The following is a 72,089-nucleotide window of genomic DNA, read 5'->3' as shown; positions in this document are numbered from 1 at the left end:
CTTAGGTAGTAACTTGGGGGTATCCTCTAGTCACTCTCTCTCCCCTCTCATTACAGGGAGAAAGGTCTGTCCCCAAAACTACTAAAAAGAAGTGTGCCATCTGTACCATTAAGCTGCCACCTTCATGGGAGAAAAAACTCTGCAGGACCTGTACTGACAAAGTTGTCAGGGCTGAGCAACCTTCTTTACTAGAGGAAATACGATCTCTGGTCAAGCAAGAGGTGCAATCCTCCCTAGCAGCCTTTACCCCCCCACCCCCTCCGCCACCCCCTCCACCATCCTCTCCAGCCAAAAAACGGAAGATCCAGGAGGAGGATTCTGAATCTGAGTCAGACCTCTCCTATGCCTCATCCTCAGGTCAACAGGAGGAATCTACATCCTCTATAACATCTGAAGCCAGAAAATATCTTTTTTCTGCAGACTGGGTTGAGGACTTAGTAGCCGCAGTACGCAGTACTATGGGGCTGGAGGAGGAGCCAGAACCACAGTCCATTCAGGACCAGATGTTTGGTGGCATAACTAAGGGTAAACGGGTGGGGTTTCCAATCCACCAGAATATATCTGATATGATTGACCAAGAGTGGGAATTACCTGAAAAACGTCTCAGTACTCCATCCGAGATGAAGCATAGATTCCCCTTGGAAGGCGAGTTGACCAAATGGGATGTCCCTAAAGTTGACTCTCAGGTGGCTAGAGTGGCTAAAAGAACGGCTCTTCCATTCGAAGACTCGTCACAGTTAAAGGATCCGATGGACAGGAAGATAGTCTATTAAAGAAATCATGGGAGACCTCCTCAGTAGCCCTCAAAGCCAATATCGCATCAACATGCGTGGCTAGAGCTCTATTCCGCTGGATAGGTGAACTGGAGTCTCATATATCCCAGGGCACTTCAAGAGCTGAATTGTTAGACTCCCTTCCTAGTCTCCTTAGAGCCACGGGTTTCCTAGCAGATTCTTCTATGGAGACCATCAGAATTGCTGCGAGGTCATTAGTTCAAACTAACTCGGCCAGAAGGGCACTGTGGTTAAAAATGTGGTCTGGTGATATCACCTCCAAAGCCAAGTTATGCGCCATACCATTTAAAGGTAACTATGTCTTCGGGCCTTCTCTTGATGACATCTTGGAGAAAGCAACCGATAAAAAGAAAGCCCTCCCAGAACAAAAAACTCCCAAAAAGAAGTTTTTTCGTCCCTTTCAGCCCCAAACCTCTCAGAGAGGGAAAGGCAAGTCCGGGAGGTGGAGTTACCCGAAGGGAGGGGGGAGAAACATCCTCATCCCTCAACAACAGCAGCAGCAGTCTCAACAGGAGAAACGGTGACTTCGATCCAGTGGGGGGGAGACTTTCAAAATTTTACCTCCAGTGGCAAAACATCACCTCTTGCCCCTGGATCCTCAATGTCATCAAAGAGGGTCTCCTAATAGAATTCATTTCCTCCCCCCCACGGGGTCTAAAAGTCACCTCCCTACCTTCCCTGAAAGATCAATCAAAATTGGCGTCCGGTCTCAGGGCCCTAAAGATGTCAGGTGCGATATCCCAGATACCGGAATCGGAGAGGGATCGAGGCCACTACTCTCGCTTATTCCTGGTTCCCAAGCCATCGGGCAAGTCCCGTGTCATTATAAATCTAAAGAATCTCAATCGGCATATAAAGTACCGAAGATTCAAGATGGAATCAGTGAAGAATGCCATTCCCTTGATAGGTCCACACTCCTTCATGGCCACTCTCGATCTGAAAGATGCCTACTTTCACATCCCCATTCACCAAAGACATCGCCAATATCTCAAATTCGCTGTACAGAGAGGGCGTCTGATAGAGCACTATCAATTCAACGTCCTCCCATTTGGAATATCCTCGGCTCCAAGGGTATTTTCCAAAATAATGGGGGAGGTAATCTCCTTTATCCGGAAGCAAGGCGTCTGTATAGTGCCGTACCTAGACGACCTTCTGTTAATAGCTCCTTCCAAACAGGCCCTGGAGTCTCATGTATCCAAGACTCTCGAAATCCTGACATCTCTTGGATGGGTGCCGAATCTGGAAAAATCTCACCTACGACCCTCCAAATGCAGGAAATTCCTGGGAGTTCTCCTGGACTCTGCAAGACAAATGTCCTTCCTCCCAGTGGAACACCGTCTAACCCTTCTATCAAAGGTCAAAACGTTCAGGGACACCAGATCCCCCACAATCAGAGAAGGCATGTCTCTCCTTGGCTCGATGACAGCCTGCATTCAATCGGTACCATGGGCCCAGGCCCATTCCAGAATTCTTCAGGCACATATCCTGCAGAATTGGGATGGTCATCCCAGTTCTCTGAACAAAAAACTGTACACACCAGGTCGTGTCAAAGCCTCCCTGGCATGGTGGATGTCCCCAAAAAATTTACAAAAAGGGGTCAGCTGGACGCAAGTCCCACTGACCACAGTTACAACAGACGCCAGCCAGAGAGGCTGGGGGGCCATGATAAATCACACCCCTTTCCAAGGTCTCTGGGACCAGTCAACAAGCAAGAAATCTTCCAACTACAGAGAGCTAAAAGCTGTAGAAGAAGCCCTACTAGTAGGAGGTCATCTGATCAAGGAACATCACGTCCGGATATATTCGGACAATGTGACCACGGTGGCCCACATCAGACATCAGGGCAGTTCAAAAAACAATTGCCTGAAGAATATATCTGCCCGACTATGCTCCTGGGCAGAAAGACATCTCTTATCTCTGACAGCGGTTCACCTGAAAGGCTCGTCCAACATTCAGGCAGACTATCTAAGTCGCCAGGACATACATCCGGGGGAATGGTGCCTGAGCAACCGAAGTTTCGAGATGCTGGTGAACAAATGGGGTCTCCCAGAAATCGACCTCTTTGCATCCAGCCGAAATGCGAAAGTCGAAGCATTCTTCTCGCTGAACCCCAGGGACGGCTCCAAAGGCGTGGATGCACTGGTCCAGAAGTGGAATTTCCGGCTGGCTTATGCGTTTCCACCAATCCCAATACTGGCGAAAGTCTTACAGAAAGTGCGGGAAGAACAAACGCCTACCATATTGGTAGCTCCGCTGTGGCCCAAGAGGAGTTGGTACAACCTGATAGTGGACCTTCAGGTGGATGGGCCGTTCCACTTTCCGATGGAAGAAGACCTTCTTTCTCAAGGACCAATCCATCTCCTAGATGCCCACAAGTGGAATCTGGCGGCATGGCTACTGAAGCCCAAATATTAAGAGCCAGAGGACTATCAGAAGCAGTGGTTTCCACACTTCAAAAATCTAGGAAACCTGTAACCATTGCAATATATAATAAAATCTGGAAGAAATTCTCATCCTTTTGTCTCCCTGAGGTGCCGGATGCCTTCAACCCGAATATTTCAAAAATTCTAGATTTTTTGCAAAAGGGCTTAGAAATAGGCCTCAGGCCTAGCACCTTAAAAGTCCAGGTGTCCGCCCTCAGTTCAATATTTGATCAGGATCTGGCAAATCATCGCTGGATCAAGAGATTCATGATATCGGCTTCTAGAATGAACCCTAAGAAGCAAATAACAGTACCACTGTGGGATCTTAACCTAGTGTTACAGGGGCTCACAGGTCCCCCCTTCGAACCATTATCCTCCTGCTCCCAGAAAAACCTAATCTACAAAACAATTTTTCTAGTGGCTATTACATCAGCAAGGAGGGTGGGAGAATTACAAGCTCTCTCAATAAGAGAACCATACCTATCCATTCGAGATGACTCTATAGTACTGCGCCTAGACCCTTCTTTTCTTCCAAAAGTCGTATCGGACTTCCACCGCTCCCAGGAAATTATTCTACCTTCTTTTTGCCAAAATCCTGTAAATTCAAAAGAAGAGAGATTCCACATGCTGGATGTCAGGCGCACTGTACTGTTTTACTTAGAACAAACCAGTTCTTACAGAATTGACCACAATCTATTTATCCATCCATCAGGACAAAATAAGGGAAAAAAGGTAGCCAAAAGTACTATTGCCAACTGGATAAAGAAAGCAATAGCAGAAGCATACCTTGCTCAAGACAAAGCTCCTCCAGTGGGAATCAAGGCTCATTCGACTAGATCAACCTCAGTCTCCTGGGCAGAAAGAGCAGGTGCATCAGCAGAGCAAATCTGCAGGGCAGCCACATGGTCTTCATTGCATACTTTCTCCAGGCATTACAGATTGGATGTAATGCCCAACAAGGATTTAGCCTTCGGCCGGAAAGTACTCCAGGCCATTGTCCCTCCCTAGCGCCAATCAGTTGGTATTCCTCCATATGCCGTCGTGGAAGGTGACTAGAGAAAATAGAATTATTCTTACCGTTAATTCGGTTTCTAGGAACCTTCCACGACGGCGCTAGTTCCCTCCCTATACTCCTGGATTTAAATCTGGGATTCAAGGTAAACCGGTGCTATGGTTTTCAGTTATAAGTCACTGGTGAGAGGGAGGTGGGAGGGCCTTTTAACCTCTCCATTTCCTGTTCCCCATTAGGGCAAAGAGGCAACCTCCATATGCCGTCGTGGAAGGTTCCTAGAATTATTCTTACCGTTAATTCGGTTTCTATTTTTTTTTATTTTTTTTTGTAATGGCATGTATATGATGCACCCATGAAATATCCTCTAAACATGATGGTGAACTGGAGCCTTAGTGGTCATTTTTAGTACTGACTATTGGGCAAGAGGATCCAGTCAGGCTAATGTCCTTGTTCCCTGGTATGTTTATTCTTCCAGTAAGTCTGATCATATGAACATGGGCCATAATCACATTAATCCTTATCATAAAAAAGCTGCAGCCTCCACTAGGTGGAGCTCCAGAGTGAACTGCATACTGTCTCAATAATACCACATTTGGCTCCTAAACTCCCTCTAGTGGTGGCTGCAGATATCAATGTAACTTTATACAATGGATTTGGAGTCCTATAAAAATGGTACTTACACCACTATTACAATATTTGAAGAATTAAAAAAAAAAAAAAAAAAAAAAAAAAACATATTTAGGGGATCATTGCTTTTATGCTTGTTCTTCTGTTTGTGCCATATTTATCTTTGCATTTGCACCTTTTTAAGTCACTTTTTAGTGTTTTTTTTGTTTGTTTCAGTTCGCCATCACTGTTGGAGTTAAAGGCTCACCCCCAGCCCGCAGAGATTTTCTTGAGCGTCACCAATTTTTCCATGATTTTGCAAAAAAAACGAACAAAATGAAGCACTTTTTTTTATCTTTTTGTAAAATTTATGAACACTGTTTGCCAATTTAAAGAATTTGGTGCTAAAACTGTCCACAAATATAACGCAAAAAGGAACTTAAAAACCCCCGTAAATTATGAATAAGCTTCTCAGACACTTAAAGGGGTTGCTCAATTTACAGGGTAGGTCATCAATATGCGATTGGTTGGGGGGGCCGACACTTGGCTCCTCCACAAATCAGCTGTCATTTGCTTCGGCTTCAGAGGTAAGCACTTTGAAAGGATCTGCAAAGCGCAGCCCCTTACAGTGTGTAGTGGCCGATGCCTAGTACTGCAGGTCATCTCGGAGTAATAACAGCTGATCGGTCTGAGTACCTGCTGGCAGATCCCCCACTGATCTCATGTTGATGACCTCTCCTGTGGGTGGGATATCAGTATTCTGTGACCAGCAAACACCTTAAGTCTAAGGCCGGAGTCACTCTATGGCATCTAGTGAGACCATCAGCTCCAGCTCTGCTGCGACCGGAAGCCGAGGGTCTGTGCTCCGATCCTCTCACAGAGGGAATTGCAGCACAGGTGCAGAGGAGATGGAGAAAGTAACTCCATCTCCTCCATGGCCTGTCTCAGCGTATATTGGACTGCACTGGGATGACATCTGAGTGCAGTCCGATGTTTCACTGACCCATAGACTTGTATGGGTACGAATGAGCCAAGTCTCGCAGCCGGTTGCAGCATGCCGATTCGGCATGAGAAAATAATCACAGATCTGTGCTGCCCCATAGTATAACACCGGACCGAGTGCTATACGATGTTTTACCGCATATCACCCCGCCGTATTATATGGTAGTGACTCCGGCCTAAGGCTGAGATTTTATTTTTCTCAATTACCGTTTCTCCATCAGGAGCGCATTATCTCACAATACTAATATTACCTTTTTACTCGTAAGCATTTTCTACAGCACAATAATTGATGTAACCAAGCTCTGTCCCTTTTTTGCATAAAATTCAGTCCTTAATTTCTAAAATACTTTATTTCTTATATATGACTGTATAGGATTATGCTTCTAGCAACTTCTTGGGGCAATCAATAAAGCAATTCATATCTTGCAAGTTATCCTACCTGTTCAGTAGCAGCTCTTCCAGGACCCATTGTGTGCAGTATAATACAGGATGTAACTCAGGATCAGCACAGGATAAGTAATGTAATGTATGTACACAGGGACTCCACCAGCAGAATAGTGAGTGCAGCTCTGGAGTATAATACAGGCTGTAACTCAGGATCAGTACAGGATAAGTAATGTAATGTATGTACACAGGGACTCCACCAGCAGAATAGTGAGTGCAGCTCTGGAGTATAATACAGGCTGTAACTCAGGATCAGTACAGGATAAGTAATGTAATGTATGTACACAGTGGCTGCACCAGCAGAATAGTGAGTGCAGCTCTGGAGTATAATACAGGATGTAACTCAGGATCAGTACAGGATACGTAATGTAATGTATGTACACAGTGACTCCATCAGCAGAATAGTGAGTGCAGCTCTGGAGTATAATACAGGATGTAACTCAGGATCAATACAGGGTAAGTAATGTAATGTATGTACACAGTGACTGCACCAGCAGAATAGTGAGTGCAGCTCTGGAGTATAATACAGGATGTAACTCAGGATTAGTACAGGGTAAGTAATGTATGTACACAGTGACTGCACCAGCAGAATAGTGAGTGCAGCTCTGGAGTATAATACAGGATGTAACTCAGGATCAGTACAGGATAAGTAATGTAATGCATGTACACGGTGACTGCACCAGCAGAATAGTGAGTGCAGCTCTGGAGTATATAATACAGGATGTAACTCAGGATCAGTACAGGATAAGTAATGTAATGTATGTACACAGTGACTGCACCAGCAGAATAGTGAGTGCAGCTCTGGGGTATAATACAGGATGTAACTCAGGATCAGTACAGGATAAGTAATGTAATCTATGTACACAGTTACCCCACCAGCAGAATAGTGAGTGCAGCTCTGGAGTATAATACACGATATAACTCAGGATCAGTACAGGATAAGTAATGTAATGTATGTACACAGTGACCCCACCAGCAGAATAGTGAGTGCAGCTCTGGAGTATAATACAGGATGTAACGCAGGTTCAGTACAGGATAAGTAATGTAATGTATGTACACAGTGGCTGCACCAGCAGAATAGTGAGTGCAGCTCTGGAGTATAATACAGGATGTAACTCAGGATCAGTACAGGATACGTAATGTAATGTATGTACACAGTGACTCCATCAGCAGAATAGTGAGTGCAGCTCTGGAGTATAATACAGGATGTAACTCAGGATCAATACAGGGTAAGTAATGTAATGTATGTACACAGTGACTGCACCAGCAGAATAGTGAGTGCAGCTCTGGAGTATAATACAGGATGTAACTCAGGATCAGTACAGGATAAGTAATGTAATATATGTACACAGTGACTGCACCTGCAGAATAGTGAGAGCAGCTCTGGAGTATAATACAGGATGTAACTCAGGATTAGTACAGGGTAAGTAATGTATGTACACAGTGACTGCACCAGCAGAATAGTGAGTGCAGCTCTGGAGTATATAATACAGGATGTAACTCAGGATCAGTACAGGATAAGTAATGTAATGCATGTACACGGTGACTGCACCAGCAGAATAGTGAGTGCAGCTCTGGAGTATATAATACAGGATGTAACTCAGGATCAGTACAGGATAAGTAATGTAATGTATGTACACAGTGACTGCACCAGCAGAATAGTGAGTGCAGCTCTGGGGTATAATACAGGATGTAACTCAGGATCAGTACAGGATAAGTAATGTAATCTATGTACACAGTTACCCCACCAGCAGAATAGTGAGTGCAGCTCTGGAGTATAATACACGATATAACTCAGGATCAGTACAGGATAAGTAATGTAATGTATGTACACAGTGACCCCACCAGCAGAATAGTGAGTGCAGCTCTGGAGTATAATACAGGATGTAACGCAGGTTCAGTACAGGATAAGTAATGTAATGTATGTACACAGTGACCCCACCAGCAGAATAGTGAGTGCAGCTCTGGAGTATAATACAGGATGTAACGCAGGTTCAGTACAGGATAAGTAATGTAATGTATGTACACAGTGACCCCACCAGCAGAATAGTGAGTGCAGCTCTGGGGTATAATACAGGATGTAACTCAGGATCAGTACAGGATAAGTAATGTAATGTATGTACACGGTGACTGCACCAGCAGAATAGTGAGTGCAGCTCTGGAGTATATAATACAGGATGTAACTCAGGATCGGTACAGGATAAGTAATGTAATGTATGTACACAGTGACCCCACCAGCAGAATAGTGAGTGCAGCTCTGGAGTATAATACAGGATATAACTCAGGATCAGTACAGGATAAGTAATGTAATGTATGTACACAGTGACCCCACCAGCAGAATAGTGAGTGCAGCTCTGGGGTATAATACAGGATGGAGCTCAGGAACAGTACACGATAAGTAATGTAATGTATGTACACAGTGACTGCACCAGCAGAATAGTGAGTGCAGCTCTGGAGTATAATACAGGATGGAGCTCAGAAACAGTACAGGATAAGTAATGTAATGTATGTACACAGTGACTGCACAAACAGAATAGTGAGTGCAGCTCTGGAGTATAATACAGGGTGTAACTCGGGACCAGTACAGGATAAGTAATGTATGTACACAGTGACTGCACCAGCAGAATAGTGAGTGCAGCTCTGAAGTATTAGGCTGCCGTCACACTAGCAGTATTTGGTCAGTATTTTACATCAGTATTTGTAAGCCAAAACCAGGAGTGGGTGATAAATGTAGAAGTGGTGATGTGTTTCTATTATACTTTTCCTTTAATTGTTCCACTCCTGGTTTTGGCTTACAAATACTGACCAAATACTGCTAGTGTGACGGCAGCCTAATACAGGATGTAACTCAGGATCAGTACAGGATAAGTAATGTAATGTATGCACACAGTGACTCCACCAGCAGAATAGTGAGTGCAGCTCTGGGGTATAATACAGGATGTAACTCAGGATCAGTACAGGATAAGTAATGTAATGTATGTACATAGTGACTACACCAGCAGAATAGTGAGTGCAGCTCTGGAGTATAATACAGGATATAACTCGGTAAAGGATAAGTAATGTAATGTATGTACACAGTGACTCCACCAGCAGAATAGTGAGTGCAGCTCTGGAGTATAATACAGGATAAGTAATATATGCACACAGTGACAACATAATTGTAATACGGTATTCATATGTGGGATGCAGAATCATTATGACATGGCCCGCTATACACACACTGATTGGGGTGCACTGCTCGCATATACCCATGGATTGTTTTGTATGGGTCACGCAGGGCTGACATGAACTTCCAGTGAGGACACATTAGACTGATTGGGATTTAGTGTTTAGCAGCGGTGGAGGCGGACGGTGGGGAGGATGCTGGAATCTTTCTCTAATGGGTCCTAGATCATCCCTGGCTCCAAGACAGGTACTGTATGTTCTGTGCAGTCTGTGGAAAAGCTAAAACCCAATTGTGCAGCCACCATGAAAGTTGTGTACCCCACCAAACCTGGCCTCACATGGCGCAGTGACCCACATACATTCCTAAATTTAAACCTCCCACTGCCAGACTGTCACATACAGCTACTGCCTCTGAGCCGGGGCACTGACCTATTTACAGACCGATCAGTGCTTAAACTTTGCTGACCTCTTCTGGTCACACAGTAGAATGCATCCAGGCCTGCTGTGTACAACTCAGAACTTTGCTGACCTCTGCTGGCCACACAGTAGAATGCATCCAGGCCTGCTGTGTACAACCCATGTAGTATCTAGCCTTGCAATGATGTCCTATCAATCACTGATCTGCAGGGGTCTGATCACCCCCTCTAATCACTACTATTGAGAGCTTACTGATGCACTGCAGCCACTTTATTTTCTCTAGTTTTGGTACACTGTGCATGTACTGAAGCGCCGTTCGATTCATTTATTAGGTTGTGCTGCAATTCTCTACAATAAACTGGAAAAATAATCCATGTGTGGTGAAATGATAAAAAAGCGTGATTCCACCATTGTTTTCTTGGGGTTTTGTTTCTACCAAGTTCAATGTACGGTAAGGGCACGTTCAGACAACCGTATTTTGGGTCAGTGAAAAGCTCTTGGACCAATGTTCTTCCATTTGGCAGAGCACACGAGCAATTTTTTTTTTCACTGTCCGAATCTGCACTAGTTTCCTCTGGAAATCGGATGAGACTCGCCCATTCGAATCTATGGGTGCACAAAAAAATCGGATGCCATATGGAGCCACAGTCTAGCATCTGATTTTTACAAATAAATTGCAGTCCTGTAACATAGGAAACTGTAAATGGTCCTGTAAATTATAAGTGCTGGTGGAAAAAAAAATATTTGTACATGAATGATAAGTGAGACCTAAACATTTTTTTATTTTTCTGTTGATGGAACTTTGTGAAGGTTTCTATTTTGCGTGTAGAGCTGATTTTTATTGTTACCATTTTGGGAAAAAAATAACATCTTGATAGTGTTTTATTGCATTTTTGTTTAGTAAGGTGTGGTGAGGTGACCGAACAACTGCAATTTTGTAACTTCGCATTTTTTTCCTCTTTATGGCATTTATTGTACTGATTAATTAGATACTTTGTTAGACAGAAAAGGTGATAGCCAATATGCTTATTTATTTTTTCATTAATAATGAGGAAAATTGAGCAAGTGATTACACTTTTTATACATTTTTTTTTATATTTAAATATTGCTGTCAGTGATTGACTGTGGCCTCTAGGCTACTTTCACACTAGCGTCGTGCACTGCACGTCACTATGCGTCGTTCTGTAGAAAAAACGCATCCTGCAAAATTGCTTGCAGGATGCGCTTTTTCTCCATAGACTTGAATTAGCGACGCAGTGCGACTGTTGCGTCGGACCGTCGGCACAAAAAAAGTTACATGTAACGTTTTTTTGTGCGTCGATAGCGTCTTTTCCCCGCCCCCGCACCTCACAATGGGGCTGTGGATGCGATGTAAAACAGCATCCGCTGCCCCCGTTGTGCGGCGCTTCCACACTATGCGTCGCTGCGCTGCAACGTCGTGCAGTGCACGACGCTAGTGTGAAAGTAGCCTGAAATTGTTAAGCAGCAGTGAACAGAGCTAGCTTTGGTCGCTGCTGTTAAAGATAGATGCTGGCTGTGTAACACGGCCAGCATATGCCAGGCATGGTACAGGCTCAGCTGTCACACATCAAGAAGGGGTTAAATAAAGAATTAAATTACATTTTAAAGAGAACCTGTCAGTATAACAGCACCATGTCTTTACATTGCTAAATTGTGCTAATTAAATTGATATGGTGAAAAAAAATCCACATTTTGGTTCTTGTTTAATCAGCATTTGAAGTTTTCTTCTGAGTTCTTGGTGCAGATTGACATCTTGGCTCAGTGAAGACATCACGGCCCCCATGTACTTGGCTGTCCTGCGGGCCATTATTAGGTCACTGGCTGACTGACAACCCATAACAGTGGGCAACTGAAGGGTTAAATGGCCAAGATTAGCCTAAAATCCAGTTACAGCAGGGTGTTACCTGTACGTCAGTGCAGCTATTTGCTGTAGATTATGTGGCTACAGCTCCTAAACCTAAGTAGTAACAGTCAGGAAAAGTCACAACATTTTTGCGCAACTCGGGAGTTACGTAACAAAAATTGCAACTTTTGGCGTTTTTATGCCAGTTTCTCGCACTGTCACCAAATTGGGCAGAGTTGAGGTGCGGAGCGGGTGTGATGCTGTGGCTTGTCTAATTCATGGCGAGCTGTGGCATTTCCTATGCTAGAGATCTTACTCCGGTCAGGGACTAGAGTATAATTTCTGGCATGGTGCATGGAGCTCACACCACTCGCCAGACGCTTCTGAAATATTAAAAGGAATGCACATCTTCATGAATCAGGAGCATCTAACTTCAAAATGCCCCCTCATTAAGAGCGGAAAGAAAATTGTCGGTATTGATGATTCGAGGCCATAAGGTGTGGTGATACATTGGGGTGGATTCAAGACTGGCACAGAGCACACTCGCACTACACCAGCCTTGCTAAAGTACACGGCGCCAAATTCTTTTCCGTGACCTGCTCTAGAAATGATACTCTAGTCAGACACTGGAGTAGGATTTATGGTGTACAAAATGCTGACACCTTTGATTAATTTGACAGGCGGACGTGGGCATGCCCAAACTCCTCCCTGCCCCAGAGCTTATTCAAACTGGCATGAAGAAGCCAAAAGTTGCCAAATTTTCCCAGTTGGCGCAAAAAATGTGCAAATTTTCAAAGCTTTTACACCACTTTTCTGGTGTAAAAACTTTGATGAATTAGCCCCGTAGGGTTTTTTTATAGTCTGCAACCTTAGCAACACACAGATCTACATGAGAACTGTATACACAAAACAATAGGATATTTTTAATTAAGACTATACATTTTCCTTTTCCTTGCAGAGGATGTAATCGCAGGGACTATATGGTTATATATTTAGGTGAGAAATAAGGCGGCACATTTCAGTGATGATACTGATCAAATGACAACATATATTGCAGCTAATGGGCATTTATTTCACAATTCATCTTTTGATTCTAGTTAAAATTACAAACATTGTTCCAATTTATAAAATATAAATTAAAAAGATTAAAAAAATCCCACTGACAATGTATTTATACCACCATAGCTCTGTCCGCAAACAGAAAGAGCTCAGAAAATCTTAAATGAACACACCTGTCCAAACACAGTGTTATGCCTACTGCAGGCCACAAGGGGGCAGAGCATGACACGTGATTAAAGAACACCTTGTGGCATGGTATCCCCCATGCCTCGGACCCTACACCAGACATGTCAACATGTACCATTTTTGTTTGGATTTTTCCTTTAGATCTATTCCTTACCCCATCCTAAAAGGACAATAAAACATTAAAATCTTAGTAGTTTTAAAATGTATAAAATTTGTTCATAAATAGATAAAAATCTTAAAAAAAGAGGGAAGGCAGTCAGCAAATATCAGTGTTTACCTGAGGAGCTAGCAATCTAATGCTAGATATGTACAGATCCTGAATACACTGGTGATCATTGGGTAATGGAATATTTACACAAGAATAAAAAAGTTTCGAAAACTGTAAGGAGACGACTCACTGCTGGTAACAACATAATTTTTTGGTCCAAATCTGAAAAGTGCTTCATTCACCCCCATTCTGCTGGTCCACACATGAATACAATGAATGGTGGGGGAGTGGAGGGTACAGATGGCTGTTAATATCTGACCCCAGTACCAAAAAAAGTCAGAAAATGTAAAAAAAAAAAAAAAATTAATAATTTAAAACCTGCAGTTCCATGTATGACCACAGAGTAGCAGCACATATCACTCCATTTCATGCTATCAGTGCCTGCACTGAGTTACATGTATAAAGTTTATCACTGAAGCCCCCTATAGTTATTCCCCTGTCTGCCCCCACAGGAATGTTCCATTAATAGAATTTTGAGGAAGCAGTTACATCAGCCTGTGGGCTACTAAAGAACGTTCCACTATTTCTGGAATATTTACACCTGAGACACATTAGTTCATTTCTAAAGTGATGACACCTGGTTGGTGATTGTGCTCTCAACCCTTCCGGAGACTCTCAGCGACGTCGCGGAGCTCGAACATTGATGTCAGTACAATCTACAACTACCGCGTTCTGACTGTAGTGCTGCAGCAGCTGATCCCAGAGGCGAGAACATCTCAGTAGGAGAGGATTTCCTGCAGAGATAAAGCATGCAATAATGATTAAAAGGCAAAGAAATATAAGATGTGCTCTGCTCTGTATACTGCGTGATCGGTGACGTGCTCTGCTCTGTATACTGTGTGATCGGTGACGTGCTCTGCTCTGTATACTGTGTGATCGGTGACGTGCTCCGCTCTGTATACTGTGTGATCGGTGACGTGCTCTGCTCTGTATACTGTGTGGTCGGTGACGTGCTCTGCTCTGTATACAGTGTGGTCGGTGACGTGCTCTGCTCTGTATACTGTGTGATCGGTGACGTGCTCTGCTCTGTATATTGTGCGATCGGTGACGTGCTCTGCTCTGTATACTGTGTGATCGGTGACGTGCTCCGCTCTGTATACTGTGTGATCGGTGACGTGCTCTGCTCTGTATACAGTGTGGTCGGTGACGTGCTCCGCTCTGTATACAGTGTGGTCGGTGACGTGCTCTGCTCTGTATACTGTGTGATCGGTGACGTGCTCTGCTCTGTATACTGTGTGATCGGTGACGTGCTCTGCTCTGTATACTGTGATTGGTGACGTGCTCTGCTCTGTATACTGTGTGATCGGTGACTTGCTCTGCTCTGTATACTGTGTGATCGGTGACGTGCTGTGCTCTGCTCTGTATGCTGTGTGATCGGTGACGTGCTCCGCTCTGTATACTGTGTGATCGGTGACGTGCTCTGCTCTGTATACTGTGTGATCGGTGACGTGCTCTGCTCTGTATACTGTGTGATCGGTGACGTGCTCTGCTCTGTATACTGTGTGATCGGTGACGGGCTCCGCTCTGTATACTGTGTGGTCGGTGACGTGCTCCGCTCTGTATACTGTGTGGTCGGTGACGTGCTCCGTTCTGTATACTGTGTGATCGGTGACGTGCTCCGCTCTGTATACTGTGTGGTCGGTGACGTGCTCTGCTCTGTATACTGTGTGATCGGTGACGTGCTCTGTATACTGTGTGATCGGTGACGTGCTCCGCTCTGTATACTGTGTGATCGGTGACGTGCTCCGCTCTGTATACTGTGTGGTCGGTGACGTGCTTCGCTCTGTATACAGTGTGATCGGTGACGTGCTCTGCTCTGTATACAGTGTGGTCGGTGACGTGCTCTGCTCTGTATACTGTGTGATCGGTGACGTGCTCTGCTCTGTATACTGTGTGATCGGTGACGTGCTCTGCTCTGTATACTGTGTGATCGGTGACGTGCTCCGCTCTGTATACTGTGTGATCGGTGACGTGCTCCGCTCTGTATACTGTGTGATCGGTGACGTGCTCTGCTCTGTATACAGTGTGGTTGGTGACGTGCTCTGCTCTGTATACTGTGTGATCGGTGACGTGCTCTGCTCTGTATACTGTGTGATCGGTGACGTGCTCTGCTCTGTATACTGTGATTGGTGACGTGCTCTGCTCTGTATACTGTGTGATCGGTGACTTGCTCTGCTCTGTATACTGTGTGATCGGTGACGTGCTGTGCTCTGCTCTGTATGCTGTGTGATCGGTGACGTGCTCCGCTCTGTATACTGTGTGATCGGTGACGTGCTCTGCTCTGTATACTGTGTGATCGGTGATGTGCTCTGCTCTGTATACTGTGTGATCGGTGACGTGCTCTGCTCTGTATACTGTGTGATCGGTGACGGGCTCCGCTCTGTATACTGTGTGGTCGGTGACGTGCTCCGCTCTGTATACTGTGTGGTCGGTGACGTGCTCCGTTCTGTATACTGTGTGATCGGTGACGTGCTCCGCTCTGTATACTGTGTGGTCGGTGACGTGCTCTGCTCTGTATACTGTGTGATCGGTGACGTGCTCTGTATACTGTGTGATCGGTGACGTGCTCCGCTCTGTATACTGTGTGATCGGTGACGTGCTCCGCTCTGTATACTGTGTGGTCGGTGACGTGCTTCGCTCTGTATACAGTGTGATCGGTGACGTGCTCTGCTCTGTATACAGTGTGGTCGGTGACGTGCTCTGCTCTGTATACTGTGTGATCGGTGACGTGCTCTGCTCTGTATACTGTGTGATCGGTGACGTGCTCCGCTCTGTATACTGTGTGATCGGTGACGTGCTCCGCTCTGTATACTGTGTGATCGGTGACGTGCTCTGCTCTGTATAGAGTGTGGTCGGTGACGTGCTCTGCTCTGTATACTGTGTGGTCGGTGACGTGCTCTGCTTTGTATACTGTGTGATCGGTGACGTGCTCTGCTCTGTATACTGTTATGATCCGGTGGTAGGATCACAAAACTGACCTGACCTGTAAACCAGAATATTAGGACAAGTTCTGGGGATGTGGAAGCTATACTGACCGCAATCCTGATCCTATCCACACACACTAAAGGCAGCCGTGGAGCGTTACCTAAAAACCTAGACGCCTCTTCACAGCCTAAGAAACTGGCTACCCCTAGAGAGAAAGCAAAGACCTCACTTGCCTCAGAGAAATAACCCCAAAGTTTTAGACAGCCCCCCACAAATAATAACGGTGAGATAAGGGGAAAGTACAAACGTAGAAATGAAACAGGTTTAGCAAATGAGGCCCGCTAACACTAGACAGACAGAAGATAGCTAGGAATCTGTGCGGTCAGTACAAAAACTATCAAAAACAAACCACGCAGAGAATACAAGAACCCCCACACCGACTCACGATGTGAGGGGCGCACTCTGCACCCCAGAACTAACCAGCAAGCGAAAAATCACATTAAAGCAAGCTGGACTGAACTCATCATATACTGAGAAACGTTTTCAAGGAAATAATGAGCAAAATGAACAAGCAAGACTTAGCTTCTCCAGTAGGAGACAGGTCACAAGGAAGATCCAGGAGTGATCAGAATCAGGACTGAATACAACGACAGCAGGCCACAAGTGAAGGTCCAGGTGAGTTAAATAGGAACAGCAAAGCAGGAAATGAAGCAGCTGAGCCCAGCCACAGACCAGCCATATCGCTAAAGGCCACAGAGGGAGCCCAAGAACAAACTCACACAGTACCACTCATGACCAGAGGAGGGAGCCCGAGAACGGAATTCACAACAGTATACTGTGTGATCGGTGACGTGCTCTGCTCTGTATACAGTGTGGTCGGTGACGTGCTCTGCTCTGTATACTGTGTGATCGGTGACGTGCTCCGCTTTGTATACTGTGTGATCGGTGACGTGCTCCGCTCTGTATACTGTGTGGTCGATGACGTGCTCTGCTCTGTATACAGTGTGGTCGGTGACGTGCTCCGCTCTGTATACTGTGTGGTCGGTGACGTGCTCCGCTCTGTATACTGTGTGGTCGGTGACGTGCTCCGTTCTGTATACTGTGTGGTCGGTGACGTGCTCTGCTCTGTATACTGTGTGATCGGTGACGTGCTGTGCTCTGCTCTGTATACTGTGTGATCGGTGAAGTGCTCTGCCCTGTATACTGTGTGATCGGTGACGTGCTCCGCTCTGTATACTGTGTGGTCGGTGATGTGCTCCGCTCTGTATACTGTGTGATCGGTGACGTGCTCCGCTCTGTATACTGTGTGGTCGGTGACGTGCTCCGCTCTGTATACTGTGTGATCGGTGACGTGCTCCGCTCTGTATACTGTGTGGTCGGTGACGTGCTCCGCTCTGTATACTGTGTGATCGGTGACGTGCTCCGCTCTGTATACTGTGTGGTCGGTGACGTGCTCCGCTCTGTATACTGTGTGGTCGGTGACGTGCTCCGCTCTGTATACTGTGTGGTCGGTGACGTGCTCCGCTCTGTATACAGTGTGGTCGGTGACGTGCTCTGCTCTGTATACTGTGTGATCGGTGACGTGCTCTGCTCTGTATACTGTGTGATCGGTGACGTGCTCTGCTCTGTATACTGTGTGGTCGGTGACGTGCTCTGCTCTGTATGCTGTGTGGTCGGTGACGTGCTCCGCTCTGTATACAGTGTGGTCGGTGACGTGCTCCGCTCTGTATACAGTGTGGTCGGTGACGTGCTCTGCTCTGTATACTGTGTGGTCGGTGACGTGCTCCGCTCTGTATACTGTGTGGTCGGTGACGTGCTCCGCTCTGTATACAGTGTGGTCGGTGACGTGCTCTGCTCTGTATACTGTGTGATCGGTGACGTGCTCTGCTCTGTATACTGTGTGATCGGTGACGTGCTCTGCTCTGTATACTGTGTGGTCGGTGACGTGCTCTGCTCTGTATGCTGTGTGGTCGGTGACGTGCTCTGCTCTGTATGCTGTGTGGTCGGTGACGTGCTCTGCTCTGTATACTGTGTGATCGGTGACGTGCTCCGCTCTGTATACTGTGTGGTCGGTGACGTGCTCCGCTCTATATACTGTGTGATCGGTGACGTGCTCCGCTCTGTATACTGTGTGATCGGTGACGTGCTCCGCTCTGTATACTGTGTGATCGGTGACGTGCTCTGCTCTGTATACTGTGTGGTCGGTGACGTGCTCCGCTCTGTATACTGTGTGGTCGGTGACGTGCTCCGCTCTGTATACTGTGTGATCGGTGACGTGCTCCGCTCTGTATACTGTGTGGTCGGTGACGTGCTCTGCTCTGTATACTGTGTGGTCGGTGACGTGCTGTGCTCTGCTCTGTATACTGTGTGATCGGTGAAGTGCTCTGCTCTGTATACTGTGTGATCGGTGACATGCTCCGCTCTGTATACTGTGTGATCGGTGACGTGCTCCGCTCTGTATGCTGTGTGGTCGGTGACGTGCTCCGCTCTGTATACTGTGTGATCGGTGACGTGCTCCGCTCTGTATACTGTGTGATCGGTGACGTGCTCCGCTCTGTATACTGTGTGGTCGGTGACGTGCTCCGCTCTATATACTGTGTGATCGGTGACGTGCTCCGCTCTGTATACTGTGTGATTGGTGACGTGCTCCGCTCTGTATACTGTGTGGTCGGTGATGTGCTGTGCTCTGCTCTGTATACTGTGTGATCGGTGAAGTGCTCTGCTCTGTATACTGTGTGATCGGTGACGTGCTCCGCTCTGTATGCTGTGTGGTCGGTGACGTGCTCTGCTCTGTATACTGTGTGATCGGTGAAGTGCTCTGCTCTGTATACTGTGTGATCGGTGACGTGCTCCGCTCTGTATGCTGTGTGGTCGGTGACGTGCTCCGCTCTGTATACTGTGTGATCGGTGACGTGCTCCGCTCTGTATACTGTGTGATCGGTGACGTGCTCCGCTCTGTATACTGTGTGGTCGGTGACGTGCTCCGCTCTGTATACTGTGTGATCGGTGACGTGCTCCGCTCTGTATACTGTGTGGTCGGTGACGTGCTCCGCTCTATATACTGTGTGATCGGTGACGTGCTCCGCTCTGTATACTGTGTGATCGGTGACGTGCTCCGCTCTGTATACTGTGTGATCGGTGACATGCTCCGCTCTGTATACTGTGTGGTCGGTGACGTGCTCCGCTCTGTATACTGTGTGATCGGTGACGTGCTCCGCTCTGTATACTGTGTGATCGGTGACGTGCTCCGCTCTGTATACTGTGTGGTCGGTGACGTGCTCTGCTCTGTATACTGTGTGGTCGGTGACGTGCTGTGCTCTGCTCTGTATACTGTGTGATCGGTGAAGTGCTCTGCTCTGTATACTGTGTGATCGGTGACGTGCTCCGCTCTGTATACTGTGTGGTCGGTGACGTGCTCTGCTCTGTATGCTGTGTGGTCGGTGACGTGCTCCGCTCTGTATACTGTGTGATCGGTGACGTGCTCCGCTCTGTATACTGTGTGATCGGTGACGTGCTCCGCTCTGTATACTGTGTGGTCGGTGACGTGCTCCGCTCTGTATACTGTGTGATCGGTGACGTGCTCCGCTCTGTATACTGTGTGGTCGGTGACGTGCTCTGCTCTGTATACTGTGTGGTCGGTGACGTGCTGTGCTCTGCTCTGTATACTGTGTGATCGGTGAAGTGCTCTGCTCTGTATACTGTGTGATCGGTGACGTGCTCCGCTCTGTATACAGTGTGGTCGGTGACGTGCTCTGCTCTGTATAATGTGTGATCGGTGACGTGCTCTGCTCTGTATATTGTGCGATCGGTGACGTGCTCTGCTCTGTATACTGTGGGATCGGTGACGTGCTCTGCTCTGTATACTGTGCGATCGGTGACGTGCTCTGCTGTGTATACTGTGTGATCGGTGACGTGCGCTGCTCTGTATACTGTGTGATCGGTGACGTGCTGTGCTCTGTATACTGTGCGATCAGTGATGTGCTCTGCTCTGTATACTGTGTGATTGGTGATGTGCTCTGCTCTGTATACTGTGTGATCGGTGACGTGCTCCGCCATGTATGCTGTGTGATCGGTGACGTGCTCTGCTCTGTATACTGTGTGATCGGTGACGTGCTCTGCTCTGTATACTGTGCGATCGGTGACGTGCTCTGCTCTGTATATTGTGCGATCAGTGACGTGCTCTGCTGTGTATACTGTGCGATCGGTGACGTGCTCTGCTCTGTATACTGTGTGATCGGTGATGTGCTCTGCTCTGTATATTGTGCGATCGGTGACGTGCTCTGCTCTGTATACTGTGTGATCGGTGAAGTGCTCTGCTCTGTATACTGTGTGATCGGTGACGTGCTCCGCTCTGTATGCTGTGTGGTCGGTGACGTGCTCTGCTCTGTATACTGTGTGATCGGTGAAGTGCTCTGCTCTGTATACTGTGTGATCGGTGACGTGCTCCGCTCTGTATGCTGTGTGGTCGGTGACGTGCTCTGCTTTGTATACTGTGTGATCGGTGACGTGCTCCGCTCTGTATACTGTGTGATCGGTGACGTGCTCCGCTCTGTATACTGTGTGGTCGGTGACGTGCTCCGCTCTGTATACTGTGTGATCGGTGACGTGCTCCGCTCTGTATACTGTGTGATCGGTGACGTGCTCCGCTCTGTATACTGTGTGGTCGGTGACGTGCTCTGCTCTGTATACTGTGTGGTCGGTGACGTGCTGTGCTCTGCTCTGTATACTGTGTGATCGGTGAAGTGCTCTGCTCTGTATACTGTGTGATCGGTGACGTGCTCCGCTCTGTATACTGTGTGGTCGGTGACGTGCTCTGCTCTGTATGCTGTGTGGTCGGTGACGTGCTCCGCTCTGTATACTGTGTGGTCGGTGACGTGCTCTGCTCTGTATACTGTGTGATCGGTGACGTGCTCTGCTCTGTATACTGTGTGATCGGTGACGTGCTGTGCTCTGTATACTGTGCGATCAGTGATGTGCTCTGCTCTGTATACTGTGATTGGTGATGTGCTCTGCTCTGTATACTGTGTGATTGGTGACGTGCTCCGCCATGTATGCTGTGTGATCGGTGACGTGCTCTGCTCTGTATACTGTGTGATCGGTGACGTGCTCTGCTCTGTATACTGTGCGATCGGTGACGTGCTCTGCTCTGTATATTGTGCGATCAGTGACGTGCTCTGCTGTGTATACTGTGCGATCGGTGACGTGCTCTGCTCTGTATACTGTGTGATCGGTGATGTGCTCTGCTCTGTATATTGTGCGATCGGTGACGTGCTCTGCTCTGTATACTGTGTGATTGGTGACGTGCGCTGCTCTGTATACTGTGTGATTGGTGACGTGCTCCGCCATGTATGCTGTGTGATCGGTGACGTGCTCTGCTTTGTATACTGTGATTGGTGATGTGCTCCGCCATGTATGCATTCTCCGTACCTAGGACACACAGTCCCTCCTTTGCTCTTGTAAGTGCCACATTTATCTGGTTTGGGTCTGAAAGAAAACCAAGATATTGCCGCAGCCAACTGTACGTAGGTCGAGAATCGTACTCTTCAGCCGAAGTCGTACGAACGGTGGAAAAGATGACATATCGCCACTCACTCCCTGCAGGTGGAGGAAAGGTATATGTAATACTGCTGTAAGACACCGCTAATATACCGTAATATCCATATAATGGGCTAATAGTAACCTTGGCTCTTCATGATGGTGCAGGCGGTGACCTCCCTCAGTCCCTGTTCTTGCAGTTTCTTTGTGACCAATGCCACCTGGGCATTGTAAGGGGTCAGGATAACGATGTCTTTAGCAGAAACAGACCGACTGACCAGAAGTTTTGCCAAACGCACCTGAAAACGTAATTGAGAAAACAGTTAAAATATCCACCAGCCTATCAGAGGCTGGCAGCTGACGTCGGTGCAAAGTCACCAGCATATGATGGCACTGCCATGCTCCAGCCCGTCCACACTGTATATGGAGCAGAAAGAGGACGCCACAAGCCCGAGGACAGGAAAGAAGAATCTTTTTTTTTTTTTTGCTACAGATAGCCGGCAATATTGGGGACACGTGGGGACCAGGATGAGGAACTTTATTATATAGAGGCTCAGGATTAGGGACATTACATGAAGAGCCCAAGATGGGGACATTATTACAGGAAGAGGCCCAGGATGAGGGACATTACAGGAAAAGCCCAGGATGAGGACATTATTACAGCAAGGGTCCCAGGATGAGGGATATTACAGGAAGAGCCCATGATGGCGAAATTATTACAGGAAGGGGCCCAGGATGGGGGATATTATTACAGGATGGGTCCACAAAGGGGACATTGTTATAGGATGGGGGACATTACTACAGGAATAAGCCAAGATGGGTGACATATTTACTGTATAGAGGCCAGAATGAGGAACATTACATAATTGGTTTATGGTGGCAAGTGGGGGACATAATTACGGTAGGGGCCAATTAAGGGATATTATCACTGCTATAATATATTTTACTTTTGAGGATACTGTTTTCAATGGGGGAGGAGGGATGTCCTGTTAGTGTGCAGGGCTTCACTATGTTGCTTTTTTTTCTTCCTTCTAGTGAAGTGTTGAAGTCGGGGGGGGGGGGGGAAGTGGGGAATATGTCCAAGAAACGATCAGCTATAGATGAAGAAGTGATAGCCTTCTGCGCAAGATGAAGAAGAAAAGTGAAGATAAATTACTTCAACTAGACGTGTCACTGTACACTTACACTATACATAAACAAAAACACGGAGGAAAAAAGTCCACCCAAACATATTTAGAAAACAATATTCAAAAGGTTTATTAGGTAATCAATCATATACAAATACAGATATGTAAAATACAAAACATGGGTGTATTGTCAATACAGCCATATAGCAGAAGACACATAAAGGAGAAAATGCGGCAATGACCAAGTCAGGGGGGGAGCACTCAAATAAACCTTTTGGGTGGCAGCATCAATTCAAAGTATAGAGAAAACGTATGACCAAATGCAGTCACTATGTCCAACTCACATGGCTGAATTGCCCAAAATACATGATCACATCTTCATATGTACATATAGTCGCTGCTTACCCATTGTGGATCAGGTATGGCCTCCCCACCTCACTCGGTCCCCCCGGACGCGCGTTTCGCGTGGCTTTTTCAACAGGGTGTATCCATAGTGTGTCTCATTGTGCTTAAATATCATAAACCTGGAAGTAGAACCGGTGAAATCGGCGCATGCGCAGTGGTGTCCAGAGTGCATCATCCAGTAAGGCCATCACAGTGGGGCGTGTGTGAGAGGCGGAGCTCCACCTTCTAAACACAAGGAGTGTAACACTCCCCACTTGTAAGTGATAGGTCCACGAGAAGATGGCTACGATGGACGACACCGGGCATGCGCACCACCAGCTCCCAATTAAAAGCCCATGGCTACAGCCATTTTCTTAGTGATGAAAACAGACTCGCTCGAAAAACAGAACGCCGCAGCGTCCCAAAATGTACGTAAAACCGGAACGCTAGATAGATTCAAAAACGTACTCAGTAGAGTGGAAAAGCGAGACGCTAAAAAGATGCAAAAACTTATAACGCAACTCATATGTTCAAAGTAAGTGAAATTACATATAAACAATAAAAAGAGAAGAAAGAGACAACCTTCATGACTGTAATATTACTTACACTATACAGTATATAGAACACTCCAGTTCACACTTGTATACTATATACAGAACTCCTTTGTATAATGTCACCAGTGATTATTGTATTACCTATACACTATATACAGAGCTCCTGTGTATAATTTCACCGGAGATTACGGCATTACCTGTACACTGTACTCTATATATAGAGCTCTAGTGTATAATGTCACTGGTGATCACTGTATTACCTGTACACTATATATAGAGCTCCTGTGTATAATGTAACTAGTGATCACTTTATTACCTGTACACTATATACAGAGCTCCTGTGTATAATGTCACCAATGATCACTGTATTACCTGTACACTATATAGTGTATACAGCGCTCCTGTGCATAATGTCACTTGTGATCAGTTTTACCTGTACACTATACACTATATACTATATACAGAGCTCTAGTGTATAATGTCACTAGTGATTACTGTATTTAATACCTGTACATTTACACTATATACAGAGCTCCTGTGTATAATGTCACTGGTGATCACTATATTACCTGTACACTGACACTATATGCAGAACTCCTCTGTATAATGTCACTGGTGATCACTATATTACCTGTACACTGACACTATATTCAAAACTCCTGTGTATAATGTCACTAGTGATCACTGTATTTCCTGTACACTATATACAGAGCTCCTGTGTATAATGTCACTAGTGATCACTGTATTTATTACCTGTACACTTACACTATATACAGAGCATTTACATATAATGGCACTGATAGTAATATTAGTGTTATTACTATTGTGGTTTTTATTAATGATCAGTATTGTAATATCTGGTCACTATGTGGTGGTAATATGTAGTCATGGTGTGGCGGTATTTGTTCCCTGTATGTGGTATTATTTGGTATAGTGATAATATATGGTCTGATCACAGTGTGATGTTATTTTGTGCATATTTGTCTTCTAGCTTCTGAGGTGAAATATTAGGTGTAGCAGACAGTTGAGGTGACAGGTGGACAGGAGGTCACCCTTTCCAATTTGAGCAGGGTTCCTTTGGTACCAATTTTAAAAACTTGTAGAAAACCCCTTTAATACTATTCACTATAGTAAGTGATTGACAGTTTCACTGGAACAGCGTATACTTGACAGGCGGCAATGAGACTATGAGGTGGGGTAAAGAGGGTAAAGCACCTTTACTTTTCGTTACTGTTACTTGTATTTTCTGGTTGAGGAAAATGTGCTTGAAAATACGTGTGGCTACCAAAAGGGTCATGGCAATTAAATGGGCATGGTTTCCTAACACGAATAGGGAAACCTGTTAAACAATTGAACCCCACTCCTGCCCCTAGTGGTGGCTAAAGTCAGAACAAATTCTATAATTTAACTGTGCGAGTATGAGCCTAGTAAATACCAAATTATGGATTAGAAATTAAATAGCCCTGGGAATAATCCTTTTTACTCCATTCAGGTCACCATTATATTGCACAGACCTGTTAAGAAGCAGTTTTATAGTATATGGGCTATATACGATAGTGGTAGCTACAGGACGGCCACTTTAGGCAGCGAAGTAAAGGGACAGGGGGCGATGTATACATACCGCCTGCTCAGCCTCCTTAGTGTTTGCTTTTGAGTTAATATTCCCTTCTTCACTGGTCACTGTCAGACTCTGCTCTTGTCCAAACACCTTCCCAAACAGCAGGGGGCAGCAGTAGTTTTGGTAGTAGAATAGACTGGGCTGTAGTGTGATTGAGGTTGAAGTGCGCAAGCGACCATCGTAGAACTGATTGGACGGGAATTCACAGATATCCGAATGCTGGAGACAGAGAGAAAGCAGGAGACATGAGCTTTATTACAATCCGCTACTTATAATGTCCGTCTTGCTCAAGGCTTCAGCGGCTAAAATCTATTAAAGGAGTTGTCCACTAGTATGACAACCCCTTCTTCATCTAAATGCTTGGCACCAATAAAATAATAAAGCCTATACTCACCTCCTGTGCCGGCGCCGCAAAGGAGGCCCTGAGCCATTCCACCGAGGAGGTGGGGCCCTTTGTTGCTCCACAGATGAGGTGGGGCTCTGAGTGGTGCCACCAAGGAGGCAGGGCCCTGAACAGTGCCACTGAGGAGGCAGGACCCTGAAAGGTGCCACCGAGGAGGCTCTGCGCCATGCCATTGAGGAGGCGGGATCCTTAGCTGTGTCACAGATGAGGTGGGGCCCAGAGCCATCACAATGAAGTATTGAGTGATCTGCTCGAGCATCAGTTCGCCAATTTGCTAGTGGGCCCCTCTAAGTGTGTAGCCTGGGGCAGCCATCCCCTTTGCTTGCTACAACTCTGATTCAATTAAATTGAGCAGACACTCATTTGGACAAGGTGGTGTTCTGAGAACAGACATGTTATTCTAATTTTGGCAGCTGGTACAGAGACCAGTAGAACTCTGCTTGTAGTGAACACCCAGTAGTGGTGTCTACAGGTAAATTTATAACACTGCGCTGTTTCGCAGTAGTGAGATCCGCCTCTATGGTAGGTAAAAGCCACTCACCATGCGGTACTGTGTGTCCAGCAACAGCGCCCTCTCCTGGTATCTCTCAAACAGTGAACGATCCATTTTCAAAGTACGGCAAACTTCATTCTTGATCACGGGCCGCAGCTGGCGGTGATCTCCAATCAGAACAATCTGTGGTAGAGAAAGTCTATGAGTGACAGTCACACCATAAGGCTCGGAAAATGATGGGCAGCAGCTATAGGCTCACTTACGGATTGTGCATTCTTGTGGCTGACAATGGGAACCAGCGTCTCTGGCTCCGTGCACATCGCACTCTCATCTATAATAATCTGAGACACTGGCAAATTTGTCAGGGTTTTGCTGGATGAGGTAACGCAGGTGCACAGAATGATGTCGTGGTGTTCAAGTTCCCATTTTCGAGCATCGCCCAGTAATTTTTTGTACCTATTTCAGAAAATACAGATGAGTTAAAAGGAGAGGAGTGATGGGCAGGTGCCTACTGAGGGGAGGAGTGAGGGGCAGGTGCCTACTGAGGGGAGGCATGATGGGCAGGTGCCTACTGAGGGGAGGAGTGAGGGCATGTGCCTACTGAGGGGAGGAGTGAGGGGCATGTGCCCACTGAGGGGAGGCATGATGGGCAGGTGTCTACTGAGGGGAGGAGTGAGGGCATGTGCCTACTGAGGGGAGGAGTGAGGGGCATGTGCCTACTGAGGGGAGGTGTGATGGGCAGGTGTCTATTGAGGGGAGGAGTGAGGGGCATGTGCCTACTGATTGGAGGAGTGAGGGGCATGTGCCTACTGAGGGGAGGAATGAGGGGCATGTGGCTACTGAGGGGAGGCGTGATGGGCAGGTGCCTACTGAGGGGAGGAGTGAGGGCAGGTGATTACTGAGGGGAGGAGTGATGGGCAGATGACTACTGAGGGGAGGAGTGATGGGCAGGTTACTACTGAGGGGAGGAGTTATGGGCAGGTGACTACTGAGGAGATACAGACAGGTGAGTGCAGGGGGAGAGTAGATACAGACAGGTGAGTGCAAGGGGAGAGGAGATACAGATAGGTGAGTGCAAGGGGAGAGGAGATACTGACAGGTAAGAGCAAGGGAAGAGGATATACAGACAGGTGAGTACAGGGGGAGAGGAGATACAGATAGGTGAGTGCAGGGAGAGAGGAGATACTGACAGGTGAGAGCAAGGGGAGAGGAGATACAGACAGGTGAGTGCAGGGGGAGAGGAGATACAGATAGGTGGGTTCAGGGAGAGAGGAGATACAGGCAGGTGAGTGCAGGGGGAGAGGAGATACAGACAGGTGAGTGCAGGGAGAGAGGAGATACAGACAGGTGAGAGCAAGGGGAGAGGAGATACAGATAGGTGAGTGCAGGGGGAGAGGAGATACAGACATGTGAGTGCAGGGAGAGAGGAGATACTGACAGGTGAGAGCAAGGGGAGAGGAGATGCAGACAGGTGAGTGCCGGGGGAGAGGAGATACAGACAGGTGAGTGCAGGGAGAGAGGAGATACAGACAGGTGAGTGCAGGGGAGAGGAGATACAGACAGGTGAGTGCAGGGGAGAGGAGATACAGACAGGTGAGAGGAGATACAAACAGGTGAGTGCAGGGGAGAGGAGATACAGACAGGTGAGTGCAGGGGAGAGGAGATACAGACAGGTGAGAGGAGATACAGACAGGAGTGCAGGGGAGAGGAGATACAGACAGGTGAGTGCAGGGGGAGAGGAGATACAGACAGGTGAGAAGAGAGGGGACAAGACCCAGGTGACGAGGCCTCCCCTTCCTCCTTACTTAGCCACGTTTTCCAGTGATATCTCATCTCCTCTCTGAATTTGTGCATCCATTTCTTGAATTTGCTTGGAATACGGATTTAAGGGCTGGCGGATCCGATGATGCAAAGTGATTGATCTGTGAGAGACAACATGCACTTAGTACTGTATGGGACTACTCCTCCTATCATCTGCCTGTACAATGACTAGAAGTCTAGGAGTGCATTACCTGAGACCTTCCAGTGGTTTGCCCTCCCTGAGGTATCCGGATACTCTGAGGTTGCTCCCGGGGTAAGGAAATTCAGACAGCTCCATTTGCTCACTATATATACGCAGTAGGCGGAGTTTGTTACGAAGTGGGAGGAGCTTTTCTAGAAAGAATAAGACCAATATGAGGATTGTCCAGTTCTGTCACCTCAGTCCTGACCCCATGTCCAGATGTTCACACTTGTGCTAAAATGAAGCATTGCCCATACACTGTGTTCCAAATTATTATGCAAATTGGATTTAAGTGTCATAAAGATTTAATTGTTTTGTTTTTCAAATAAACTCGTGGATGGTATTGTGTCTCAGGGCTCAATGAATCCCTGAAGTCAATCTTAAACACATGTGATAATTAGTTTTCCACGTGATTCTAATTAAAGAAAAACTACTTAAAAATGATGTTCCACATTATTAAGCAGGCCACAGGTTTCAAGCAATAAGGGAAATAAAAAGGATCTCTCTGCTGCTGAAAAGCGTTAAATAGTGCAATGCCTTGGACGGCATGAAAACATTAGATATTTCACGAAAAAATAAGAGTGATCATCGTACTGTTAAAAGAGATTTGTGGCTGAACCGGGCACAGACAAAGTTCATGCAGATAAAGGCATAATGAGGAAGGTTTCTGCCAGACAAATTCATTGGATTAAGAGAGCAGCTGTCAAAATACCATTACAAAGCAGCAGTTATTTGAAGCTGCTGGTGACCCTGGAGTTCCTCGAACCTCAAGGTGGAGGATCCTTCAAAGGCTTGCTGTGGTGCATAAACCTACTATCTGGCCACCCCTAAACAGTGTTCACAAGCAGAAATGGTTGCAGTGGGCCCAGACATACATGAAGACTAATTTTCAAACAGTCTTGTTTACTGATGAGTGTCGAGCAACCCTGGATGGTCCAGATGGATGGAGTAGTGGATGGTTTGTGGATAGCCACCATGTCCCAACAAGGCTGCGACGTCAGCATGGAGGTGGAGGAGTCATGTTTTGGGCCGGAATCATGGGGAACCAGCTGGTAGGGCCCTTTAAGGTTCCTGAGGGTGTGAAAATGACCTCTGCAAAGTTTATAGAGTTTCTGACTGACTACTTTCTTCCATGGTATAAAAAGCAGAAATGTGCCTTCAGGAGCAAAATCATCTTCATGCATGACAATGCACCATCTCATGCTGCAAAGAATACCTCTGAGTCTTTGGCTGCTATGGGCATAAAAGGAGATAAACTCATGGTGTGGCCACCATCTTCGCCTGACCTCAACCCTATAGAGAACCTTTGGAGTATCATCAAGCAAAAGATCTATGAGGGTGGGAGGCAGTTCACATCACAACAGCAGGTCTGGGAGGCTATTCTGACTTCATGCAAAGAAATACAAGCAGAAACTATCCAAAAACTCACAAGATCAATGGATGAAAAATTGAGAAGGTGACGTCAAAGAAGGGTTCCTATGGTAACATGTAACTTGGCCTGTTAGGAGGTTTTGGAGTTAAATAGCTTTTTTCTTCAGGGAATGTGACCTCCTAATGCTGCAAATTCAACAAATGAGCATTCTCAGTTCTTTAAAACATATCAAATGTTTAGAAATTCTACTGTGCCTAATAATTTGGAACAGAGCATTTTGAGGTTTTATTCATTTTGGAGATTATACTGTTATCATTGGGAGGTTTCTTCAATAAAATTTGATGTATAATCTAACGGGTGATGACTTTTATTAGACTGACTGTCATTTGCACCGACCATTTAGGAAAATCCAAGAAAAATGTCATTTGCATAATAATTTGGAACATGGGGTAGTTGCCCTTGTCTGGTGAATTAGGCAACATATAAGCGCCTAACTTACCGGCTACGACGTCCACAGACTTATTGGAGGGGCCACAATACATGAGCACCTGCCGGTCACCCACTTTTCCTTCCTCTTCATCCGTTGTTACAATCTCTAGATCTTCATTCGCTTCATTGAACCAATAAACCAGGTGAGCGCCAACTACAGTTTTCCCAGTTCCTGATGGAAGGTAAGAGCCCATAGGTTACCTGTATGTACCCTGCACACCTTGGATACAACAGCTCAGCAGACAGTATCACACAAGGCAGGCTCAGATACAACAGCTCAACAGACAGAATCACACAAGCCAGGTTCAGATACAGTAACAACAAGACAGTATTACAGTGGGTACAGAACGTATTCAGACCCCTTTAAATTTTTCACTCTCTTTCATTGCAGCCATTTGGTAAATTAAAAAAAGTTCATTTTTTCACATTAATGTACACTCTGCACCACAAACAGAAATGTAGAAATTTTTGCATATTTATTAAAAAAGAAAAACTGAAATATCACATGGTCATAAGTATTCAGACCCTTTGCTCAGACACTCATATTTAAGTCACATGCTGTCCATTTCCTTGTGATCCTCCTTGAGCTGGTTCTACTCCTTCATTGGAGTCCAGCTGATAGGACTTGATTTGGAAAGGCACACACCTGTCTATATAAGACCTCACAGCTCACAGTGCATGTCAGACCAAATGAGAATCATGAGGTCGAAGGAACTGACCAAGGAGCTCAGAGACAGAATTGTGGCAAGGCACAGATCTGGCCAAGGTTACAACATAATTTCTGCAGTACTCAAGGTTCCTAAGAGCACAGTGGCCTCCATAATCCTTAAATGGAGGAAGTTTGGGACCACCAGAAGTCTTCCTAGACCTGGCCGTCCAGCCAAACTGAGCAATCGTGGGAGAAGAGCCTTGGAGATCACTGTGGCTGAGCTCCAGAGATGCAGTAGGGAAATGGGAGAAAGTTCCACAAAATCAACTATCACTGCAGCCCTCCACCAGTCGGGCCTTTGTGGCAGAGTGGCCCGACGGAAGCCTCTCCTCAGTGCAAGACATATGAAAGCCAGCATAGTTTCGTAAAAAACACATGAAGGACTCCCAGACTATGAGAAATAAGTGTCTCTGGTCTGATGAGAGGAAAATAGACCTTTTTGGTGATAATTCTAAGCGGTATTTGTGGAGAAAACCAGTCACTGCTCATCACCTGTCCAATACAATCCCAACAGTGAAACATGGTGGTGGCAGCATCATGATATGGGGGTGTCTTTCAGCTGCAGGGACAGGATGACTGGTTGTCATTGAAGGAAACATGGAGAGGATCTGCAAGGAAGAATGGCAGAGGATCTCCAAATCCAGGTGTGAAAAACTTGTTGCATCATTCCCAAGAATACTCATGGCTGTACTAGCTCAAAACGGTGCTTCTACTCAATACTGAGCAAAGGGTATGAATACTTATGACCATGTGATATTTCAGTTTTTCTTTTTTAATAAATTTGCCAAAAATTCTACAGTTCTGTTCTTTTTTTCCAGTCAAAATGAACTTTTTTGAATTTACCAAATACAGTTAGGTCCATATATATTTGGACAGAGACAACATTTTTCTAATTTTGGTTATAGACATTACCACAATGAATTTTAAGCAAAACAATTCAGATGCAGGTGAAGTTCAGACTTTCAGCTTTCATTTGAGGGTATCCACATTAAAATTGGATGAAGGGTTTAGGCGTTTCAGCTCTTTAACATGTGCCACCCTGTTTTTAAAGGGACCAAAAGTAATTGGACAATTGACTCCAAGGCTATTTCATGGACAGTTGTGGGCAATCCCTTTGTTATGTAATTCTCAATTAAGCAGATAAAAGGCCTGGAGTTGATTTGAGGTGTGGTGCTTGCATTTGGAAGGTTTTGCTGTGAAGTAAACATGCGGTCAAAGGAGCTCTCCGTGCAGGTGAAACAAGCCATCCTTAAGCTGTGAAAACAGAAAAAACCCATCCGAGAAATTGCTACCATATTAGGAGTGGCAAAATCTACAGTTTGGTACATCCTGAGAAAGAAAGAAAGCACTGGTGAACTCATCAATGCAAAAAGACCTGGGCGCCCACGGAAGACAACAGTGGTGGATGATCGCAGAATAATCTCCATGGTGAAGAGAAACCCCTTCACAACAGCCAACCAAGTGAACAACACTCTCCAGGAGGTAGGCGCATCAATATCCAAATCTACCATAAAGAGAAGACTGCATGAAAGTAAATACAGAGGGTTCACTGCACGGTGCAAGCCGCTCATAAGCATCAAGAATAAAAAGGCTAGACTGGACTTTGCTAAAAAACATCTAAAAAAGCCAGCACAGTTCAGGAAGAACATTCTTTGGACAGATGAAACCAAGATCAACCTCTACCAGAATGATGGAAAGAGAAAAGTATGGCAAAGGCGTGGTACAGCTCATGATCCAAAGCATACCACATCATCTGTAAAACACGGCGGAGGCAGTGTGATGGCTTGGGCATGCATGGCTGCCAGTCGCACTGGGTCACTAGTGTTTATTGATGATGTGACACAGGACAGAAGCAGCCGAATGAATTCTGAGGTATCCAGAGCCATACTGTGTGCTCAGATCCAGCCAAATGCAGCCAAACTGATTGGTTGTCGTTTCATACTACAGATGGACAATGACCCAGAACATAAAGCCAAAGCAACCCAGGAGTTTATTAAAGCAAAGACGTAGAATATTCTTGAATGGCCAAGTCAGTCACCTGATCTCAACCCAATTGAGCATGCATTTCACTTGTTAAAGACTAAACTTCAGACAGAAAGGCCCACAAACAAACAGCAACTGAAAACCACCGCAGTGAAGGCCTGGCAGAGCATCAAAAAGGAGGAAACACAGCGTCTGGTGATGTCCATGAGTTCAAGACTTCCGGCAGTTATTGCCAACAAAGGGTTTTCAACCAAGTACTAAAAATTAACATTTTATTTTTAATGATTGAATCTGTCCAATTACTTTTGGTCCCTTTAAAAACAGGGTGGCACATGTTAAGGAGCTGAAACTCCTAAAATCTTCATCCAATTTTAATGTGGATACCCTCAAATGAAAGCTGAAAGTCTGAACTTCAACTGCATCTGAATTGTTTTGTTTAAAATTCATTGTGGTAATGTCTATAATCAAAATTAGAAAAATGTTGTCTCTGTCCAAATATATATGGACCTAACTGTAGCTGCAATGAAACAAAGGGTGAAAAATTTAAAGGGATCTGAATACTTTCCATACCCACTGTATATATGAGAGGCTTAGACACAGATACTCAGCTGACATCAACATCACACAGGATTAGCTTAGATACACCAGCACACGGTATTACACATGACAGGCTCAGAAACAAAAAGTACCGTATATACTCGAGTATAAGCCGACCCGAGTATAAGCCGACCCCCCTAATTTTGCCACAAAAAACTGGGAAAACTTATTGACTCGAGTATAAGCCTAGGGTGGAAAATGCAGCAGGTACCGGTGAATTTCAAAATTAAAAATAGATACTCCATACCGTTCATTATGGCCCCATAGATGCTCAACATAAAGCTGTGCCACATATAATGCTCTGCACCGTTCATTATGGCCCCATAGATGCTCCACATAAAGCTGTGCCATATATACAATGCTCTGCACCGTTGCCCCATAGCTGTGCCATATATATAGAGCTCTGCACCGTTGCCCCATAGCTGTGCCATATATATAGTGCTCTGCACCGTTGCCCCATAGCTGTGCCATATATATAGTGCTCTGCACCGTTGCCCCATAGCTGTGCCATATATATAGTGCTCTGCACCGTTGCCCCATAGCTGTGCCATATAGTGCTCTGCACCGTTGCCCCATAGCTGTGCCATATAGTGCTCTGCACCGTTATTGCCCCATAGCTGTGCCATATAGTGCTCTGCACCATTGCCCCATAGCTGTGCCATACAGTGCTCTGCACCATTATTGCCCCATAGCTGTGCCATATAGTGCTCTGCACCGTTATTGCCCCATAGCTGTGCCATATAGTGCTCTGCACCGTTGCCCCATAGCTGTGCCATATAGTGCTCTGCACCATTGCCCCATAGCTGTGCCATATAGTGCTCTGCACCGTTATTGCCCCATAGCTGTGCCATATAGTGCTCTGCACCATTGCCCCATAGCTGTGCCATATAGTGCTCTGCACCGTTATTGCCCCATAGCTGTGCCATATAGTGCTCTGCACCGTTATTGCCCCATAGCTGTGCCATATAGTGCTCTGCACCGTTATTGCCCCATAGCTGTGCCATATAGTGCTCTGCACCGTTGCCCCATAGCTGTGCCATATAGTGCTCTGCACCGTTATTGCCCCATAGCTGTGCCATATAGTGCTCTGCACCGTCCATTATTGCCCCATAGCTGTGCTGCTGCAATAAAATAATAAAACACATACTCACCTGTCTTGCCGCAGCTCCTCGGCGCCATCTTCTCGGCGTCTCTCTGCACTGACTGATCAGGCAGAGGGCGCCGCGCACACTATATGCGTCATCGCGCCCTCTGACCTGCACAGTCAGAGCGGAGAGACGCCGGGAAGATGGCGCGGCTCCCGGCGTGTGGAACGCGGACAGGTGAATATGCGATACTTACCTGCTCCCGGCATCCCGCTCCTTCCCCCTGCCTGTCTTCGGTGCTGCAGCCTCTTCCTCTATCAGCGGTCACCGGCATCGCTGATTAGAGAAATGAATTATGTGGCTCCGCCCCTATGGGAGGTGGAGCAGCCTATTCATTTCTCTAATGAGCGGTCCCACGTGACCGCTCAGGGGAAGAGCTGCGGCACCCGGAGACCGTGGGACGGGCAGGGGGAGCGACAGGAGCGCCGGGACTAGGTGAGTATGCCTCAGCGCCCTCTCCCCCTCACCCGCAGACCCCACCACCGATCATGACTCGAGTATAAGCCGAGAGGGGCCCTTTCAGCCCAAAAATTTGGGCTGAAAATCTCGGCTTATACTCGAGTATATACGGTAATCAGTCAGTATCACATAGGATAGGCTTAGGCCTTTTTCACACTTCCGTCGTCTGGTGGCCGTCACAATCCATCGGCGCAACGTATGCATCAAAAATAGTGTAAAACGGATGCAACGGATCCAGTTTTTCAACGGATCCGCTAGACGGTTCTGTCGGAAAACTGGATCCGTTACATCCGTCTTATCCGTTTTTTTGACGGATCCGTTTTCCATACCTCCAAATGGGAGGCTCCCAAATGTGATTGGCTACTGGAAAATAATGGAAACCTATATATTGAGTGTTTTAACACCCCATCTTTGAGAGGGTTTAGAGCAAGTGGCAGAAATGGAAGGAGTTCTAGCAAATATTGTGACCATCTATCCATCAGGCAGGTTGCTGGCAGGCTTCTTGCTTGTATGCTTCTTGCTGGCACATTGAGGAATGAAGCCACATGGCAGGTTTTTATACATTTGGGGCTGTCTGGCCAATTGGCTACTAAATACTGATTTGGAGCATGCTCAGTGTAAAAAAACGGAATCCAGCACTGGATTCACATGACGTACCAGGACGGATCCTGCGTCCATAGGCTTCCATTCTAGACAACGACATATGCCGCAGGATCCATCGTGGCACATTTTTCCGACGCAGACAAAAAAAAATTTCTTTGTACGTTTTTTCCAGACGACTTGTCAACAAATTCCAACGGATCCAGTGCACGACAGACGAAACGTGTGGACATTCGTTGCTAATACAAGTCTATGAGAAAAAACGCATCCTGGGGGCAAATTCGCAGGATCCATTTTTTTCACAAAACGACGCATTATGACGGAAAATGAAAGATGGAAGTGTGAAAGAGGCCTTAGAAAACAGTATCATACATGATCTGCTTAGATACATGGCTGATCAGACTATCACACATGAAAAGCTTAGATACACAGCTCAACAGACCATATCATACATGATTTGCTTACTTACATGGCTCACTAGACAGTATAACACATAACCGGCTTAGATACACAGCTCAGCAGTTTCATATATTATAGGTTTAGAAACATGGCTCCACAGATAGTATCACACATGATAGGCTTAGATACAGAAGCTCAGCACACAGAATCACACATGATAGGCTTAGATACAGAAGCTCAGCACACAGAATCACACATGATAGGCTTAGATGCAGAAGCCCAGCAGACATTATCACATGATACGCTTATAGAAGCTCAGCACACAGAATCACACATGATAGGCTTAGATACAGAAGCTCAGCAGACAGTATCACACATGATAGGGTTAGAAACAGAAGCTCAGCAGGTATTATCACATGATAGGCGATACAGAAGCTCAGCACACATACACTGCATGCAGAATTATTGTATTTTTGATCACATGATACTTTTTATACATGTTGTCCTACTCCAAGCTGTTCAGGCATGAGAGCCAACTACCAATTAAGTAAATCAGGTGATTTGCATCTCTGTAATGAGGAGGGGTGTTGTCTAATAACATCAACACCCTATATAAGGTGTGCTTAATTATAAGGCAACTTCCTTTCTTTTGGGAAAATGGGTCAGAAGAGAGATTTTACGGGCTCTGAAAAGTCCAAAATTGTGAGATGTCTTGCAGAGGGATGCAGCAGTCTTGAAATTGCCAAACTTTTGAAGCTTGATCATCGAACAATCAAGCTTTTCATGGCCAATAGCCAACAGGGTCGCAAGAAACGTGTTGGGCCAAAAAGGCGCAAAATAACTGCCCATGAATTGAGTAAAATCAAGCGTGAAGCTGCCAAGATGCCATTTGCCACCAGTTTTGCCATATTTCAGAGCTGCAACGTTACTGGAGTAACAAAAAGCACAAGGTCTGCGATACTCAGGGACATGGCCAAGGTAAGGAAGGCTGAAAAACGACCACTTTTGAACAAGAAACATAGGATAAAACGTCAAGACTGGGCCAAGAAATATCTTAAGACTGACTTTTCAAAGGTTTTATGGATTGATGAAATGAGAGTGACTCTTGATGGGCCAGATGGATGGGCCAGAGGCTGGATCAGTAAAGGGCAGAGAGCTCCACTCCGACTCAGACGCCAGCAAGGTGGAGGTGGGGTACTGGTATGGGCTGGTATCATCAAAGATGAACTTGTGGGACCTTTTCGGGTTGAGGATGGAGTGAAGATCAACTCCCAGACCTACTGCCAGTTTCTGGAAGACAACTTCTTCAAGCAGTGGTACAGGAAAAAGTTTGTATCGTTCAAGAAAAACATGATTTTCATGCAGGACAATGCTCCATCACATGCCTCCAACTACTCCACAGCGTGGCTGGCCAGTAAAGTTCTCAAAGAAGAAAAAATAATGACATGACCCCCTTGTTCACCTGATCTGAACCCCATAGAGAACATGTGGTCCCTCATAAAATGTGAGATCTACAGGGAGGGAAAACAGTACACCTCTCGGAACAGTGTCTGGGAGGCTGTGGTGGCTGCTGCACGCGATGTTGGTCGTAAACATATCTAGCAACTGACAGAATCTATGGATGGAAGGCTGCTGAGTGTCATTATAAAGAAAGGGGGCTATATTAGTCACTAATTTTTTGGGGATTTTGTTTTTGCATGTCAGAAATGTTTATTTCTATATTATGTGCAGTTATATTGGTTTACCTGGTGAAAATAAACAAATGAGATGTTAATACTGTATATTTGTTTTTTATTAAGTTGCCTAATAATTCTGCACAAACAGATATCCAAATCTTAAAAAAAAAACACTCCAACTTCCAAAAATATTAAGCTTTGATATTTATGAGTCTTTTGGGTTGATTGAGAACATACAGTAGTTGTTGATCAATAATAAAAATAATCCTCTAAAATACAACTTGCCTAATAATTCTGCACACAGTGTAATCACACATGATAGGCTTAAGGTACCTTCACACTGAACAACTTTCCAACGAGAACGACAACGATCCGTGACGTTGCAGCGTCCTGGATCGCGATATCGTTGTGTTTGACAGGCAGCAGCAATCTGGATCCCGCTGTGATATCGTTGGTCGGAGCTAGAAGGCCAGCACCTTATTTTGTCGTTAGGTCGGTGTGTATCGTCGTGTTTGACAGCAAAAGCAACGATGCCAGCAATGTTTTACAATGGTAACCAGGGTAAAAATTTACCCTGGTTACCATTGTAAAAGTAAAAAAAAAAACAGTACATACTCACCTTCTGATGTCTGTCACGTCCCCCGGCGTCCGCGCTGCTGCTCAGAGCTTCCTGCACTGAATGTGTCAGTGCCGGCCGTAAAGCCGAGCACAGCGGTGACGTCACCGCTGTGCTCTGCCGGCCCTGACACATTCAGTGAAGGAAGCTCTGAGCAGCAGCGCGGACACCGGGGGACGTGACAGACATCAGAAGGTGAGTATGTACTGTTTTTTTTTTTACTTTTACATTGGTAACCAGGGTAAATATCGGGTTACTAAGCACGGCCCTGCACTTAGTAACCCGATGTTTACCCTGGTTACCCAGGTGCTGCAGGGGGACTTCGGCATCGTTGAAGACAGTTTCAACGATGCCGAAGTCGTTCCCCTGATCGTCGGTCGCTGGAGAGAGCTGTCTGTGTGACAGCTCCCCAGCGACCTAAACAGCGACGCTGCAGCGATCGGCTCGTTGTCTATATCGCTGCAGCGTCGCTGAGTGTGACGGTACCTTTAGATACAGAAGCCTAGCAGACATTATCACATGATACGCTTAGATACAGAAGCTCAGCATACAGAATCACACAGGATAGGCTTAGATACAGAAGCTCAGCAGACATTATCACATGATAGGGTTAGATACAGAAGCTCAGCAGACATTATCACATGATGGTTTTAGATGCACTAACCAGGGGGTCCCTGTATGAGAGTGAAGGGCTGCATCAGGGCTTTGCTTACAGCTCTAGTCTGACTGACATTCAACCCGGCAGAGAGCTCGGGGACGGTGAACGAGTTTTGCTTCTTGAATTTCACGTTCAAATCTACAATACAGGAAATCAGAAATGAATATCCGTATCTGACATGTGACGATAGTATCACAGCGCACAGTCACTCCTGCACTGGTCTCTGTCCAGCCACACGTCCACATCTCCTTTCCCCTCCTGCCGGTCAATACGCACCTTTATCAGGAACCTGCTTTCCCAGGACAATACATTTCACCAGGTCTGATGCGCCATTTAGCTGATTCACAGCCTCCTCCTTACGTCTGAAGGGATAAACAACAGATATGACATACACAGAAAAAAATTGTGTATATATATATATATATATATATATATATATATATATATATATATAATTTTAAAATTAAGGCATTAACTGTTAAAGGGAATCCTGTTAACATATTATTTAAATTAGGACATTTGCATTATTTTCACTGCGTTTTTATCGCGTTTTTTATATATTTCTGCAGTGGAAACGCATGTGCGATTTTTACCTGCGAATCCATGTTAAGCATCTAATGCAAGTCTATAGAGAAAATTTGCACAGAAACCTCAGCGTACCCACAAGAGACATTGACACGCTGCAGATGTGAAACTTGCACCGCAGGTCAGTTTACGCCAAGTAAAATGAAAGCGCAATGGCCACAATATTTCTAGAAATCCCATCCACTTTGCTGGAACTGTAAGATGCTGCGAATTTGATATAAAAAAAAAACATGAAAGATCAAAAACCGCACCAAAATCTCATTGTGGGAATGTAGCCCAAAATGCAGAACAAGTATAGCACAGGATTTTGGGCTGCATTTTTGTGCAATTTAACAGTTGTGATAAGCCGACCTATTGAGGTCTTTAGATCCAGCCATAAAGGGGTTTTCCAGGTTATTGATGTCCTGTAGTGTTTTGGCAGCTCAGCTCCTGAATACGTGCTGTCGTGCAGTACTCGGGAATGGCCACTACACAGTGAAGGGCGCGGTGCGGGTCAGCTTCCTTCATTGTTTATATCCAGCCCCATCTCAAGCTAATAATAGCTTATTGGTGGGAGTGCAGGGTGTCAGACCACCAGATCATCAATATGATAAGCCTGGAAAACCCACTTAAGTGCTTTACAGATACTGATATCCTTACAACTGTACTTTTCAGCTCACATTCATTAACTGTATTCATTATAGGAGTTAATCTTGAAGCAAAAATAATCTGCAACTTCCCAATATACTCTGAGCTTGAATTTTTTTAGCAATTTTCAGGTTCTCCGCTTGGTTTCAATGAAGGAAGACATTCTGATTACTTCCGGTAAGGGAAAACCAGTCCTGAACAGATACTTCTCACAGCTGAAGGTTTGTTACAATAAATCCATTCTAGACAGTCCCATCTATGAGTGAACAGATTGGCAGCACAAATCTCTCTCTTGATAGTTACAGCATATCAGTACAGGTAAAATCTGTCATTCTGGTGTCACACTGGATTGTGTCGACTGGATACAACTGTAACAAACCTTCAGACGTGAGATAGATTAGGTCTCTACAGCATACATTGGAAGATTTACCATTTAGGAATTTAGGATTAGGATTTTTTTTCTTACATGTCTGGTAGCAGCTTTGGTATGATTTCCATAGTGAGTCTGGCATCCTGTCCTAAGGCTGCTTTGGGAACTTCCTTCATGGTGGCCTGATGTATACAGAAGGACACTCTGCCACCTTCCTCTTTGGAAATATCTTTGCTGACTTCAGTAAGGCCGTGTGCCACCCATGTGTAGGTGTCATATTCTGAGGGGTCTGAGGTGATGCATCTCTTCAACCCTTCCATCCGAATGCAAAGGTAGCAATTACGAAAGTCCATGTCAAGGTCACAATCTTGAATTATATGAGAGGACAGTTTAAAGGATCCTTTCAGTCCCACCGCTTGCGTGCTACCACCCGTTTTCTTCCACTTCACAGGGACATCTCTCAAGAATATTCCACCACCTTCACCGACAGCTGAATCCACTGCTTCCATGGCACAGAGTGGTAACCACACTGACTGGTATTCTTTAATGGTTCGGTATCGTTGAAGAGGAGCTTGTTTGGCCAGACTAGAGAAGCAGTCAATGGGTCGAGATGTATGTTCCAAGCAAAGTTCTATTCCTGGTGCCGGAGAGCAGAGCTGAGGACTGGGCAAAGGTAACCCGCGGTCAAGAACGCTGCACAGCTGGATAGGAAGACAGTTCCCTGGTTGCAAATTAAGTGTAACTACCAAGAAGTGGCCACAGGGACTGTGGTCCACAAAACTCATGGGGTCAAATTTTTCAATACCTTGTTTCAAGGCATTTACTGCCTGAAATGACTTCCCCTGGCTTATTGCGGAGACTGCTTCATGCCAGGCTTTGGGATTAAAGGAGATCATGTCTTTGCGTACATTTTGTTTTAGAGGTTTTTCTCGGTAGGTTGAGTAGGAATATATCCTGCGTCTCCAAGTCAAACTGGAGCCATTTTCTATAGATGTTGGTTTATCTACTGGCTGCAAACTGCTATAATCTAGTGACATTGGACTCGACAAGGAATCTCCATTTAGTGGGAAAGCTACCTTAACACTTTTATTCCTGGCATCGGCACTAATGATCACTGCCACTTTTTGCTGCACTTCTTTATGGAGGGATATTGCCAATTTGAGTGCATGCCCCCTCCTTTCATAGGATGAACTCTTTTTAACCTTCAAATCAAAGTTAAGGCAGACTAAGTCCATCTCCTTAGGGGAAATGAGGGATGTTGACATTTTTCCTAGATCTCCTCGAAGCAATCTCTGTACCACAATATCCATGTAACGTCGAAGCGGCGATGAAGCCCAGGTATAGGCACATAGTTGGAGGGAGTAATGCCCACTGGCATTTGGTGAGCCTGCCTGGATGAAAAATGAACGGCCCAGTTGGGTTCTAAATTCTCGAACGGCATAGCTCAGCTGAGGGTGCAGGTCTTCAGTGGCTAGAAGGTCAGTGATTCTGACATGGTCTTCCTTTTCTGCTGCATCTTGCAGCTGATTCCAGACTGAGGTTAGCATGTTGACTTTGTGTTTAGATGAGGGACTTGGTAATTCGGGAACATCCAGCAGATGGTGTGACAAGAAGGGAGAAAATGGTAGAAGGTGCTGAAACTTGGTTCGTAACTCTTCAATCTTTGAAAAGCTTGGCCCATTCTGGCATCGTACTGGTGTGAGATTCATCAGTTTGTCTTTGCTGGTTAGATAGTCTGCCACCCAGCTGTTATACATTATCATTAATTCCTCAATCATCAGTTGAGCTTTCCTAAAACCTGGGGGACGATCTTCATCAGGCTGTTTGTAATTAGAAGCTTTCTCAAGACGGAACAAGCGATGGACATCTGAAAACTTCCCAGCAATACACAAGCAACCTTCTACTGTGCTAAATATTGGAGCATCTTCTGTCTTAGCTTGCAGAATGGAATTGGCCTCCTCATAGGATAACTGACGTTTAGAGCAGATAATGGTGTGACAAAAATAGCCATCCACCATTTCATCAGTGTCCTTCTTCACTTTCACAAATAGCGATATTGCCAGCCGGTCCGCATTTGGCTTAAGGCTGCATAGATCTGAACACAACTTATGTGGTAGCATATGGACTGCATCATGTATAGCGGAGTAGAAGGTGACTCCTCGTCTTCTGGCTTCAGTGTCTAAAGCACTACCCTGGGGAATCACAGCAGTGAGGTCCGTGATATGGACACCAATCTCGTAGTGGTCACCTAAATCTTGTACAGAGATGGCATCGTCCAAGTCTTTGGCATGTGCAGGGTCCACAGTGAAGGTAAGAATCTTTCTGCAGTCCTTTCTGTCTTTGTCCTTGTTGAAATAAATAATTTTTTTTACTTCTGCCATGACCTCGTCAGGGTAATTACTGCCATTTTCAATCCCATATTCCAAGTTTAGGATGTTAAGGCCTTGTTCTAAACTTAGCACAGGAGGTAAAATGCTGTTTACGATGCCAAGGGGAAAGTAGAAACCCTCCCGCCAAGTTACCACTTCCACCAGGAACAATTGGCCCCGTCCCATTTCCTTGGTCAGCTTCTGAAAACGTTCTGTAACAATATGACTACCTTTCAATTTACGGATTGGAATTAGGTTTGGGTCTCCTTTACAAGGTGGACAAAAAATCTTGGTGACTGATCTGTCAATGGGAATCATAATCTTATGATCCCTAGGGTCCATGACACATATAAAGCGACGATTTTCTTCTCCTGCCTCCAAGATTCCAACAACTTTTCCGGCTTGATTATTAGTGTTTGGAAACAACTGGACAACCACTTTGTCCCCACTAAATGCGAGTCCACAGTTGAGGCGACCAGTAATATTTATGCGTCGGGGTGGACGCTCTTCAACAGTGACAGCATAGCCACGGTCAAAGTTTTCCTTGATCAATTGACAAACTTTGTAGGTATTGGGTTGCAACTTCAGGTACTGCTCAAGTTTATGAGTAGAAAAGTGGGTATATTGGTCTCTTTTTTGTACTATATTGGTCCTTGGCTCAATTTCCACCATTCCTTCCTCTGTCACACTGACAAAAGTCTCTGTTTTGCTATCCAGCAATTCCTGAAGAATCGCATCTTCAGCAATGATGTCCAAGTCAGATATCCAAGAGTCGGTGTCTCCATCAGTGTATTCTTCTCCTTGCGGCAGCCTCCAGGCTTCCAGGTCACACACGACCTGTTTTATTTCTTCCACATTAAGGTCTGTTGGCACAGCACTCCCTGCCTTCACACAATCCCGCAGGTAGTTCCTCCAGATACGGCTGCACCCACCGAATGAACACAAGGCCACCACATCTCCAACTACTATGACCTGGGCACGAGCACGTGTCAGGATCGTGTTCAGAACTCGAGGATCGCAGAAAAAGTCTAAGCTGAAGGTAGATGTGGATGGAGGTTGAACAGGCAGACTGTCCACAGACCGAACAGTGCTAAGAATGATGACAAAGTATTCACAACCTGCAAAGGAGAATTGTAAAAAAGATTAGTACATTTAAAAACGAAAGCTGAATAAAATGTAATATAAAATAAAACATGAGTAATTGATCAAAATTGCCATAGGTTGAACAATTGGGCAGTAGGTTGGGCTCAGTTGTTACTGGTGATCTGCATTTAAATCTAACTAGAGCAACATTAGCATGGTCCACATGGTAACTCTCTGGTTATATAGTTTTCAGTGAAACTAACCCTACACCTGTCACTTAGAAACTTAAAGGGGTATTCTCTTGACTTCCAGGTTTCTAGAAGGGCAGCCTCTCCTCGAGTGACAGCTTTGGTGAATAGAACTGTAGTACTAGTAGATCAATACAGCTCAGCACACGGTCTGCTGTAACACATTCAGCTATCAGTGGTTTGTTCTGAGTCTACACTGTTATACCTGCATTTGCACATAGAGATAACAATGCATTTAAACAATCATACAGCTCTGGGAACTGAAAGGCATAATTAGGAGACTTGCTCTGAAAGCTGCCGACTGGTGATTTATAACTATAACTCACCAAAAGATGAAAGAGAGGGGGATGGAGGTGAGAAGCTAACTGAAGTAAATGGTCTGGAGAGAGGTGGCTGGTATGTAAGGAGCTAACTCTCTCCTGGGATGTAGCTACTGCGCACTCTCCAGGCAATAGAAGCCAAGCTCAGTGCAAGAGAATGACAGCAGAGATAAAAAGCAAGTCAAATGCAAACTTGCTTTTTTTCTCGCTAATTAATTAAAGCAATTTAAAAACTTCTGAAGAGGCTTTAAAAAAAGAGTTGAACTGTTTCATTATAGGGAGGACATACCAATAATGTTGCTGTAGTTTGTTACTGTGACATCAGATAGCTTTAATTTGCGAAGCTCCTGTCGGATCAGCTTCACCTGAAGAGGAAAAAAGCGAGAGACACAACTTAAAACATCCACCATAACACTGTCCCTATGTACAAGAATAATTACTATAATACTGCCCCTATGTACAAGAATATAACTACTATAATACTGCCCCTATGTACAAGAATATACCGTATTTTCCGGCGTATAAGACGACTGGGCGTATAAGACGACCCCCCAACTTTACCAGTTAAAATATAAAATCTTCTTAAAAGTCGGGGGTCTTCTTATACACCCTATGTCGTCTTATAGGGCCGGTGAATATGTGCCTTTTGGGGGGGGGGGGGGAGTGATCCTGATGACGAGGGGGCGTCTCACAGGAAAGTGAGTATCCCCCATTACCTTATCGTAGCGGTGCAGCGTGGGGGTCTCAGTGCTGGGAGTGGCGGCGGCGGCGGCGGCTGCTGTGCTCTGGTGCGGCGGCTGCTGTGCTCTGGTGCGGCGGCTCCTCTTCTGTGTGGGGCCTCTGTGCTGTGGGGTGGCGGTGGCGGCGGCATATCTTTATCCAGTTGGGGCTCCTCCGGCATCTCCTTAGCCCTGGAGGCCCCGCCGCAACTCCATCGGTGCAATGCAGCGGCCATTTTCCCGGAGGCAGCTCAATAGGTGCGATGCGGTGGCCTCCGGGAAAATGGCCGCTGCTCAGATTCAGATCTCGTCCCGAAATCTCGGGACACGAGATCTGAATCTGAGCAGCGGCCATTTTCCCGGAGGCCACCACATTGCACCGATGGAGTTGCGGCGGGGCCTCCAGGGCTAAGGAGATGCCGGAGGAGCCCCAACTGGATAAAGATACGCCGCTGCCACCGCCACCCCACAGCACAGAGGCCCCACACAGAAGAGGAGCCGCCGCACCAGAGCACAGCAGCCGCCGCCGCTCCCAGCACTGACACCCCCACGCTGCACCGCTAGGATAAGGTAATGGGGATTACTCACTTTCCTGTGAGACGCCCCCTCGTCATCAGGATCACTCCCCCTCCCCACCCACCATATACACCGGCGTACAAGACGATTCCCGGCGTATAAGACGACCCCCGACTTTTAAGAAGATTTTCGGGGGTTAAAAAGTCGTCTTATACGCCGGAAAATACGGTAACTACTATAATACTGCCCTTATGTACAATATAAATACTATAATACTGCTCCTATGTACAAGAATAGTACTATAATACTGTCCATTATGTACAAGTATTAATCTACTGCTGCCCCTATGTACAATTATTATGATGCCGCCTCTTATTTACAAGGTAGCTAGAAGGAATATAGAGCGCACATAGGGTCTTAGCTGAGATAAAGGGAATATTCGTGAGAGATAGAATAAATTCACTCACCTATTATGGTTGTGTAAGACACAACCACTGCACTTAGCATTGGCAGCTGCTGCAAGCCCCGATGTGATGATCCTTTGCTAGGTGAAGAGAATGGGGCATCAGACTGCGCTGCTCGCCTGTCAGTATAATGTACCAGAGAAGTCCAAGTAGATGTAATAGAGAATAGACTTTATTTCTACGCGTTTCGTGGTGATCACACCACCTCCTCAGGACAGTCTATCTAGACTGTCCTGAGGAAGTGGTGTAATCACCACGAAAGCGTAGAAATAAAGTCTACTCTCTATTACATCTATCTACATCTATTACATCTCTGTTACATTATCCTGACAGGCGAGCAGCGCAGTCTGATGCCCCATTCTCTTCACCTAGCAAAGCCTCTTATTTACAAGAATATAACTACAATAATACTGCCCCTACGTGCAAGAATATCTATTATAATACTGCCCCTATGTACAAGCGTATAACTATTATAATACTGCCTTCTATGTACAAAAATATAACTACTATAAAACTGTCTCCCATGTAAAAGAGTATAACTATTATATAATGCCCCTATGTATAAGAGTATAACTACTATAATACTGCTCCCTATGTACAGAATATAACTACTATAACACTGTCCCAATGTGCAAGAATATAACTACTATAAGACTGCTCCCTATGTACAAGAATATAACTACTATAATACTTCCTCCTATGTACAAGAGTATAACTACTATAATACTGCTCCATACGTACAAGAATATAATTACTGTAATTGTGCCTCCTATATACAAGAATATAGTCACTATAATATTGCCCCCTATGTATATGAATATAACTACTATAATACTGCTCCTATGTACAAGAATATAACTACTATAATACTGTTCCCTATGTACAAGAATATAACTACTATAATACTGCCCCCTATGTATATGAATATAACTACTATAATACTGCTCCTATGTACAGGAATATAACTACTATAATACTGCCCCCTATGTACATGAATATAACTACTATAATACTGTCCCTATATACAAGAATATAACTACTATAATACTGCCTCCTATGTACAAGAATGTAACTACTATAATACTGCTCCCTACGTACAAGATTATAACTACTATAATACTGCTCCCTATGTACAAAACTATAGCTACTATAATACTGCTCTTATGTACAAGAATATAACTACTATAATACTGCCTCCTATGTACATGAATATAACTACTATAATACTGTCCCTATATACAAGAATATAACTACTATAATACTGCCTCCTATGTACAAGAATATAACTACTATAATACTGCTCCCTACGTACAAGATTATAACTACTATAATACTGCTCCCTATGTACAAGACTATAGCTACTATAATACTGCTCTTATGTACAAGAATATAACTACTATAATACTGCCCATATGTACAGGAACATAACTACTATAATACCGCCTCCTATGTACAAGAATATAACTACTATAATACTGCCCCCTATGTACAAGAATATAACTACTATAATACTGCCCTTTTGTACAAGACTATAGCTACTATAATACTGCTCTTGTGTACAAGAATATAGCTACTATAATACTGCCTCCTATGTACAGGAATATAACTACTATAATACTGCCCCCTATGTACATGAATATAACTATTTTAAACACCCTTCAATGAGATGAAATCCAGAAAAGGTAGACATTTTTCCACAGTACCTGACTTCCATGGGACACCACACAAATTTTCCTTCTGTCCACTCTTCCCCACTGCTCAGGCCATCGTTTGAGAATTTCTTGGACAATCTCAATCACTTGATACATTTCTGACTGATTCACCCATGAATTTCCTTCAAGTGAACAAGTGCCATGACAATGGTAAAGCCCCAGCGCGTGGCTACCGTTTGGGGGTTCCATTGGTTTGTCTGCACAAGCCTCAATAGCATTTTTGCGGCCAACGTAGAAGCATCGTGACACAAATGAGATGATGTCGGGGATGGAGCGGTAGTTTTGGTGGAAGATTATACGCCCACTTTTGGCCACTTGAGAGTCTTTACCTTGGTAATGGGAGAACAGACGGGTGAGTATAGTGTGCTCCTCTTCAGCTTTTTTATTAAAGAACCGTGGGGTCTCCTGCATGTGGTCTCCAGCCACGACCACACGTGTATGATGGTTTGCCAAAGCCAACGGGATCAAAGCCTCACTCTCCATCATCTGTGCCGCCTCATCTATTAGGATATGGCTGAAGTAACCCCGCGGCACATTCAGATCTCGGGAAGTGACCGCGGTTGTCACAATAATGCGATAATTGTCAAGAGTGTGCTGAAGGGGGATGACAAAGGTAGAATTATTGGGGCTGAGAGGGCAGTACTGGAGTGTGATGGGCTCTGTTCTATTTACGGGACTATCAATGAATTTCACTCTCAGAGGCGTAGCTTCAGGGTGGCCTTTCTCCACATATGGATGGAAATGTTCCTGGATATACAGGTCAGCGGCACTATGAAGACAAAGCAAAAGAAAAGGAGTAATATGAATGTGCAAGTCGACTGTCCATCAATGTCCTCAGACCCAGACTCTAAAGCCACCTTTCCAATAACAAGAGTAATTTGTTATGGTACTGCCCCCCATTAGCCTAACCCAAAAGTGGACACACCCTTAAAGCACTAGGACCCAAATGACAAGCCAAGTAAAGAATATACATTACTTTAGGGCAATTAGAGTATCGAAAGTTGACCTCTACTGAGATGTAGTTAAGAAAACCTATTTAGGAGTTCCTTAGTTATATTTTATAGCTATAGATTATCAATGCCTACTCTTGTATTCTCCTCTGTTACTAGTACTGCAAATTACTTTACCATGATGTTTCCAACCATAGACGGTGTCATGGTAGATTCTCCACTTATTTGTTGAGGATTTTCAATTATGGAATCCATGCGAATACATTTTCAAATCTGCAGAAAATCCTTTGGGCCCAATTCTCTATCTGCTAGAATTGTTGCACAATTTGTGCAAACAATTTATTGACTTTTGCCATTTTTTTGTAACAAACTTGCCAGTATGGGTACATGGCCAGGCACAGCTAAGTTCATCATAAAGTGAAATACATTACAACAGATGAGTATTCCAGTCCTGACACACTTCTTAATGAACTGGCACATCATACTTCAGTGGACAATGAATGGAGACCTATATGTTGTCCAATTGCCGTAGATATTCACCACTAATTTACTGCAGTGTGATTAATAAAATACTTTGCTAATTTCATATTCATATTTTTTAGGATGGACTGAAAGGTTAATTTTTACTACTTTTTGCACATACCCTTAGAATGTGTTGGGGCACATTCCAATGACTAGGGAAATTAAAACACTAAGTTCTCAATGTGTTCATACATTCCCAGGAGGAATAACAGAGGAATGATACAATGTACAGTTCCAAGAAAAGATGCTCCAGAATGATTTGATACAAGTATTATCTAAACTAACACATTCCCTATAAATCACGCAATGACATCGCTGGTACCTGTTATTATGGGTGCAGATCAGCACTCTGGTGTGTGGTTGTCTTATCACGTGTAAAGCAGCCTGGGCCAGAGTAGATGTTTTCCCTGTACCGAATGGTCCATAGATAATGAGAGGGGCTACTGGCTTATCCCCCGTCACTGATCCAGCTATGTAAGAGATTGCCAGCTGCTGTTTCTTGTTGCCCCATGACATGTTCTCCTGGTAGACTGGTAATTGGCACTTGGACAGATCTGGTAGTATTAACTTCTCATCCAACAAGCGGTCAACGGCTTCATGGTAAACGCAGAACTCGTGACGATCGATCTGGAACTGGATCTCCAGCTGGGCAGATGCATTTGGCTCCAAAGACAGCTCTTTGCAACACCGCTCTGTTAATGTCAGTAAAACACTGCCCTCTAACTCGACATTGCGGTCCTTGAGGACTTCATAGACTTTGTCATTTTGCATAGGGCAAGGGGAAATGAGGGCCGTGGACACAGATCTTTGCAGTAAATACCCTTCTTCAGTATCTTGAGTCATCCCAGTAGGTAGAGGAACCTCTGCGAAGAGCTCGCCGGGAGCCGCAAACTCCATTCCATTTTGAGAATTCACCATTTTCATAAAGGTTATTGAGACTTTTAAGTTTAACCTATGAAAAAGGACACATCGCTACGGTTAGTGGTGCTACTCTTAACAATCTGACTGGAGTTCCACTTTACTAATCACAGCACCAAATTCCCAGCATGGACAGCAATAAATTGTTAGCGGCCTGCAGTTACCACTACAGGGAACTCACTGAAATCTGTCAGCAGGTTTTTTGCTATGCAATCTGATAGCAGGCAATCTGATAGCAGCATGATGTAGAGCCCGAGACCCCGATTCCGGCGATGTTTCACTTACTAGGATGTGTGTTGCTGTTTCAATAAAATCAGTGTTTTATCAGCAGGAGATTATCACTGCAGGACTGGGTGTCCTGTGCCTCCTAATCAAAACACATCCCCACCACTGATTCACAGCTTTCTGCCTATGCACAGTATAGACAAAAAGCTGCCTATCAGTGGTATGGGCGCATTTATACAGGGCTCAGCATTCTTATCACTGCTTGATCAGCAGTAGAAAAAACTGTGATTATATTAAAGTGACAGCATGTTACCAGCAAGTGACACATCACTGGAATCAGGGTCTCAGCCCCTACACTACACCAGGCTGCCCTCAAATGACATAGCAAAAACTTGGTGACAAATTCCTATTAAATTAATCCTGAATTGTGTAAATCTATATGCAGTACGATCCCGCTAATGATGACTGCAGAAAGGATGTGATTATCTACCACTATGGCACTATAAGAGAGGTGTTAATGCAAGGTCTCCACTATTGATGGAGCTTTGTTGTACTATTTCTCACCTGGATATCACCTGTTCTCTTGCTGCTTCCTCCTGGAGAAGACCACCATGCATCATATGGCGGTAGTTTACCACCGTTAGTGGCAACCTATCAGCAGTTGATGGAACATAATAAGGATTCCTCGAAGGAGGTTTGTATATTTCAAGAAGATTTTTTTCCTCAAGTGTCCTCTCCTTGCATGGGATGCAGAGGATCTTGTCTGGGTACCAACGTTCTGAGGATGACAGTGGTCTTTCATGTTGGCATGAGTTTTCAACCTGGCAACTCATGGTTTCTTCTTGACCACCAACCTGCATGTAGATCTTCTGAAGCAAAACTGGACGAATTCCAAAATCCAAAGTCAACCACTGCTCGAAAAATCCAAAGGCCAAGGATTGGAAGTGTATGGTCAGTTTATATTGTGTTCGAGACCCTTTAACCAGGAAACAACGTCCTCCGGCATAATGGCAGGGTTTTTGATAACCCTCAGCATTCAAAGAAAAAATGGCTCCAGGATCGGTCTTCAACAAGGCAACATGGAGGAGTGGCATCTACAGTAAACAACAAGTTATATTTTAGGGCAGGCACAAATAGCATAGATTACATCACTAAAGTAACTCCACCATGGACATGCCCTGCACAGTAACGGCTGTTCAGACATCACAAAAGTTACCTTTGATTGTAGAGTGAAATCCCATGTTCTTTGCACATTCTTATCTTTGGAATGGATTTTTAGAAGTTGGTTACATATTATTTTAACGCCTTCTACTTTTTCTGAAAGCTGCAATGAAAAAAATCGAAACATATTCAGATCAAACTCTAGAAGTTCAGATCACTAGGAGATAGAAAATAACCCCTGAACACAAAGAAATTGCAAATTTTAATTGTTCACTGTAATACGTCAATAAAACTGGTTGTACAAAATGCAACAACGGTTCCAATTATTAACACAAAACACTCATAGATGCAATATATGTCTACTGAGGGTAGACTGTGTATAACTCACCACTTCCATTTCACTGCTGTAGAGCTGATATTCCTGAACAAGGCGGTCCTGATAAGACTGGAGACCCTCTTCCACCACTAACTGCTTAGTTCGTCTGCTGACTTTGACCCTGAGAATCCACTCCTGCAACTCTTCCTGGCTGTGAGCTTTCTGACAAGCATGCCCATATATACACTGCAAAGGGCTTAACATAACAAAAAGTAAAAAACACATTCCAATTAAAAATTGCTCGATACATTTCCAGTAGAAGACTACAATACATTACTGATGTGCTAAAGTTTAAGGCATCGTAATGGGATCAAACCATATGCTTTAGGTTCGTTTGCATTCAATGTTTTGTGAAATACAGTCTGATAATTATGCAATGAATTTTTAAATTCTGACAGAATATAAACACAACTCCCCCAATATTCTTCAGGTATATTCAACAATGACTAAACTAAATGGGGTAGTGTATACCCCCATTATGGTTCTGTAACTCTCAGTCAAAAACACCAAGAGAACATGAAAAAGTGCCCTAGGCAAATGATGTCTGATGAGTCATCAATGACAAAGGGTAAAAGAAGAGAACAAAAATAGGACATGTTGACTCCCTACTTTAATTAAATGTATAATTATTAGGAATAGCTGTGGTACATGTTTCCCATGTTTATCTGCACCCTCTCTTAGGCATCACAGCCCCTTTATGCTGCAGATTGGTAGTAATCTTCTATTTTCAAGACCGGACATCAACTCCTATTCTTTGACAGCTAATTTTTTCTTAAGCGAGACTCACCTTTCACAGAGAGAAAATCGACTGATGCCATATGGTGGTGCACGGTGATTCCATCCTGACAGAGAATCAGCTGCCATCATGCGCCCATGTTCCAAAGAAGCACAGTGAACCTCAAAACTTTCTTGAGTGTTGGCACTAATCAGGCACAGACGACAGTAAAAACCCATATTCAACTCTTGGTCCTCCTTAATCTTCCCACGGGTGAGTCCACAGGTCTGTTCTGCTTTCCAAACTGCAAGCTCTACCTCGCTGTGGGCATTTGGGCACTGTCCTTTCTCAGTTGAGCACAGAAGTCCACGAGAACGTTGGCTACACAAGCAGATGTGGTGTGAAGAAGAAGGCAATGGACGAATGATGTCACACTGCTTCTTAGTGTCGTCCATCACGATGTGAGCGAGAAGTGGAATCGGGCGAGGATGACATTGGCATGAATCAGTAAGGATGACCTTTGGTGGGCTCTGATAGAAGCATTGCTCACAAATGTCCCGAAATTGGCCCCCAAATTGACTCGAAATATCTTTCAAGTTCTCCGGTTTCTTACCCGCAGTGGCAGGTGATGGTGCTGGAAGTAAAATGGACCTGAGTTGCTGACTTTCAAGATTATTTTCCCTCTCGTAAGACCAAACAAGAATTTCTTCTTTAGACCAAGCAAATGTGCAATTCTGTTGATGCTTAATACAACCCTTTCCAGGTCGATAGTGCCAGCACAAATCATAGCGGGCGGGCAGCGGGTACGATGGGCGCTGTCTCACCTCATACCAATCTTCTTCACTACTACGTTCCTTACTTCTTGCAAGGAGAAGCTGAGCAAAACAGCTGTGCTGCAAGGGTTGGTAGATGTACGTGATTATTTGCTTTTTTCTGCTGCAGGTGACACAAGCCAAGGTTAATTCCACCTTTTCTAGAAGTTTTGTCAGATTGGGGAGATCTGGCACAGGAGATTGCCCCATCGCTGTTCCTAGAACAATAATAAAGATTCCATTAAATAGTTATTATCTCAGATACTGACATTTACTAACCTATGGGGCAAGCAACCAAGATCTGTTGTTCTGGTCATCACTGTGTACTCCCTCGAATGTTGTTATGTTATTGTCCTGTACCCCAAGTGTTATTGTCCTATAATCCAATTGTCATTGTCTTGTACCCCAAGTGTCATTGTCCTATAATTCAAGTATCAGTGTCATTATCCTGTACCTCAAGTGTCACTGTACTGTGTACCAAGTGTCATTGTCCTGTACCCAAATGTCAGTGTCATTGTCCTATAATCCAAGTGTCAGTGTCATTATCCTGTACCACAAGAGTCAGTCTCATTATCCTGTACTCCACTTATAAATGTGCCATTATACTGTACCCCAAGTGTCATTGTCCTATAATCCAAGTGTCACTGTCCTGGACCCCAAATGTCAGTGTCATTATCATGTATCCCAAGTGTCAGTGCTATTGTCCGGCACACCAAGTGCCATTGTCATATAATCCAAGTGTCAGTGTCATTGTCCTGTACCCAAGTGTTAGTGTGTCACTATCCTGTACTCCACACATAAATGTGCCATTATATTGTACCTCAAGTGTCATTGTCCTGTATCTCAAGTATCAGTGTGCCATTCTCCTGTACTCCAAGTGTCGGTGTTATTTCCCTGTACCCCAAGAATCAGTGTCATTGTTCTGTACCCCAAGTGTCAGTGTCATTATCCTGTAGCCCAAGTATCAGAGTCAATGTCTTGTCCCTTAAATATTAATGTGCTATTATCCTGTACAAAGAGTCAGTGTCATTATCTCGTACCCAAAGTACCATTGCAATTATTTTGTACCCCAAATATCAATGTTCCATTATTCTGTACCTCAAGTATCAGTGTTTTGTACCCAAATATCAATTTCCTGTACCCCGAGAGTCATTGTCGTGTACCCAAAGTGACAGTGTCATTGTCCTGTACCTCAAGTACCATGGTGTTATCTTGTACCCAAAGTACCATTGTCATTATTTTGTACCCCAAATATCAATGTGCTGTTATCTTGTACACCAAGTATCAGTGTTATACACCCCAAATATCAATGCCCTGTACCCCAAGTGTCAGTGTCATTATCCCGAACCCAATGTGTCAGTGTCATTATCCTCTACCCCAAGTGCCACTGTCCTGTACAATGTGTCAGTCTCTTTATCCTGTAGATAACTGAATATTCTGTACCCTAAGTGTCAGTGTCCTGTACCCGAAGTGTCAGCGTCTTTATCCTGTAGGGTGACTGAATACCCTGTACCCCAAGTATCAGTGTCATTGTCCTGTACCCCAAGTGTCAGTGTCATTGTCCTGTACCCCAAGTATCAGTGTCATTGTCCTGTACCCCAAGTATCAGTGTCATTGTCCTGTACCCCAAGTATCAGTGTCATTGTCCTGTACCCCAAGTATCAGTGTCATTGTCCTGTACCCCAAGCATTAGTGTCCTGTACCCCAAGTATCAGTGTCACTGTCCTGTACCCCAAGTATCAGTGTCATCGTCCTGTACCCCAAGTATCAGTGTCATTGTCCTGTACCCCAAGTGTCAGTGTCATCGTCCTGTACCCCAAGTATCAGTGTCATTGTCCTGTATCCCAAGTGTCAGTGTCATTGTCCTGTACCCCAAGTATCAGTGTCATTGTCCTGTACCCCAAGTATCAGTGTCATTGTCCTGTACCCCAAGCATTAGTGTCCTGTACCCCAAGTATCAGTGTCACTGTCCTGTACCCCAAGTGTCAGTGTCATTGTCCTGTACCCCAAGTGTCAGTGTCATCGTCCTGTACCCCAAGTGTCAGTGTCATTGTCCTGTACCCTGTGTCTTTACCCTGCACGGTGTCTGACTACCCTGTGCCCCGGTGTTAAACTGTCTCAGTCCTGGAGTCACGTGTCTGCGCGGTTACAGTGTGGCTGTTTGTGTACATTGTGTTGCTATTTCTCAGTGTTGCGGTCCCTGCCGGCAGGATGGCGTCTCTCTGTATATAATGAGCAGTCTCCGCTTCACCTTCTCCCTGAGGCTGCAGACAGTATCTCTCTTCTCCCCGTTCTTGCCGCCCTCTCTCTCTCACCTGAGCAGTCTCCGGCGGTTGCGGTGTCTCCTCTCCTCTCCCCGGGATTGCACGGTCTCTCCCGCAGCTCGGTGATGTCCGCCCGCCTCTGCTCCTCTCCCCGGGCTGCTCTCTCTGTTCAGTCTCTCTTGTGATTCACGTCTGTAGTTTCGTTTCCTCTCTCTGGGATGTGACTTCTCGCTCTCGTCACCGCAGCCTCGCCCGGGAGTCGTTAGCCTGATTCCTGACGGCGGCGACACCGTGGTGATGGTGAGGAGCGGGGGCGATGTGTGGCTGGAGACCGGAGAAACGATCCTGGGCCCGGGGGAGCAAGGAAACCGCGATAAAGTGTAGTGGGGGAGAGCTCAGGAGAAGAGGGGGCACAGGGGTAATAGAGGGGGCACAGGGGTAATAGAGGGGGCACAGGGGTAATGGGGGGAGAGGGGGCACAGGGGTAATGGGGGGAGAGGGGGCACAGGGGTAATGGGGGGAGAGGGGGCACAGGGGTAATAGAGGGGGCACAGGGGTAATGGAGGGGGCACAGGTGTAGTGGATTAAGAAGGGGCATTGGTGAAATGAGGATAAGAGGGGGCACAGGTGTAATGGAGAATAGGGGCCACAGATGTAATGGGAGCAAGAACGTGCACAGAATTAATGGAGTGTGAGAGCTTGGGGAAGAGGAAGCACAGGTGTAAAGGGGGAAAGAGGGGTCCAAATGTAATGAGAGCTCAAGGGGAAAAAGGATGAACAGGTGTAATGGAGGAAAGAAGGGGCACAAGTGAAATGGGGATAAGAGGGAGCACAGATGTAATGGGAGCAAGAAGGGGCACATACAGTACATGTAATGAGAGCTCAGGGGGAAAGAGGAGGACCAGGTGTAATGGGGTGCAGGAGCTCATGGGGCAGTGGAAGAAAAGGGGGCACAAATGTAGTGTAGTGTGATAGATTGATAGCTCAAGTGGGTGACAACAGTACCTGGTAGATGATCCCAAATCTATAGTCCATACAGTGGCACCACGATCAGGCTTCAGCAGGAGATCTTCAACCTTCGAAGACTCAAGGTTAAACAACCTCCCCATCCATGTGTCTGATCCTATCTACCCTTTTCTTGGGATCAGCTCCTTGGGTGGGCAGAGGTGTTCACACCGCACCCCCTGAAACATCAGATACATTTAAATCAAGGTATGAAAGTCAATGAAGTTCTGACTCCGGTGAGTCTGCAGTCCTGTATCTTTTGAAGCCCCCTGCAGAGAGGAACAAAGGGACAGATGCCCCTACAAGATGCAAGACAGAAAATGCTACTGACTTGTAAACAGACTTGCTGTGACACATCTACAGCATGTACACATATACACTGCTACATACTGTGCACATGACTAGACACAGAGCGGCCCACCGCCCACACACTGGGCCCAGCCCTGAATGCCCAATTGTATTCAGAGGGAATATGGCACCTGCCTCCCCTAGTACTTCACAATGATGCAGTGCGTTCAAAAACATGAGTTAATCACAAAATCTTTATACTAGTTTCTATTTCCAGCATTGGGAACATTGCACTGTTTTCTAATTCAAAACATGGAGAAATGTATAAAACTTTTAACTACTTTACAGAAATAAATGAACATTGGGCTGTTCTGAAAAAATAACGGTATCTGCATTTGTATTTACAAACTTACAGTACAATATTTACTTTTTATTGTTTGAGGATCACTAACCTAATATTTAGTTGTACACCCACCGTTTTTTAGAACTTACCTAATATTTAGTTGTACACCCACATTTTTTTTTTAGAACTAACCTAATATTTATTTGTACACCCACCGTTTTTTAGAACTGCTTCACATCTATGTTGCATGGAGTCAACCAACTTCTGGCCCCTGTCATCTGTTATTCCAGCCCAGGATGCTTGGACTACATCCCACAATTTTGTGGCATTTGTTGGCTTTGCCTCAGAAATGGCATTTTTAATGTCACCCCACAAGTGTTCTAACAACCATTTGAAGGGCATATCCTCTTCAGCGAAAGGCATCATGACCTCTTCAAGTATTTTAATATATGGAAACTGTTCCATGATCCCTGGTATGCGGTAAATAGGTCCAGCACCATAGTAAGAGAAACATGCCCATATCATGATGCTTACACCACCATGACTCACTGTGGCTTGAATGCAGAGTTTCGGGGTCGTCTGATGAACTGTCTGCTGCCCTAGGACCCAAAAAGAACAATTTTACTTTGTTCGGTCCACAAAATGTTTCTCCATCTCTCTTTGGGCCAGTTGATGTGTTCTTTGGCAAATTGTATCCACTTCAGTACGTCTTTTCTGAACAGTCCAAATGTACCATATATACTCGAGTATATGCCGACCTGAGTATAAGCCGAGACCCCTAATTTTGCCACAAAAAAACTGGGAAAACTTAATGACTCGAGTATAAGCCTAGGATGGAAAATGCAGCAGCTACCGGTAAATGTCAAAAATAAAAATAGGTACCAATAAAAGTAAAATTAATTGAGACATCAGCAGGTAAAGTGTTTTTGAATATCCATATTTAATCAGGAGCCCATATAATGCTCCATACAGTTCATGATGGGCCCTATATAATGCTCCATACAAAATATGCCCCATATAATGCTCCATACAGTTTATGATGGGCCCCATAAGATGCTCCATATTAAAATATGCCCCATATAATGCTGCACAAATGTTGATTATGACCCCATAGGATGCTCCATAGACACATTTGCCCCATATAATGCTGCACAAATGCTGATTATGGCCCCATAAGATGCTCCATAGACACATTTGTCCATATATTGCTGCACAAATGCTGATTATGGCCCCAGAAGATGCTCCATAGACACATTTGCCCCATATAATGCCGCACAAATGCTAATTATGGCCCCATAAGATGCTCCATAGTGAACATAGAGAAATTTGTCCCCATATAATGCTGCACAAATGCAGATTATGGCCCCATAAGATGCTCCATAGACACATTTGCCACGTATAATGCTGCAGAAATGCTGATTATGGCCCCATAGGATGCTCCATAGAGATATTTGCCCCCATATAATGCTGCACATGGCCCCATAAGATGCTCCATAGAAATTTTTGCCCCATATAACGCTACACATGGCCCCATAAGATGCTCCAGAGATATTTGCCCCCATATAATGCTGCACATGGCCCCATAAGATGCTCCATAGAAATATTTGCCCCATATAACTCTGCACATGGCCCCATAAGATGCTCCATAGAGATATTTGCCCCATATGCTGTTGCTGCGATAAAAAAAAAATCACATACTCACCTCTCATCGCTCTGGTCCCCGGCACTTGCTATACTCACCTTTCAGAGGGCGGCGCGCACACTAATCGCGTCATCGCGCCCTCTGACCTGAGTGTCACTGCAGAGGATGCGGAAAACGGAGCTGCGCTGACGGTGGAACGTGGGACACATGAATATGCCCCCGTTATACTCACCTGCTCCCGGCACGGTCCCTGCAGGTCCCTGGTTCTCCGGGCGCTGACAGCTTCTTCCTGTATTGAGTGGTCACATGGTACTGCTCCCCCTTCCCTGCCGACCCCTGGGAATGACTCGAGTATAAGCCAAGAGGGGCAATTTGAGCCTAAAAACAATGGGCTGAAATTCTTGGCTTATACTCGAGTATATACGGTATATATACACTACCGTTCAGAAATTTAGGGTCACTTCGAAATTTCCTTATTTTTGAAAGAAAAGCACAGTTTTTTCCAATGAAGCTAACATTAAATGATTCAGAAATACACTATATACATTATTAATGTGGTAAGTGACTATTCTAGCTGCAAACGTCTGGTTTGGAATGCAATATCTTCATAGGTGTATAGAGGCCCATTTCCAACAACCATCACTCCAATGTTCTTATGGTACTTTGTGTTTGCTAACTGTGTAAGAAGGTTAATGGATGGATAGAATACCCTTGAAAACCCTTGTGCAAGTATGTTAGCACAGCTGAAAACAGTTTGGCTAATTAGAGAACCTATAAACCTGTCCTTCCTTTGAGCTAGTTGAGAATCTGGAGCATTACATTTGTTGCTTTCATTAACCCCTTTATCCCATAAGACATACTATCCCGTCGAGGTGACCTGGTACTTAATTCCCAGTGACGGGATAGTACGTCATAGGCGATCGGCCACGCTCACGGGGGGAGCGCAGACGATCACCACCGGGTGTCAGCTGATTATTACAACTGACATCTGGCACTATGTGCCAGGAGCGGTCACGGACCGCTCCCGGCACATTAACCCCAGGAACACTGCGATCAAACATGATTGCAGCGTTCCGACGGCATAGGGAAGCATCGCGCAGGCAGGGGGCTCCCTGCGTGCTTCCCTGAGACTCTCGGAGCAAAGGGATGTGATCGCGTTGCTCCGAGGGTCTCCTACCTCCTCCTCCCTGCAGGCCTCAGATCCAAAATGGCTTTCAAGCGCCTGCTCAGAGCAGGTGCTGGGAAGCCTCAATGCAGTGCCTGCCAGATCGCCGATCTGACACACTGCTTTGCAAAGTGTCAGATCAGCGATCTGACACTATAGTATGATGTCCCCCCCCTGGAACAATGTGAAAAAGTAAAAAAAAAAAAATATTTACGTGTAAAAAAAATAATAATTCCTAAATAAAGAAAAAAATATATATATATTGTTCCAATAAATACATTTCTTTATCTAAATTAAAAAAAAAACAATAAAAGTGCACATATTTAGTATTGCCACATCCGTAACGACCTGACCTATAAAACTGTCCCACTAGTTAAACCCTTCAGTGAACACCGTAAAAAAAGCCGAAAAAACCCGAGGCAAAAAAAAACGCTTTATTATCATACCGCTGAACAAAAAGTGGAATAGCACGCGATAAAAAAGACAGATATAAATAACCAAGGTACCACTGAAAACGTCATCTTGTCCCGCAAAAAACAAGCTGCCATACAGCATCATCAGCAAAAAAATAAAAAAGTTATAGTCCTTAGAATAAAGCGATGCAAAAATAATTATTTTTTATAAAAAGTTTTTTTCTTATAAAAGCGCAAAACATAAAAAAATGATATAAGTGAGGTATCGCTGTAATCGTACTAACCCGAAGAATAAAACTGCTTTATCAATTTTACCATATGTGGAACGGTATAAAGGCCCCCCCCAAAAGAAATTCATGAATAGCTGGTTTTTGGTCATTCTGCCTCACAAAAATCGGAATAAAAAGCGATAAAAAAAGTCACGTGCCTGAAAATGGTACCAATAAAAACGTCAACTCGTCCCACAAAAAACAAGACCTCACATGACTCTGTGGACCAAAATATAGAAAAATTATAGCTCTCACAATGTGGATACGCAAAAACTATTTTTGCAATAAAAAGCGTCTTTTAGTGTGTGACGGCTGCCAATCATACAAATCCGCTAAAAAACCCGCTATAAAAGTAAATCAAACCCCCTTCATCACCCCCTTAGTGAGGGAAAAATAATAAAATGCATTTATTTCCATTTTCCTATTAGGGTTAGGGTAAGGGTTGGGGCTAAAGTTAGGGTTAGGGTTGGGGCTAAAGTTAGGGTTAGGGTTGGGGCTAAAGTTAGGGTTGGGGGCTAAAGTTAGGGTTAGGGCTACAGTTAGGGTTGGGGCTACAGTTAGGGTTAAGGTTGGGGCTAAAGTTAGGGTTAGGGTTGGGGCTAAAGTTAGGGTTAAGGTTGGGGCTAAAGTTAGGGTTAAGGTTGGGGCTAAGGTTAGGGTTGGGGCTAAAGTTAGGGTTGGGGCTACAGTTAGGGTTGGGGCTAAAGTTAGGGTTGGGCTAAAGTTAGGGTTGGGGCTAAAGTTAGGGTTGGGCTAAAGTTAGGGTTTGGATTACATTTACGGTTGGAATTAGGGTTGGGATTAGGGTCAGGGGTGTGGTCAGGGTTATGGTTGGGATTAGGGTTAGGGGTGTGTTGGAGTTAGGGGTGTGGTTAGGGTTGGGATTAGGGTTAGGGGTGTGTTGGGGTTAGGAGTGTGGTTGGGATTAGGGCTAGGGGCATGTTCGGATTAGGAGTGTGGTTAGGGTTATGGTTAGGGATGGGATTAGGGGTGTGTTTGGGTTAGGGTTTCAGTTAGAATTCGGGGGTTTCCACTGTTTAGGCACATCAGGGGCTCTCCAAACGCGACATGGCGTCCGATCTCAATTCCAGTTAATTCTGCGTTGAAAAAGTAAAACAGTGCTCCTTCCCTTCCAAGCTCTCCCATGCGCCCAAACAGGGGTTTACCCCAACATATGTGGTATCAGCGTAGTGAGGACAAATTGGACAACAACTTTTGGGGTCCAATTTCTCCTGGTACCCTTGGGAAAATACAAAACCGGGGGCTAAAAAAAAATTTTTGTGGAAAAAAAAAGGATTTTTTATTTTCATGGCTCTGCGTTATAAACTGTAGTGAAACACTTGGGGGTTCAAAGTTCTCACAACACATCTAGATAAGTTCCTTGGGGGGTCTAGTTTCCAATATGGGGTCACTTGTGGGGAGTTTCTACTGTTTAGGTACATCAGGGGCTCTGCAAATGCAACGTGACGCCTGCAGACCAATCCAAGTCTGCATTCCAAACGGCGCTCCTTCCCTTCCGAGCTATGCCATGCGCCCAAACGGTGGTTCCCCCCAAATATGGGGTATCAGCGTACTCAGGACAAATTGGACAACTTTTGGGGTCCAATTTCTCTTGTTACCCTTGGGAAAATACAAAACTGGGGGCTAAAAAATAATTTTTCTGGAAAAGAAAAGATTTTTTTATTTTCACATCTCTGCATTATAAACTGTAGTGAAACACTTGGGGGTTCACAGTTCTCACAACACATCTAGATAAGTTCATTAGGGGGTCTACTTTCCAAAATGGTGTCACTTGTAAGGGGTTTCCACTGTTTAGGCACATCAGGGGCTCTCCAAACGCGACATGGAGTCCAATCTCAATTCCAGTCAATTTTGCATTGAAAAGTCAAACGGCGCTCCTTCCCTTCCGAGCTCTGCCATGCGCCCAGACAGTGGTTTACCCCCACATATGGCATATCAGCGTACTTAGGACAAATTGCACAACAACTTTTGGGGTCCAATTCTGTTACCCTTGGGAAAATAAAAAATTGGGGGTGAAAAGATCATTTTTGTGAAAAAATATGATTTTTTATTTTTACGGCTCTACATTATAAACTTCTGTGAAGCACTTGGTGGGTCAAAGTTCTCACCACACATCTAGATAAGTTCCTTAGGGGGTTTACTTTCCAAAATGGTGTTACTTGTGGGGGGTTTAAATGTTTAGGCACATCAGGGGCTCTCTAAACGCGACATGGCATCCCATCTCAATTCCTGTCAATTTTGCATTGAAAAGTCAAATGGCGCTCCTTCCCTTCCGAGCTCTGCCATGCGCCCAAACAGTGGTTTACCCCACATATGCGGTATCATCATACTCAGGACAAATTGTACAACAACTTTTGGGGTCCAATTTCTCCTGTTACCCTTGGTAAAATAAAACAAATTGGAGCTGAAGTAAATTTGTTGTGAAAAAAGTTAAATGTTCATTTTTTTTTTAAACATTCCAAAAATTCCTGTGAAACACCTGAAGGGATAATAAACTTCTTGAATGTGGTTTTGAGCACCTTGAGATGTGCAGTTTTTAGAATGGTGTCACACTTGGGTATTTTCTATCATATAGTCCCCTCAAAGTGACTTCAAATGTGATGTGGTCCCTAAAAAAAATGGTGTTGTAAAAATGAGAAATTACTGGTCAACTTTTAACCCTTATAACAACTCACTAAAGAAAAAAAAATTTGGTTCCAAAATTGTGCTGATGTAAAGTAGACATGTGGGAAATGTTGCTTATTAAGTATTTTGTGTGACATATCTCTGTGATTTAAGGGCATAAAAATTCAAAGTTGGAAAATTGCAAAATTTTCAAAATTTTTGCCAAATTTCCATGTTTTTCACAAATAAACGCAGGTAATATCAAAGAAATTTTACCACTATCATGAAGTACAATATGTCACGAGAAAACAGTGTCACAATCATCTGGATCCGTTGAAGCGTTCCAGAGTTATAACATAAAGGGACAGTGGTCAGAATTGTAAAAATTGGCCCGGTCATTAACGTGCAAACCACCCTTGGGGGTTAAGGTGTTAAACTCTCTAAATGTCCAGAAAAAAAGAACTTTCATGTGAAACTCGCAGTCTATTCTTGTTCTTAGAAATGAAGGCTATTCCATGCGAGAAATTACCAAGAAACTGAAGATTTCCTGCAACGGTGTGTACTACACCCTTCAGAGGAGAGCCAAACAGGCTCTAACCAGCATAGAAAGAGAAGTGGGAGGCCCCGCTGCTCAACTGAGCAACAAGACAAGTGCATTAGAGTCTGTAGTTTGAGAAATCGACGCCTCACAGGTCCTCAACTGGCAACTTCATTAAATAGTACACGCACAACGTCAGTGTCAACATCTACAGTGAAGAGGCGAATCCGATTTGCTGGCCTTCAGGGCAGAGTGGCAAAGAAAAAGCCATATCTGAGACTGGCTAATAAAAGGAAAAGATTAATATGGGCAAAAGAACACAGACATTGGACAGAGGAAGATTGGAAAAAAGTGTTATGGACAGACAAATCCAAGTTTGAGGTGTTTGGATCACACAGAAGAACATTTGAGAGACGCAGAACAACTGAAAAGATGCTGGAAGAATGCCTGATGCCATCTGTCAAGCATGGTGGGGGTAATGTGATGGTCTGGAGTTGCTTTGGTGCTGGTAAAGTGGGAGATTTGTACAACGTAAAAGGGATTTTGAATAAGGAAGGCTGTCACTCCATTTTGCAATGCCATGCCATTCCCTGTGGATAGCTCTTGACTGGAGCCAATTTCATCCTACAACAGGACAATGACCCGAAGCACACCTCCAAATTATGCAAGAACTATTTAGGGAAGAAGCAGGCAGCTGGTATTCTATCTGTAATGGAGTGGCCAGCGCAGTCACCAGATCTCAACACCATTGAGCTGTTGTGGGAGCAGCTTGATCGTATGGTACGCAAAAAGTGCCCATCAAGTCAAACCAAATTGTGGGAGGGGCTTCTGGAAGCATGGGGTTACATTTTTCCAGATTACCTCAGCAAATTAACTGTTAGAATGCCAAAGGTCTGCAATGCTGTAATTGCTGCAATGGGAGCAACACTCACTATTCTGCTGGTGGAGTCACTGTGTACATACATTACATTACTTATCATGAACTGATCCTGAGTTACATCCTGTATTATACTCCAAAGCTGCACTCACTATTCTGCTAGTGCAGTCACTGTGTACATACATTATATTATTTATCCTGTACTGATCCTGAGTTACATCCTGTATTATACTCCAGAGCTGCACTTACTATTCTGCTGGTGGAGTCACTGTGTACATACATTACATTACTTATCCTGTACTGATCCTGAGTTACAACCTGTATTATACTCCAGAGCTGCCCTCACTATTCTGCTGGTGGAGTCACTGTGTACATACATTACATTATTTATCCTGTACTGATCCTGAGTTACATCCTGTATTATACTCCAGAGCTGCACTCACTATTCTGCTGGTGGAGTCACTGTGTACATACATTACATTACTTATCCTGTACTGATCCTGAGTTACAGCCTGTATTATACTCCAGAGCTGCACGCTCTATTCTGCTAGTGCAGTCTCTGCGAACATACATTAAAGGGAATCTGTCACCTACTTTTTCGCATATAGGCTGCGGCCACCGCCATTAGGGGCTTATCTACAGCATTATGTAATGCTGTAAATAAGCCCCTGATGTAACCTAAAAGATAAGAAAAACAAGTTATATTATACTCACCCATGAGCAGTCTGAGTCCGATGGGCGTCGCAGGTCCGGGTCCGGCACCTCCCATCTTCATCCTCTTTGCTTCGTGTCGCGGCTCCTGCACAGGCGTACTGATTTGCCCTGTTGAGGGCAGAGTAAAGTACTGCAGTGTGCAGGCGCTGGGCCTCTCTGAGCTTTCCCGGTACTTGCGCACTACAGTATTTCGATCTGCCCTCAACGGGGCAGAGAATTACACCTGCCACCCAATCATCCTGATCAGCAGACACAAAGCATCTCAAATAAGTTTCCAAAGTCTGATTAGTTCGCTCGGTCTGGCCATTTGTCTGCGGATAAAATGCGGAAGAAAAAGACAAATCAATGCCCAGCCTAGCACAAAAGGCCCGCCAAAACCTAGAAACAAACTGGGAACCTCTGTCGGACACAATATTCTCCGGAATACCATGCAAACGAACCACATGCTGGAAAAACAACGGAACCAAATCAGAAGAGGAAGGCAATTTAGGCAAGGGCACCAAATGAACCATCTTAGAGAACCGGTCACAAACCACCCAGATAAACGACATCCTCTGGGAAACCGGAAGATCTGAAATAAAATCCATAGAAATATGCGTCCAGGGCCTCTCAGGGACTGGCAAAGGCAAAAGCAACCCGCTAGCACGGGAAGAACAAGGCTTGGCCCGCGCACAAGTCCCACAGGACTGCACAAAAGAACGCACATCATGCGACAAAGGCGGCCACCAAAAGGACCTACCAACCAAATCTCTGGTACCAAAAATACCAGGATGGCCTGCCAACACAGAACAATGAACCTCAGAAATCACTCTACTAGTCCATCTGTCAGGAACAAACAGTTTGCCCACTGGACAGCGGTCAGGTTTGTCAGCCTGAAATTCCTGCAGAACCCGTCGCAAATCAGGGGAAATGGCCGAAAGGACCACCCCTTCCTTCAGAATGCCGACCGGTTCCAGTACCTCAGGAGAATCAGGCAAAAAACTCCTAGAGAGGGCATCAGCCTTAATATTCTTAGAACCTGGAAGATACGAGACCACGAAATCAAAACGGGAGAAAAACAAGGACCATCGAGCCTGTCTAGGATTCAGCCATCTGGCAGACTCGAGGTAAATCAGATTTTTATGATCGGTCAAGACCACAATACGGTGCTTGGCTCCCTCAAGCCAATGTCGCCATTCCTCAAACGCCCACTTCATAGCCAACAACTCCCGATTGCCGACATCATAATTGCGTTCAGCAGGCGAAAACTTACGAGAAAAGAAGGCACACGGTTTCATCAAGGAACCAACAGAATTCCTCTGAGACAAAACGGCCCCTGCCCCAATCTCAGAAGCGTAAACCTCAACCTGAAACGGAAGAGAAACATCCGGTTGACGCAACACCGGGGCAGAAGTAAATCGGCGTTTAAGCTCCTGAAAGGCAGAGACAGCCACAGAGGACCAATTCGCTACATCAGCGCCTTTCTTGGTCAAATCGGTCAGGGGTTTAACCACACTGGAGAAGTTGGCAATGAAACGGCGATAAAAATTAGCAAAGCCCAAAAATTTCTGAAGGCTCTTCGCGGATGTGGGCTGAATCCAATCATGAATGGCCTGAACCTTAACCGGATCCATCTCTATAGATGAGGGAGAAAAAATAAAACCCAAAAAAGAAACCTTCTGCACTCCAAAGAGACACTTAGACCCCTTCACAAACAAAGCATTATCACGAAGGATCTGAAATACCATCCTGACCTGTTTCACATGAGACTCCCATTCTAATGAAAAAATCAAGATATCATCCAAATATACAATCATGAATTTATCAAGATAACTCCGGAAGATATCATGCATGAAGGACTGAAAAACAGATGGAGCATTAGAGAGTCCGAATGGCATCACAAGGTATTCAAAATGGCCTTCGGGCGTATTAAACGCAGTTTTCCATTCATCACCCTGCTTAATACGAACAAGATTATATGCCCCCCGAAGGTCAATCTTAGTAAACCAACTAGCCCCCTTAATCCTGGCAAACAAATCGGAAAGCAAAGGCAAAGGGTATTGAAACTTGACCGTGATCTTATTCAAGAGGCGATAATCAATACAGGGTCTCAAGGAGCCATCCTTCTTAGCAACAAAAAAAAATCCCGCTCCCAACGGTGAAGAAGATGGCCGAATATGCCCCTTCTCCAAAGACTCCTTAACATAACTCCACATGGCGGTATGTTCCGGCACAGACAGGTTGAAAAGTCGGCCCTTGGGAAACTTACAGCCTGGAATCAAGTCAATAGCACAATCACAGTCCCTATGCGGTGGAAGGGAACTGGACTTGGGCTCATCGAATACATCCTGAAAATCAGACAAAAACTCTGGAACCTCAGAAGAGGTGGAAGAGGAGATTGACATAAAAGGAACGTCACTATGAACCCCCTGACAACCCCAACTAGTCACAGACATAGACTTCCAATCCAACACAGGATTATGTATCTGCAACCATGGAAAACCCAGCACAATAGCATCATGCAAATTATGCAACACCAGAAAACGACAATCTTCCTGATGGGCTGGCGCCATGCACATGGTCACCTGTGTCCAAAACTGGGGTTTATTTTTAGCCAAAGGTGTAGCATCAATGCCCCTTAAAGGAATAGGGTTCTGCAAAGACTGCAAGGGGAAACCACAACGCCTGGCAAATTCAAAGTCCATTAGATTCAAAGCGGCGCCTGAATCCACAAACGCCATGACAGAAAATGACGACAATGAGCAGATCAAGGTCACAGATAACAGAAATTTAGGTTGTACAGTACTGATGGTAACTGAACTAGCGATTCTCTTTGTACGCTTAGGGCAGACTGAAATGACATGAGCAGCATCGCCACAATAAAAGCACAACCTATTCTGACGTCTGAATCCTTGTTGTTCCGTTCTAGACAGAATCCTATCACACTGCATAGGCTCAGGCATCTGCTCTGAGGACAACGCCACAGCGCGCACAGTTCTGCGCTCCCGTAAGCGCCGATCAATCTGAATGGCCAGAGACATAGAATCACTCAGACCAACAGGCGTGGGAAACCCCACCATAACATCTTTAACAGATTCAGAAAGACCCTTTCTGAAAATTGCAGCCAAAGCTTCATCATTCCATTTAGTCAGCACAGACCATTTTCTAAATTTCTGACAATACAATTCTGCCGCCTCTTGACCCTGAGACAGGGCCAACAAGGTCTTCTCCGCCTGATCCACAGAATTTGGTTCATCATATAATAATCCTAGAGCCTATAAAAAGGCGTCTACATTAAGCAAGGCCGGATTCCCAGATTCCAGTGAAAATGCCCAATCCTGAGGGTCGCCACGCAACAGGGAAATGACAATTTTAACCTGCTGAATGGGATCACCAGAGGAACGAGGTTTCAGAGCGAAAAAAAGTTTACAGTTGTTTTTAAAACTCAAAAATTTGGACCTGTCCCCAAAAAACAAATCAGGAGTAGGAATCCTAGGCTCTAAAAGCGGAGTCTGAACAATAAAATCCGAAATACCCTGTACCCTAGCAGCAAGCTGGTCTACACGAGAAACTAATCCCTGAACATCCATGCTAGCACAAGTCTCCTCAGTCACCCAGACGAAAAGAGGGAAGGAAAGAAAAAAACAGGCTACAGAAAAAAAAATGGCTCAACACCTTTCTTCCCTTCTTCTGAGATGCATTTAACTCATTGTTGGCCAGTTGTACTGTTATGATCCGGTGACCTAGGAGCCGCATGAGAGACTTTCTCAGGAGTAAGTGGTATCTGTACTGACCGCGAACCCTAAACTGACACCGCAACTAGAAGTAGCCGTGGGGTGTGCCTGACCCGTCCTAGACACCTCGACACAGCCGGAGGACTAAATACCCCTATAGGTGGAAATGGGAATTCTATCTTGCCTCAGAGCAGAGCCCCAAAGGATAGGCAGCCCCCCACAAATATTGACTGTGAGTATAAGAGGAAAGACACACGCAGGCAGAAAAACAGAATTTAGCAAAAGAGGCACTTCTAGCTAAATAGAAAAGGATAGGACAGAATTCTAAGCGGTCAGTATTAAAATCCTAAAAATATCCACAGCAGAAAATACAAATATACTACATCTAACTAAAGACATAGCAAGTATATCTGCAACTCCTGAGAATCCAGCATGACTGAAAAATCCAAACAAAGTCTAAGCTGGACAAAAACACAAATGAATTGCACTGAATTACAAGCACACTGCATGTGTGCACAGAGACAAAAAAACAGACACTTATCTTAGCTGAATTGGCAGCAGAGCATGAGGAACCAGAGAGAGAAGCAATCCCTCCAAGAACAATGGACAACTGGCACTGACTAATGAATCCAGCAGCCCTAAATACCCCAGTCAGGCCTGCAATCAGCAGGGACACCTGACCAGGATTGCAAGCCAGGGACAGCTGCAATACCACCAACAACCCCCGGAGGGAACCCAAGAACAGAATTCACAACAGCTATATACTACGTGGCTGTGCTATATACTATGTGGGCTGTGTTATATGCTACGTGGGCTGTGAGACTCTTTCGCCCGGGGCCCTTAAAAACCTGGAGCCGGCCCTTGCTTCACTGATTGGTCGCACCCGGCCGGTAGCAATCAGCGCCAGACGCAGTCTGGCCGCGAATTGGCGCGGGATTTGTACCACGCTTCACTAATTGGTCGAGCCCAGCCGGCCGAATCCTGTGTATTCTTTGCAGTATTCTGAAATCTTCATAAATAAACTACATACATATTCTAGAATACCCGATGCGTTAGAATCGGGCCATCATCTAGTACAGGATATAACTCAAGATCAGTACAGGATAAGTAATGTAATATATGTACACAGTGACTCCACCAGCAGAATAGTGAGTGCAGCTCTGAAGTATAAGGGTATGTGTCCACGTTCAGGATTGCATCAGGATTTGGTCAGGATTTTTCATCAGTATTTGTAAGCCAAAACCAGGAGTGGGTGATAAATGCAAAAGTGGTGCATATGTTTCTATTATACTTTTCCTCTAATTGTTCCACTCCTGGTTTTGGCTTACAAATACTGATGAAAAATCCTGACCAAATCCTGACCAAATCCTGATGCAATCCTGAACGTGGACACATACCCTAATACAGGGTGTAACTCAGGATCAGTACAGGATAAGTAATGTAATGTATGTACACAGTGACTCCACCAGCAGAATAGTAAGTGGTGTGTAGTTCTTAATGAATTTGTTGCATCTTATTCCTGAATGGTGATGTACAAATCTCCAGTCTTATTAAATTAGGGTCAAATGATTAAATTTTTTCTGCCTATTGCGGTCTCAGAAATATTTAATCGCCATCTGCTGTGCGAGCCCCTGCCAGAGATGTTACTGCAGTCAGGGACTGGAGTACATTTCTGGCACCATTTATGCCACTAAGGTGACGTACATTTTGATGAATTTGCTGGGCAGGCTTCAGCTTGCCATTTCCAAGCTCTGCCCTCTTAAGCTAAGCTGGCTGTGACTGGTGTGAAAACTACAGTATCACATATTTTTTGAGCAGCTTCGCTTTGTGTAAACATTTTGCAATATTTCGAGGTGTTTTAGACCAGAAAACTGGCAAAACTCCTTGTTGAACTCCTTGTTCTGCAGTTCTTGCTGCCAGGAACTGCAGAACACTGATTGTAACTGGGTTGTGTAGCTCACCCTACAATCTACATCCAGTGGCTGCCAGAGCAAATAACAGATCGGTTGAAATTCCAGGTGTTGTACCCCCATCGATCTCATACCGATGCCTTACTTTGTGGATAGATTATCAATATGTTGTGACCAGACAACCCCTTTAAGGGAAGAGATCATTGCGTTGCACAAAGTAAAGAATACAAAAAGATACAAAGGCATTGAATTTTCCTAGAGATACAGTTGGAAGCAAAATTCATAAGGTCAAAGTTACCAGAACACTTCCTGGACAAGGCAGAAAAAAGGGAGCAGTCACCGGCTGCCACTAGATTCTTGAGGAAGCAGGTGGTCAAAAACCTTGAGGAGCTGCAGCATGATCTGGTGTCAGCAGGCCCCGAGGTTTATACAGTTGGTATATACAATAAGGGGTCAACTAAATGCCATGCCTAGACTCCAAGACATCAATACTGACCCAAAAACCCAAAGAAAGTCTGCTCCACTATGCTCAATCCATATAGATAAGCCACAGAAGTTTTAGGATTCTGTTCTGTGAAGCTATGGAACAAAGCTAGAACTTTACAGTCCTGTCAATCAGTAGTACAGTACAGACCAAAATTTGGACA

General features: G+C 44.9%; 1 protein-coding gene across 2 annotated transcripts; it reads right to left on the bottom strand.

Annotated features, from left to right (window-relative positions):
* Positions 1–12,778: 12,778 nt before the first annotated feature.
* On the bottom strand, positions 12,779–56,294 carry HELZ2 (helicase with zinc finger 2). 2 transcript variants are annotated; one of them, XM_077253015.1, is made up of 20 exons: positions 55,928–56,294; positions 52,937–53,894; positions 52,162–52,345; positions 51,829–51,936; positions 51,177–51,706; positions 49,792–50,421; positions 47,989–48,766; positions 44,876–44,951; positions 40,663–44,053; positions 39,261–39,346; positions 38,991–39,122; positions 30,153–30,314; positions 28,292–28,433; positions 28,085–28,201; positions 26,543–26,735; positions 26,328–26,462; positions 25,387–25,602; positions 21,846–21,999; positions 21,593–21,760; positions 12,779–13,974 (listed from the first exon to the last, which is right to left on the bottom strand). In XM_077253015.1, exons 2-20 carry the CDS (start codon positions 53,884–53,886, stop codon positions 13,856–13,858), a joined length of 8,271 nt encoding a protein of 2,756 aa, XP_077109130.1. In that variant the 5' UTR covers positions 53,887–53,894; positions 55,928–56,294; the 3' UTR covers positions 12,779–13,855. The 2 variants fall into 2 exon arrangements, with proteins under 2 accessions (XP_077109130.1, XP_077109129.1); XM_077253014.1 differs by having other exon boundaries at positions 55,992–56,293.
* Positions 56,295–72,089: the final 15,795 nt, after the last annotated feature.

The sequence above is a fragment of the Ranitomeya variabilis genome, chromosome 4, assembly GCF_051348905.1.
Source record: "Ranitomeya variabilis isolate aRanVar5 chromosome 4, aRanVar5.hap1, whole genome shotgun sequence".
NCBI classification, from domain to species: Eukaryota; Metazoa; Chordata; class Amphibia; order Anura; family Dendrobatidae; genus Ranitomeya; species Ranitomeya variabilis.
The sequence above is the reverse complement of the archived record's forward strand: the minus strand, read 5'-3'. Positions and strand labels throughout refer to the sequence as shown.

What these genes read in the sequence shown, in the direction of transcription:
- HELZ2 (XM_077253015.1), bottom strand. Translation starts at nt 53,886, where the DNA reads ATGGGGCAATCTCCTGTGCCAGATCTCCCCAATCTGACAAAACTTCTA. An exon ending in ACAGCAGTGAAATGGAAGTG is followed by an intron (nt 51,937 to 52,161) that starts GTGAGTTATACA and finishes TTTTCATTGCAG; the next exon opens with CTTTCAGAAAAAGTAGAAGG. An exon ending in ATCTGCACCCATAATAACAG is followed by an intron (nt 48,767 to 49,791) that starts GTACCAGCGATG and finishes TTGTCTTCATAG; the next exon opens with TGCCGCTGACCTGTATATCC.